Source organism: Sus scrofa, chromosome 7 (genome assembly GCF_054392235.1).
Source record: "Sus scrofa isolate SSC_HxYL_T2T_F1_AM1 chromosome 7, Sscrofa_HxYL_maternal_Yorkshire_Landrace_v2.0, whole genome shotgun sequence".
NCBI lineage: Eukaryota > Metazoa > Chordata > Mammalia > Artiodactyla > Suidae > Sus > Sus scrofa.
In genome coordinates this window covers 119,683,853-119,755,941 of record NC_139389.1, presented here as the reverse complement: position 1 = coordinate 119,755,941, position 72,089 = coordinate 119,683,853, and positions in this window count along the sequence as shown.

Genomic DNA, 72,089 nt, shown 5'->3' with positions numbered 1-72,089 from the left:
TTAATTTCCATTCATTTCGTTCCTTGCTTGCTTCCTTTTTTCCTCCTTTCTTTCTTTTCTTCCTTCCTATAATTTTTAAGGAATAAAACTAAAAAATAAAGACTTCATTTTTATATGCACTTTCCCCACTAAAGAATTTAATTCTTGCGAGTAAATCCACATTAAATATTCAAGAAAAATAAAGTCAGTTTTTATTGCTATATTCTCCAGAGATGGAGGTTGGGGATACTCCAAGTGAATAAATTGTCTTGATTTTGTATCTAGGCCCATTTTTACTCAACCAAGTGCCTTGACCAGTCAGCCTTTACTCTTAACCCCTAGGGGTAAGTAGGAAAATAAATTTATATTTTCTCCTTCAATATCCAGATCCAGGGTCCTTCCTGCCACATGATCTTCAGAGAAAAAGCATCAGGAAATTCTTAATCTATTTTGTCTCCACAGCTTATAAGCAGCTGTCGTTATAAATAAAGGCTAATGTCACTCTCATCGAACTTGAAATTTAACACGTGTTTTTGCCACTCAATGAGGGATTTCCTCTAACACACTTATATGTAAATCTTCTGATCTCCAGTGGTTTTATTTCAGTATTACGCGACTATAAAAGCCCTTTTGGTGACAAAGACTTAACAATATAAAAGAGTCAAAATGAACCTTGGAAATAAGGCTGAAAATTCCAAAACACGGGATTGTTTTTCATAAAATTTGCCATTCTCATCTCCCAAGCTGGAATTATTACTCAGAAATAATACGACTAGATCATGTTGAAATTTGGAATGGGAAAATCACATAAAGTTGGCAGTTTCAGTCCTAGGGTTTATTTCAAGTTCTAGGTTGAGCAAGGGGAAGTTTTCCTAAAGATGTGGAACAATAAGTAAAAATAATAAAGTGTAATAGCTTTATTTTCAGATTTTCCAACTAGTGTGCTGTTAAAAAAATGTGTAATTATAATTCAATAACGGGAAGTTTCTCATGTCTGATATGTATAAAAAAAGACTAAGAAATAGTTATTAATCTTTATTTTATGGATTGAAGTCTTCAAATAAGAATGCTAAAAACATTTAACGTCTATTCACCCTTGAATTTTACCTTATTTAACCAATTTTAACTGTGAATTCAAATTACTCTGTGTATACAAATTGTATGTCCTGAGTCAGAGATAAAGAAGGAAATGTTTTATAAATGTGAGCATTACGCCTAGTTCCAAGAGATTGTTTTAATAGTTTATCCAGCCTACCCTCATGTCTTGAATTAAGAATTAATTTCATACCTGAAGAAATTAATTTATTATAGTAGAATCTTAAATCACAGGTGCAAAAATCAAGCTAGTGTCTTTATGATCCATGAAATATTCAAGGCTGCAGAGGAGCATGGATCAGTCACATTCTTGATTGTAAGTCACACGGGTGAGTATTGATTTTCTCAGACAACTAAGGAATTTATTGGAAAAATATGAGGGATTTACTGAATTGATGGGATGCTGGATGGATAAACTTGGTGAAATGACAAAAGCCAAGATTTTGCACTAGAATTTAAGGAGCAAGAACAACAGCCAAGTTCTCATGTTTTAGAAAATCCTGGTCTTTCTTTTGCTTGTTTGGGATTCAGTGCCCTTGGGGTGAACCCATGATTAACTAAACACAAGTAGGAACAGAATGCATTGACCTACAGCGCTTTCGCAGTCAGATAAAGGCACTATCCCATCAACAACACTCAAAATAAGGAATTATTCCTCAAGGAAAACAAAACGAAATAAGAAAGTTGAGACAGGGATTGACTGAGAAGAAAGACCATCCCAAAGTATCTAACATCTGACGATGTGGGGATTGGGTATGTGTGTGCATGTGCGTGCATGTGATGGCTTTCTCCGTTAGTAGGAGGAATGTCTGAATGCTTGTGTAAAATAAAATCTCCATGTAAACGTATCAATATCCAATTCGTAGAGACTCAAAGGCATCAAAATGCCAGGTAAATTGTGTTTAGAGGCAGAAGACTGCCATTGAAATCCTGACTATGTTATTATCCACCTATGATATGGAACATTTGATTTGGCTTGTTGATCTCTTAAGTACTTCAGGTGAAAAATGAGATTTATATAAAGATAACATAGAATGTTGTGAGATGGGAGTATTCTATGTAAAAGCCATTTGTAAAATATAGAACACAACACAGAAACCTTTTTTCATTTGTCACTTTTCATTATTCAGCTTCCTTGGGTCTAATGAGGAAGACTGATTCTTCTTTTTTTTTTTTTTTTTTTCTTTTTCCTTTTAAACATGGATCATCTGTGCTTGCTCGTTTCACACCAGAAGGACTCCTGAACAGGCCTCTGAAGACTACGAAACATTTTCCTTTGGCTACAAAAGACATATCAGTAGAACTGAAGAAGTTGACATAAAATCACTTTTTTAATGGAAACAATTATTTGTACTAGTGAAGAAAGTTGGGTTCATAATTTTATCTCTAAGCAAAGGTGTGGCTTAGTCATTTTTATTTATGTCTCTAAAAGGCCTGCTTGTTTTGTCCTTTCTGTGACTTTTCCCAATTAGGTTGGATATATTTTAAACCTCCCTGTGAGGAATTTTATAAATTGTTTATTATTTTTCTTTTCCAAAAAAGAGTTTATAAGTCCCAGATTTCCACCCCCCTTCCATGTGGCCCTTATTAATCTTCCCTGGGGGCTTTTTTACCCCCTGCCCTCCAACTTAAAGCTTAGCTGGGATGGTTCATACAGTCATAATTGAAAATTAATGATGAGAAGCAGCCCCAAACCACACCATTCCCTTTCCCCCTGTTCAGTCCAAGAAGTGTACAATGCAGATTTTATTTCAGGGACTGGAGAGGTGATTAATAGTCATAAGGCCCTGACACTGGCTTCAGATAAGTGGCGTAGTCTGGCAGGAACACAAATATGTGGACACCATTCCCATTAATCTCTGAACGCCACATGGAAAGGAAAAAGTCTTTGCAAGGCCTCTATAAAGGGAGTTATTATTATGAGGCCAATTTTTCTATAAAGAAAGGATAATTTGTAGCCTCTGTGAACCTACCCAGGACCAAAGGAGTTACTACACTCTACTTATAAAAGACTTTTCTCCAAATGAGAAGATGTAAATGAGGTGTGAGGGCGAATAATAAGAAAACAAAAGTATAAGGAAACTGACAATAAAATCTATGGAATCATTCCTACTGGTCCATGAGCACCGGAAGGCTGGCCAGGGGGCCAAGCTTCTGTCACTGCTCCAGCCAAAGTAGCACATGATGTTCCTCAATGTATGTTGAGTGAATGGATGCATGGAAAGCTTGCATTTTTCAGGCTGCAACATTCATAATTGAGGATTGATAACTGAAAAAGAAGAGAAAAATGATACTGCGTTTCTGCAATCTTTGATATTTTGATTTTCATACTATTACTAAACACCATGGTCATTATTGCTACTTTTTATACAATGATTTATATATTCTTAAACAATGCCACATTTTCCCACCTGGCAAACTCCAAATGCATCATCCTTCTAGGCTGGCTCATCATTTCCTTTTTGAATAAAGTCTACTCCATCTTATCACTAGTTTTCCTGCATAAAGTACATACTTCATTTTCTATATTCAAAGATATTGCAATTATATGTTTAGACATTTTCTCTTTGATTAGCCTGTGAACTCACTGAGGCATAGCTCATAGCATACTATTCCTGCTTTCCATAGCATTGCAACTAACAGGTCCTCAGAATATTTTTCTAAAATTAAAAGCAATGTTTATAGAAATAAATTACCTCGAACCCAGTTTTGCTTCTTACCCTGACTTACCCATCTATAAAAGAGAAGTTACTCTTCAATACTTAAAAATATAACTATTGGTTAGTCGGTGCAAACTGTTACATTTAGAATGGATAAGCAATGAGGTCCAACTGTACAGCAACAAAGTATTATATTGAATCTCTTGGGATGGGCTATGAGAGAAGATATATAAGAAAGGGAATGTATATACATGTATGACTGGCTCTGTTTGCTTTACAGCAGAAATTGGCCCAAACTTTTAAATAAACTATACTCTAATAATTTAAAAATAAGTTTAAAAAAGGGTTGGCAGTTTCAAGCAAGTGCAGAGCAAAAGGACCAAATTCTTATTCTTCTTTAGAGAGATCTAAGAGTTTTTGTGCGTATGAGATTTTTTGACACCCTTAGACTTACATAAATTATATTCTACTGTGGTGTCTGTGAGAGCACAGTTTACTAGAAGACACTAGAAGCTCTTGTTTCACTCTGGTGTCTAATAATTGTTACTAATCATAATTCAACTATGGAAATGTTTGAAAGAAAAAAACATAGCTATTGGATAGAATGGTCTTGTTCACGATGGACTTCTTTATTCTCTTGATGGGAGGTGGATATTTGTCTTGGGAGGGCTGTGTAAATGTTGATCTCCCCTTTCATCATTGTCTAGCATGACACATTTCTCCCCAATAGAAATATAGGGGCTTCGCTCAGTTGGAGACAGCACAACATTATTCCTATTTAACGCTGATAGTTCAAAAAGAATAACTAGTCACAAAGTTCTATATTTCCAGAAGTAGATGATGTTTATTCTGTTATACAAAATATCTTTTTTTTCATTTCTAAATACTATTTATATTTATTTACACTCTGAGAAGAGGGCCAATTTATTATTTCATTCAGTCAGCTAAAACTTAATGTGATTAAATATATTTATAAATTAAATTCAGGAGTTCTCTGGTGGTCTAGCAATTAAAGGTCCGGTGTTGTCACTGCTATGACTCAGGTCACTGTTGTGGTGCAGGTTCAATCCCTGGTCTAGGAACTTCCAAACATGGCAGGTATATCCAAAAAAAAAAAAAAAAAAATTGACTGGTAATACTCTCTTTTTTTTTGGGGGGGGGTCATTGTGGCTGAGTGGTTAAGGCATTGGACTTGAAAATATTCTCTTTTTAAAAACTTGTATTTGGAATTAAAAAATATAAGATATTGCCAGTGACTGGGGAGAGTTCTATGACCATAGTTTGGATCACATAACCTTCTCTCCTCAATCAGGGTAAACACTCTCTTGATTTTGTGATTTACTATATAAGTCTATTACCTAAGTTATATCTATATACTATATATTACTTTAAAAAGCCAGGTTCGGGACATTATACAAATACAGTCGTATGGTGTATATATATTCTCCTATTACTCATTTCTTTGATCAACATAGTGTTTCTAAATTTAATACATGTTGGCAGTCATCGTGAGAAGTTTTTCATTTTCATTGCTGTTTAGAATTAATGACTAGACCACAATCTGTCTATTTTATTTTTATTCACAAGTAAATTATTTATTTTGAGTTATTTCAAGCTGGTTTCATTTTATTTTTATTTATTTTTTATTGAAGGATAATTGATTTACAGGTATACAATACAATGATTCAATATTTTTATGGATTATGCTTCATTTAAAGTTATTACAAGGAATTCCTGTTGTGGCTCCGCGGAAATGAACCCAGCTAGTATCCATGAGGACACAGGCCTCATTCAGTGGGTTAAGGATGCAGTGTTGCCGTGAGCTGTGTAGTCCCAGATGCGGCTCAGATCTAGTGTTGCTATGGCTGTGGTGTAGACAGGCAGCTGTAGCTCCAACTGACTCCTAGCCTGGGAACCTCTGTATGCCTCGGGTGAGGCCCGAAAAATTAAAAAGAGAAAAAAGTTATTACAAAACAATGGCTATTTTTTCCATGTGCTGTACCAAGTATATTTGTTGTTTATCTTTGTCCCACTGAGCAAGGCCAGGGATCAAACCTGGATGCTGGTCAAATTAATTTCCCCTGAGCCAAGATGTTATTCATCTTCCTTTTTGGTGAAATGTCTTTTAAAATATGTACCTATATTTCTATTATAAATGAAATATTTTTAAAATTTCACTTTCAGATTTTGCTCAGATACATAGTATTATTGATTTTCATGTGTTGACTTCATATTCCATGTTCTTAGAGTGACATAAGTTCTTTAATTCTTATTAGATTCTCTAGAATAGAGATAAGACGTCCTATATTTTCAGAAAGAAAAGTAGAAAGTGTCCGTTTTTCCTATCCAATCAATATGTGTTCTATTTTCTCTGGCTTTACTGTACTGCCTATGGCCTCCACGACAATGCTGAGTGGAAAGGGTAAAAGAAATCTTTCATCTCTTTCTGTTGTTTGTTGGACATTATTCAGTCTTTTGCTGCTCAATATGATCGTAGCTACAGGGTTTAGTAGATACTTTTTACTGAATTCAGAAAGTTTCAATTTTGTACCTGATTTGATGAGTTCTTATGAAGAACAGGTATTGAGTTTTACCAAATAATTTTCTGCAGCTATTGACATAATTACATTTTCTCCTTTTTTACTTTAAGATTGTGGATTACATTGATTTTAGAAAGATAAATCAACTTTGCATACGTGAGATAAATGCCACTTGGATATGATGTAGTTTCCTTTATTCTATATTATTGAATCAATTTGATAACACTTGTCTAAAAACTGGCTTCTATATTCAGGATTTATATTAATTTGTAGAGTTTTTTTTTCCTTATAATATTTTGTGTGGATTTGGCATCAGGGCAGTATTGTCTTGGAAGTTTTCCTTCCTTTACTATTTCCTGGAAGAGATTGTATAGAATTTATATTACCTCATTTTCAAATAGTTTGTATTTTTTACCAGCAAAACTATGTGATCTGGATATTTATTTTGAGTGGGTTTAAAAATCAAAATCAAATTCCATTAATAGTTATAGAATAATTCAGGTTATTTCATCTTGGATGCATTTTTATAGCTCATGGATTTGAAGAATTTGAATACTTTGAGTTGATGAATCTATGCACATGGAGTTGTTTCTAGTATTTCTTTATTATCCTTTTAAGTTCTGTGGGGTCTGTAGTGAAATCTCTTTTTCAGTCAAATATCAGATTTGGAAAATGCTTTTTCCATGTGTTTTTGGAGAGAGTACTCAGAATTGTTTCATTTTTTTTTCTATATGTTTTGAGAAATATATTTCCAGTGATGACATGGGTCTCAGTTTTGTCATTTTCGTTTGTGGCAAGATTTTGTTTTGTTTTGTCTTTAGAGGAAGTAATGAATAATGAATTCAACTTCTTTAATAAACATAGGCCTATTCAGAAGATCTAAATTTTTATTTTATATACATATATTTATCTGCTTTTTTAGGGATGCGCCCACAGCAGATGGGAGTTCCAAGGCTAGGGTTCAAATCAGAGCTGTAGTTGTTGGGCTACAACATAGCCACAGCAGTGCTGGATCCAAGCCATGTCTGTAACCTACACCAGAGCTCAAGGCAATGCCAGATTCTTAACCCACTGAGCAAGGCCAGGGAATGAACCCACATCCTCATGGATGCTAGTTGGTTTCATTACTGCTGCACCAACCTGGGAACTCCAGAAGATCTAATTTTTTGAGTGAGCATTGCTGTTTCTTTTAATGAATATTTCCATGTTGTATATGTTGTCCTAAGCTCTGAGTATAATTGATTACAACATTTCATCATTATTCTTTGTGTTGTCTATCTTTTATATCCTGATAATTATTCTTTATTATTTTTCCTGATAATACTAATTTTATAAATCTATTCAAAAAAGCAGTTTTATTTTTATCTATTATTTTATTTTATTTTATTTTATTTTATTTTATTTTATTTTATTTTATTTTATTTTATTTTATTTTATTTTATTTTATTTTATTTTATTTTATTTTATTTTATTTTATTTTATTTTATTTTATTTTTGGCTTCTTAGGGCTGTAGCCACGGCATATGGAAATTCCCAGGCTAGGGGTTGAATTGAAACTGTAGTTGCCAGCTTACACCACAGCCATAGCAATGCCAGATCCAAGCTGTTTCTGTGACCTACACCACAGCTGATCCTTAACCCACTGAGAAAGGCTAGGGATCAAACTGCATCCTCATGGATACTAGTTAGGCTCTTGTTACTGCTGAGCGACGATGAGAATTTCCTTGTTTTTGTTTTTTAAAATTAACATTTCGATCATGTTTTTACTCTTACCTTCTGTCTACATATTTTGATTTCAATTATTCTTTTTAAAATTAGCTCTAATGTGGAAGCATAGATCATTAATTGTACCCTTTTTTCAAATTTAATATGACATTTTAAAGTCTATGTATTTTTTCTGTTTTGCTTTAGCAAAAGTACAGGAAGTTTGATGAGATGAAATTTTATCGTCATTCATTCACAATAATTTTTTATTTTGCTAATGATTTCTTTTTAATTCATGAGTTTTTAAATATATCTTTCTCAATTTCAAAATATTTCTAAATTTTCTCATTATTGATTAATTATTTACCTTTCTCTGGCTTTTGTTATTTTTGCCGTTAGCTATCATTCATATTATGATTTCTCTAAATATAACATCCCCCTTTTTCTGATTCTATTAAATAATTTTTTATTGCTTTTTGTCTTTAGCAGTTTGCATAGTAGTCAACTTGTTTGTACACTGTAGCTTAACTTAAAATTCCCTCTTGATAGACAATGAATAGTTTTGTGTCTTATTCAATTAATCTAGTACTTCATTGAATAGTCCTTTACATACCTTTCTGTGTTTTTGCCAATTTATCCCTGGAAAAGATTTCTAGGTCTGACGTTTCTTGATGTGAAAGTAAATGCACTGTTTTTTGGAGATGATATGACCAAATTTTCCCTCATGTAAGTTTCGTGATTTTCTATTCCTATCCCCAATGTACAAGAGTGTAAATTTCCCACAACCTTGTCAAAAAATGCATCACAAAATTTTGATTTTTTTTTTTATCTTACAGATACATTTTATCTCAGTGTCACCACTGTTATAAATCAAGTGACAGTATATGTGCAGCTCTGTATGCACACAGGTGTCCTGTCTTAATAACAAAGTGATCACTGATAGTGGAAACCTTGCTTTATTTTATTTGTTAAATTTTTAAAGCCTTTCTTGGTCCTTTGAAACTCCATAAAAATTTCAACGTATCATTATATTTACACACACACATACTCAAACAGTTTGGATTTTGACTATTTCACATAAGCTCAGTTTGAGGAAAACTGGCATGTTTACAATATTGAATTCGATTGTGATTGTGTATTTTTATTGTGATGTATGTTTTGCCTATTGAAGTTTTCTTTAAGTTCCCTGAAGGCTTGTAGTTTTCAGCTTAGGTATCTTGCACATATTTTATGTTTGTTTGTGTTATTCTGAAGCTAGGGACATTGTCATTTTTGTTAATTCTAATATTTCAGTTGTTTTCTTTTACATTTTATACATATTCAAATGTGTCAGGAAAATGATAACTATTTAGTTAATTATTATCCATAGATACCCTTTTTACTTTTTTCTTATCTATTGCACTAAATAGAAATAGTTTTAAAGGTCATTCTTGATTCATTTGAAATCATAGGGAATCTTTTCAGTATTTCACCATTAATATTCATATTTTCTCTCAAATAGGAGTCCTCTATTTCTAGTTTGCTTCTAATATTTATACCAGAATGTGTTGAATTTTATCAAATGTTATTTTCAGCATAGTTTTAGGTTATCTAATTTACTTTGAAGTTTTTCTACTATTTCTGTTAATCTTATAACTTAAAACATCTTAAATGTTAAGGTACTTATTAAGTATCTTACAGAAATAAGTCCAATTCAATTGTGACATATAAATTATTTATGTATTCCTGGATTTGATTTGCTATTAAAGAAGCCTTGTATCTATTTTCCTTATCCAGTAATTTTCCTATTTTTTTTCACAACTCAGTACCAAGTTTATGTTGGCCTCAAAAATGAGCTTCAAAGTTCTCCATAGTTTTAAAATGCCTCGAATATTTTCTCTAAGAGAATATTTTCTCTATTTTTTCTTCTTTCTATGTCAGATGAATTTACAATTAAAAAGGTAGGTTTGGATATTTCTTTGCGGTATAGGTGAGCAAAACTTGTCCCCACCAATATGTGTCTCTTCAGCTTGATGATTAATTTAGGCTTATTATTTTTAAGAAACAGAAGACTCAAGACAGTTTTCTTTTTTTTTTTTTTTTTTATTTTCCCACTGTACAGCAAGGGGGTCAGGTTATCCTTAGATGTATACATTGCAGTTACAGTTTTTTTCCCCCACCCTTTCTTCTGTTGCGACATGAGTATCTAGACAAAGTTCTCGATGCTATTCAGCAGGATCTCCTTGTAAATCTATTCTAAGTTGTGTCTGATAAGCCCAAGCTCCCGATCCCTCCCACTCCCTCTCCCTCCCATCAGGCAGCCACAAGTCTCTTCTCCAAGTCCATGATTTTCTTTTCTGAGGAGATGTTCATTTGTGCTGGATATTAGATTCCAGTTATAAGTGATATCATATGGTATTTGTCTTTGTCTTTCTGGCTCATTTCACTCAGTATGAGATTCTCTAGTTCCATCCATGTTGCTGCAAATGGCATTATGTCATCCTTTTTTATGGCTGAGTAGTATTCCATTGTGTATATATACCACATCTTCCGAATCCAATCATCTGTCGATGGACATTTAGGTTGTTTCCATGTCCTGGCTATTGTGAATAGTGCTTCAATGAACATGCGGGTGCATGTGTCTCTTTTAAGTAGAGCTTTGTCCGGATAGATGCCCAAGAGTGGGATTGCAGGGTCATATGGAAGTTCTATGTATAGATTTCTAAGGTATCTCCAAACTGTTCTCCATAGTGGCTGTACCAGTTTACATTCCCACCATTTTTTTTTCTTTTTTTTTTTTTTTTTTGTCTTTCTGTGTTTTTCTAGGGCTGCAACTGCAGCATATGGAGGTTCTCAGGCTAGGGGTCCAATTGGAGCTGTAGCCACTAGCATACACCAGAGTCACAGTAGCACCAGATCCAAGCCGTGTCTGTGACCTACACCACAGCTCACAGCAACCCTGGATCCTTAACCCACTCAACAAGGCCAGGGACCGAACTGGCAACCTTATGGTTCCTAGTCAGATTTGTTAACCACTGAGCCATGACGGGAATGCCCTCAAGACATTTTTCTTGTTGATTCTCCTTTTCCTGGCTAAAATAATTTAGATAAAGGGTCTGTTTCCTGAATAAAGATATCACCAGAGATGTCTGAAAAGAATATGGGCTAGGTGTGATGAGACTAGAAATCAGAGGCCACTGTGTATAGTCGTCTGTGCAGGGCCCAGCATAATTTGCTTTTCCGTCTTCATGTAAATTGCCTTCCTCCCCCTTGGAGTTCCAGACCACTCTCCCCAACCTCCTTTTTTGTCTTTAGCTAAAGATATTGTTTAAGGCGAGGATTTCAGCCATTTTGGCAAGTCACTCAGTTTTCCCGGGTCTCTCCTATGTATGCATGCTGTTAAACTGTAATTTTCTCCTGTTAACCTGTCTGATGTTAATTTAACTCTTAGTCTATCCAGAAGAACCTGGAAGGGTAGGAGAAAATTTCTTCCTCCTCAACTAGAAATATTTATACTTTCAGACTCATTTCTATTTTTTTTTTTTTTTTTTTTTGTCTTTTTGCCGTTTCTTGGGCCGCTCCCGCGGCATATGGAGGTTCCCAGGCTAGGGGTCTAATCGGAGCTGTAGCTGCCAGCCTATGCCAGAGCCACAGCAATGCAGGATCCGAGCCACGTCTGCGACCTACACCACAGCTCACGGCAACGCCGGAACCTTGACCCACTGAGCAAGGGCAGGGACCGAACCCGCAACCTCATGGTTCCTAGTCGGATTCGTTAACCACTGCGCCACGACAGGAACTCCCAATTTCTAAAATATGTATCAGACTTTCAATATTTTCTCTTTCTTTTTGTATCTGCATAATATTTTTTTTTTACCAGGGTTTGTTTCATCTAAGTTTTAAAATAGGAGATTCTCATAATATGCTCCTATCATTAATGCCTTTAGAATTCAGAATGATGTTTTACTTTTTCCTCTATGTATCTACCTTTTGAGATTTTTAATTTGTATTTTTTCTCTTTTGTTCTTAATTATCCTTGCTAGAGGTATATAACTTTTGCCCCTTTCAAAGATTTTTTTTTGTTTCCTTGTTTATTTTATTGAATCTAGTATAATGTATTTTCTGATATGTTATTTGTTTTTCTAATTATATCTCCCTTGTAATGTTTTTGATTCTTTTTTTTTTTGTTTTGTTCTAGCTTCTTAAGTCAGAAGCTCAACTCAATGATTTTTTAGCTTTTTTTTTTCTAATATATTCATTTAGGGTGAGTTATTTTCCTTTAAGCCTAACATTAGCTTCATTTCATAAGTTGGATATATCATTTTAAAATACCTGATTTCATTGTGATATGTGATTTCCTTCTCTACCCTTGGTTATTTTAAAAGTGAATACTTTACCTTGCAAACATTGCATTATTTCGTAGATTTCCATATTTGCTATTATTTTTTATTTAATTTCCGTCTGGTAATAGAAGATGTTATACATTATGTTAATCTTTTAAAACTGATGTAGGCTTATATTTTGTCCTAGCATGTGGTCAATTTTGACAGTCCATATGAACTTGTAAAGAATGTATACTCTGTCATTGTTTGGTATATTATATAAGTTTATCAGTAAGGAAAGTAAGTTAGTTATATTATGCAAATTATCTATAGTCAGACATTTATTTTGCCTGCTTAATTTATCAATTATTGAAAAGTGAGTGCTAGTCCTACTCTATGATTTTAGAGTCATTAATTTATTTTTTCAGTTCCTAACATGAAGCCTTGTAATTTATATTCTGATATTTTCTTGTTTTCTTGTTTTCTTGGCACCATGAGACAGCCAAGAAAATATCATTGCCTTTTCTTGACTATGGTTGGAAACCCTATAGTGTTTTGCTTTTAAGTAAAGTGCTTGCTTATTGATTAAGAGATATACTTTATCATGTTAATGATGTGTCCATTAAGTCCTATTTTATTAACAGCATTTTCATCATTGTATCTGCTAATATTTGGCAAATGTCTTCTCAACATCTTTGGGTATAATCATATAATTTTTCCTTTTAGATTACTTATATGATTTTATTTATGGTCACATTTATAGCCTTTCTAACACCGAGCCCCACCTTCATTCTTGAATTAACTACAGTAGCTTATCTTGTATTATTTTTAATGTTAGTATATTCTATTTGCCAGAGTTATATTTAAGAATTTTACATTGATATTTATAACTGAGGTGTATTTATACTGTATCAATTTTGTGCATGTATAATGTGAATGTTTGATTCATGTTTTGTCACCTAGCTGCCTACTCTTAGGTGCCTGGGGAATTCTCCCCGCCCTCTCCTTTGTCTTGTCTCTTTCAGTCCTGCAGCACTGCCTTCCCCCTGAACCTTCTCAGGGCAGCAGCCCCAGCTGCTGTGACAACCCGATATGCCACGGAAGGATTTCTCTCAGTTCTCAGTTATGGTGCCACAGTGTTACTTGGGTGAAATTTCACCATGTGAGGAAAAGCAGGAGATTCTCAGCAATTCTGTCTGTCAGTATCAACCCCAGAGTGCCTCTAATGGATTTCTCTCAGTTCTGCTCTGATTTCAGACAGGGGATGTCTTGCCCTAGCTGGGAACCCCATGCATTCCGGGGTGTGATGTTCTGTCTCAACTTTCTTCCTCTGGTTTTACTTTTAGGGTACCCTTCCTGGGCATTCCATGAATATATATCCATGGCAAAATGACTCCTCACCATCATAATCTGTCCCACTTGACTGTGCACGGCCATTAATATTTCATTAAAAGTTCAGCTCATGTTTTCCTCCACTGTAACTGATACATGCTTTAGGTACTTTGCATTTTTGTTCAGAAGTGAAATGAGGCTTTGCTTTTCTCTTTCATCCTTATTTAGTTTGACATAAAGATATTCTAACCTCACAAAATAAGAGGAAATCATTCTCTCTGCTTTCGATTTCTAAAAGGGTTTATATATGATAAAAATAACTTGCATGTTATCTATGCCATACTGGAAAAATAGTTGGACCTGATTTCTTATGGAAGTGAATGTTTAATTACTGATTATAATTATTTTGTATAACGCTTTTAGGGCTATTCAAGTTTCGCATTTCTTTTTGTGATGCTTTTGGTAAGTCCCGTTTCTAGAAAATTGCCCCTATGGTTTAAATTTTCAAATTTCTTGATCTAAATCCCATTATTTACTCTTATTTTTAAATATAAATATAGCATATGTGTATATACATGACCTCCTTTTAATTTCTGGCATTATTTTCATGATTATTTGGTTTTTTGTTTTGTGAAATTTTTATCCATAGAAACACTAACTATAATTTATAACACCTTTAATTAATAGATATTTTTCTTGCATTTTTTTCTTTTAGGGGAAAGAGGCAAATTTTAAAATGTCAGTACTATAAAAGCTGATTAAACTGAGCTATGGTCTTTCTTTATAAAATGAGTCTTTTTCTAAAAGCACAGCTTTGCAACACTGATTTATTTCAAAGGAGACTTGCTCATTTTGAAAAAGCAAGCAAAACAAACAAACAAAAAGGACCACTGGTCAGAGACTGAGACAAATTCCTAGACAGTGTGAGGTTGTTGATAACACATATATCCCTCTCAGAAACTCACTAGCAAAACAAGTCACAGTTAAATCTTTGGAAAGAAGAAGTGTTTTTTGTTTTTTTTTTTTTTAACCACATATTGAATGCTACTCAACACTCATTTAAAGTTAAAGGATGTTTGCCCTTCCTATAAGCCAATGTACAGATGATAACAGTGCTACACTTTTGAATCTTCATGCTTATAATAAAGCTGGGTTATTTATCACTGGTTTGGCAAATTTTACCTGACCAAAAAAACACATAGGCCAATGTGCTTTGGTTAAAAAAACAAAAAACAACAACAAAAAAACAAACCTGATATTCTGCCCACAATTTTATTCCTTCACATACAGTTTCATAGCCAGAACCCTGGTTCAATTCTCAGGCCTCAGGCCCTGTATATAAATATGGTCTTAGTTATTCATTCAGCACATATGTATTGATTACCTCCTCTGTGCAGGTACTGTGTTGATCTCTGTGACTATGAAACTAAATGGATACCAGTCAACTTAAAGCCTACTTAGCCTGTTTTAGGATAACTGTGTTCTCATCTGCACATCAAAGTGAAAGAAAATTTCTAAATTATGGTTTTGATCATAACCATGTCCTAATAATAAGCCTATAAAGTTTCCCCATGTCCAGCTAAACAAAGGTGTCATTTTAAAGCAATATCATAAACTTCATTTTATCTCTTTTTTTCTTCTGCTACATGACTTTTCTTGGAAAACAGGATACTCCATTTTTATAGTTATCAGTAACTATACCAGTGTCTTAGAGTTTTTGTATTAAATTCTCATGGTATTTCCACATTTAATTCTGTGTGAGTAAAAACTCTGATTGAATAACTTACTTAAAAAACATTTCGTACATACCTACTCAGTGTTACGTAATGCCAAACAACTGTCACTCATTGATGCTTAAGAAACTGATTAAAGTTATGCCATTAATGAAAGATACTATTACAAAAAGAGCTTTTGTGAAAAATTTCAACTGTATTCATGTTACAAAGGAAAAAAAATTCATGGTACGATGAGAATAACTAATCAAGAAAACTGGATATACCTGAGTGACAGAGAAATATTTCCTGAGGTAATGACATTTAAACTGAAAACCAATGAATGAGTTTCCTAAATAAAAATAAATACAGCTTTGCAGGCAGAAGGAACAACTCCTGCAAATTTCATCAGTAGGAAATTAACTGACTGAAATGCTGAGTTAAAGGAATTAGGAATTTCCAATCTGTTTTTTTCCCTTTTAACTATGTTTATTTATTAGAGCAGTTTTAGTTTCACTGCAAAATTGATCATAAATCCAATTCAATTTTCAATTCAATTTCAGATATGAACTTTATGATAGTATGAGAAAATAGCCATTGGACATTGGCATTTAGGTCCTTTGGTTATTAAACATCTAACTTTTTTTTTTTAATAATGATAGATTAGAAGAAATCGCAATGTAGTATAGAGAGGTCTGTGTCCTACATTCAGAGTTCCCCAGTAGTTACTTACATCTTACCAAATTATACTTCAATATCTTTAAATTGGCTTTGTTGCAATATATCTGAATACTTCTGTAATAGTTAATTTTGTGTCTCCACTTATCTGGGCCACAGAGCCCAGAGATGAGGTTTAATATTATTCTGGATGTTTCTGTGAGGATGTTTTTAGATGATATTAACATTTAAATTAGCAGATTTTGAGCAAAGCGTGTTACCTTCCATAATGTTGGTGAACCTTATCCAATGAGCTGAAGGCAAGAGGTAATAGCACCATAAAACAGATGTTCTTTGCCTCTCTGGCTCTCCAGCCTGCCTATCCTTAGATCCAAACTGTAATTCCTTCCTGTCTCCAGCCATTTTACATACATGTGAAAAAATGAATTGATAAATAAACAAATAGCACATAATCATGTATAAACATATACATAGATTACATGGATATTTTAATATCAAACTAATTTTACTTTTTAAAAATAAATCCCATTTTATTTATGGCATATAAGCCATTTTACACATTGCTACATTTCTAACACTTTACTAAGGGTTTTTTCATCTATAATCCTAAAGATAATAGTCTGTAATTTGTGTCTCGTTTTGGTTTGTTTTTTACAGTGTTTGTCTCTGGTTTTCTTTCAAGGTAACTCTGGCTTCACTAAATGAGAAGGTCTTCCCTTCTTTTGTATTTTCTGTAAAATATTTTGTAAATTAGTCTTATTTTTTAAATGTTTGGCAGTATTTTTCAGTGAAACCTGGTCCTGGAGATTTATTTTTCAGGAGTTTACAATACATACATTTAAGATAAATCTAGGGATATTCAAATTTTGAAAAATTTCTTATTGTTGAATTGTATTTACTAGGTATTTAGTACTTTTCAAGAAATTGGTCCGTTTCATCTGTTATCAACTTTTGTGTGTAGAGTTTTGTGTGGTATTCACTATCATCCTTTTAGGGTCTGTAGGCTCTGTAGTAGTATCACATGTTTTATTCCTGATACTAGTAATTTGTGATCTCTGTCTTTTTTTGTTAGTTTTCTGGTAGTTTATCAACTGTATTGATTTTTTTAAAGAACCAGATTTTTGTTTCATTGATTCGTTCCATTGGATTTTTTTTTTCCATTGTTTTCCTGGTTTTAGCTTTGTTTAGTTCTGCTTTTAACAATGTGTTTTTATTAACTTGTTTTTTGATAAAATAATCAAAGATAGGGAGTAATCCATTAAATTAATAAAACCAATTAGTTAATTTGCTATACTCCTATTCTTGTAGGAGCTTCCAAAAATGTAACTTGCAAAATTAAGGAAAGTTTTGGTAAAGTCACAGGTTGCACTGACAAAGAGATCCATTCCCCACAAATTCTAAATTTTAAATATACACAGCCAATTTCAAACTAAAGACAAGAAGCAACTTGGATGCATTACTGAAAAAAACAGTGTAAAATATACAATAGCAAATATCTTTGCTGATGAAGTCTATGACAATTTCTATGAGAAATCTTGTTTGTCTACCAATATGCTAAAATCACACAGAAAAGAAAACAATGGCCCAAATGGAAGAATACTTGGAACAGCTAATCAAATACAAGGTGGAAGAAAGTGTGGTGTCATGGCCTTGATTTCCCACTTGCTTGGTTGAATCTCTGCTTGAGAGTAGTCATTGCAGACTGAGAAACAGCAAACTTCTGGGCATAAACTTGAGCTTGGGGCGGGGGTGGTGGTGGTTACAATGGCCCCTGTGTGATGAAAGCAGTTACCATCTGGAGCAAAAGAACTAGTCATCTTCTGAAAAATTTATTCTCATTGTATATTCTTCTATACTGAAAGAGCTATGTAATTACAACTGAGGCAACAAACTCTTGAAAAATATTAGAGCACAGATAGGTGCTGAGAATTGCAATGTTAAATCCCGTCTTCCCTGAATCATGTCTCAATCAACTGGGAATGCATGTAAAGGGACATAAACTTGAGACTCCTACCTCAAGTACATATCACTAAATTCCATAACAAATAAAATAGAAAACTCAGACAGTGGATATTCTGAGGAATTAATGGAGCAGAAAAAATAATGTTTTATAGAAACAAATTAGTTATCATCACAGAACTTAGAATATTGGAAAGATGACCCAGGATCAAGGAATTTCATAGTATAACCCAGAAAAAATGTATAATGGCTGACAGAAATTAATAAAGAGTTGAAGAGAGGAATTGATACAGTTGCAGGACAAATCAGTGAGCGAAGTGACTTATTTGAAGAAATTTCTCATAAGGCATCAAGAGAAATTAAATGTTAGAAAATATAAAGTAAATGTTTTTGAAAATGAAGATTAGAATAGTTTTCAGTTAATCAAAACAAACAAAGGGAGAAACACTTTAGGAAATAAAGATGAAGGGTTTCAGAATTATCCAAAAAATTTACTATTTGCTAAAATTTACTTAGAACCTAAACATGGTAGTTAAGAAAACACCCATGCAATGTATATCATGGTAAAATTCGAGACTATCAAAACAACTTTTAAACCTTACAGAAATAAACAGATTACCTGTAAGTAAACAAGATTCAAGATTGACACAAGACTGCTCAACAAGAAGGCCAAATACAAGAAAATTGAGTAACATCTTCATTGCGCTGAAGCTTTCCCTTTTGGCAATGACAGATAAATGTCTCTTAAACATACAAAAAGATGAACAGCTTTATTTTGGTGATAGAAGTGCCAATTAAAACTACACTGAGATGTTATTTTTAAGGTACTCAATCGACAAAAACAAAGTGAAGGTCCACTGTGACTGGAGTTAGAATGGGGAGGGGGTAATGGTTAGAGAAGTTTAGGCAGAATATCATAGGCCACAACAAGAAAAATGTATTTTGTTCTATCTGCAATGATGAACAAATGGAGCAATTGTAAAAACTGGAAGATGAGGAAAGTCAAATATACCAGTATTTAATTTGCTGATTATGTACAACATGATTCTGCTACACCAAATCCTAATGGCTAAAAAATACACATAATTCTGCCTCAGGTCATATATTCTACTGGATTAATGGGACGACTCTGTGCACAGTGGTTATGCAAGAACCAGACTGTGCTGCTGAAGCAAATATTCATTTTGATATGTGCTCCCATGATTACCATGGCAGCGGCGTGCAAATGGCATACTGTTTCAAGCTTCCATCCAGAAGAGATATATCACATCTGCTCACATTTGCCAAAGTATGTCGTAAATCCACATAAAACTTCAAAGGGGGCAAGGACCTACGATCTTACTCTTTGCCCAGAAAGAGGAGGAGACTTGTGAATGACTCCAATGGCTATGAAAGTGAGCGTTAATGTACTCTTTCTACAGTGAACAGAAGAATCTATGAATCTATTTATTAAGCAGCCACATTTAATTACGCTGATTTATCAAATTAATTAATGTGTGCTGGACTTGCTTGTGGGGAGAGCACTGTATAATCCTACATGACAAATGAACATGTACATCAAACAAAATGCATATATAGCAACGGGATATTATATTTTTTGTTTGTTTTTCCTGGCTGGATGAGGAAGAAAAGTTGAATGTGTCTTGCTCATGAATACATCATAATTATAATTCTATTTGGACTATTTATTGTTGGCAGTGGTTTTCTGCCTATAAAAATGATCTGCTCAAACATATTAGGCATTTACTATCTTTGTCTCTAGAAAGAAATTCACTGTCTTGCAATGTGGCTCAGTGAGAGTTATTTTACTACTTTCTGAACAAAGGAATGGGTGATCCTCATGATAATCAAAATAAAATCTGGCTTAATTATGGCCCTGCCACCCCATTAGTCTGTGGAACTGCCTGAGTCTATCAAAACCCATGACGGAGGAGAGAATTAATGACCTTCCCAAGTCAATACTCTTATTCAACAACATGGTAGGAGGAAAAGAAAATAGCCACCAGGTAGTTGATGCACATTTATCTCATTTATTTCTTATAACAAGGTTATGAAGGCATTATTAGTAGTAATTTCTGGAAACCAAATTTGAACACAGCCTGTTTGACTACAAAGCAAATCTTTAACCACAAGATCTCTCCAATTCTTTTTTTATCTGAATAATGATAATTGTTGCATAAATTACTCAAATGATATCCTTATGATTCAATTACCTAAGATAAGAAACATTATTATAAAAAAGGACTTTCAAGCTGTTTAAACACTCAGTTTATGAGAACGTAAAAGACACTCAAGGTAGATATAAATGGTGATTTTGGCTTAGTGAACAAGTAGTTTATCTTTTAAACAAGGCAGTTTGTGCATGTCTCTCTTTTTTTTTCCTATCAATTTTAAGGTCTAATGCCTTGACATGCACTTTTTACTAGTAATTTTGCTAGACGTTAATTCATAGAGAGCTAAAGCTTATAAAAAGCAAACTTTCTATCTGAAAAGAGGACATAATAATATCAACACAGAATATGCAATAGGAATGAAATCGCTCCTTTTTTCGCTTGCAATATTGAACTGAGAATCAAAAAGCATTAGAGTCAAAGATGACAAGATATATGCCTTACTTAATTCAACCCCTCCCATATCAGAGGAGGAGAAACTAAGTTTCATTGGAAGAGGCTAAAAGACTGATTCACCCCCAGTTGTACAGCTCCCCCTGTGAAAGAATTGCTTGGCAAGTTTTCTCAACTAAAAGGGAAGGGTCCCAGTGAGTAACATTGAGTTACTTAGATATTTGTATAGACTGAAGTCATGAGACTTAAATAAGTGTTTCTTAGCCTTGCTAAAGCTGTGAGCTGATGAAAGAACAGGGTTCTTAGAGGTCATTCTTCTGTGTACCCAGCTTCTTATGACTTCAAAAGAAGAACAATTGTTATCTTCCCTGAATCACAAATACATACTTTTGCCCAAGCATATTAAGAGAACTGAACACCAAGTGAAAGTGTTCCATCAACCCCGATATGCTTGTAATGAATTAGTAAAAGCTGAAACCACCTATGGCTAAACAAAATTATGGACTTGCAATAGTTTTCTGACCCATATCCATCAAAATGTCAAAAGGATATTAGTAGACAGCAGGTATGCAACCTGGAAAAAATAGGGCAACTATTAATCTCTTACACTGCTTGATTTTGCTTCAGCAAACGGGACACAGACTATATATGTACCTAGAATGAGAAACATTCATTTCAAGGAGCCCCATACTTGACTGTTTTTGTTTCTGGAGGAACTGTGACCATTCACTGTAAAAACATACCTTGGTCAGTTTCTCAGTTGTCTGGTACTCACTGAATCCCTTTGCTTCTGGATCTTGCGGTGGCAAAAATAAAGATAATCATCCTAAAACAAAATTCCAGACTTCAGGGTGGACTCTTGGGAAAATTTTCTAAGCTCCACTTTTTTCATAAGTAAGATAAAAGAAATAGGTAATATTTATATCCCAAAACAGCCGTGAGAAGTAAATGTGATATATTTAAAGAATATAGAAAGTGGCTAATAAATAGAAACTATGACATTATTATCTTATTTAATGCTCATGTTAGACAAAACTGACACACACATTCAAGTGTGAAGCACGACAAAACAAGATTTGCTTATTGAGATATTTCTAGAGGAAAAGGGAAAATGCAATTTAAAAAAAAAATGGAGTTATCTCACTCAGCTGACAAAGTATGCCTTAGGGTCTGCCAAATTTGCTTTGCTAAAGGGAACACCTTCCAGCTACTGTCCCCCCTCCTTTGTCCACAAATCAAGATAGCGAGGTCTTCCTTCTGTGGGTGCTGAGCCTAAAATATTTTCTTAGGCAAGTAGTTCTTCACTATGCCATTTAGCAGTGAGGTTGAATGATACAGAATCATAGATGACTTCCCTTCTACATGGATTGGCACTGAGGATTTGAATCCCATATATATTCTAAGTTAATATGTTGCAGTACTTACTTCCTCGTTAACAACCGGCCTTTCAAATTGTTTTGAGGATTCATTTTGTTGGTGGCAGGAGGCAAGTAAGCATGTATTTGGGAATCAGAAGAAACAGATAGATGTTCCTTCTTTAATATGTAATGTACTGATTTTGACCATATATATTCACATAGATGCTATATTATGATATAATTTTTAATACTTGAAGTTTATTATTTTATATATACTTATTTGTGCAAAGCAAATGCAATTTTAAAGATAAACCGGTACCCCCTCCAGGAAAATAGTGTAATTCATTATGCTACAAGTAAATAACATTTGGTAAATAAAAATATGGGAATGTTACAGAAAGACAAAGTAAGTTTCAAACCGAGTGATGAAAATGATTCAAAAGTATGGGTTAGGCAGCTGGAAAACCATCCCAGGCAGTTGGAATAACACAAGAAACACACAAGAAATATTCAAGAGAAACCAAAAATAATGCTGTTTCAATAATAAAATGGAAGAAACACATACCTACTATGTATTAAGTGTTTTGCATATTTTGTTTCATCTTAGTGTCAGGGTAACTCCAATAGGTAGATACTATCTTGTTTTTATATGGGGTTCATTTACTTGGTGAGTATTACAGATTTAGTATACTGTAATAAATACTCAGCAAAAAATACACATATTTCTATTGCAAAGTTAATGTCTTTCATTTATTTGTTTTCCTTCTATATCTAGAGGTCTCAAGTTTATTGGATACAACATTTTATTATATCAAAGTTTTTTATATATAACTTACATAAACTATGTCCATTTATATTGTACAATTAAATGTTTTGACAAATATGTATGATCATGAACCCCTGCCACAATTAAGATATGAATTTCTCTCACCCCTAAAAGATTTCTTATGTCCCTTTGTAATCCATCTCCCTGACCCATATCAGTTAGAGAAAATCATCGCTCTCTTGTCTAACAGGATACAGCAATGTGTATTTTCTAAAATTTTATATAAATGGAATTAAGTGTATATTCTATTTGGATTGACTTCATTCACTCAACATAATATCTTTGAAATGCTTTCATGTTGCATGTATCAGTAATCAGTCAATTTTTTTTTTTTTGCCAAACAATATTCTGTTGTCTGGATATACCATAATTATTTATACAATCAACTTTTGGAAATGTATATTATTTCCCCATATTTGGGTATTTTGAATAGTTCTAAGAATACTCAAGTTAAATCTTTGTGTAGATAAATGTTTTCATTAAATCTTTGTGTAGATAAATGTTTTCACTTTTCTTGAGTCAATATCTGGGGTCCAATGAGTTATTCTTAGAGTAACATATGCTTAATTTTAGAGAAACTTTCAAAAGTAACTGTATCATTCAGCTCTTCAACTTAGCAATTTTACTTCATTCCAAGAGAAATAAAAATATACACCCCCCCAAAAAAACTTGCACATAAGTGTTAAAAAAATTAAATAAATTTTATCACTTTACATTTCTTCCTGCAGTGTATGAAAGCTCCTGTTATACATTCAGGCCAGCCTTTGGTACTATTGGTTTTGTTTGTTTCTTTGTTTTTGAAATATCAGTCACTTGGTAACTATAGAGAAGAATCTCATTGTGATTTTAATTTACCTTTTCCTAATAACTGACTAATGATGTTAAAGAGCTTTTCATTTACTTATTCATCATACAGGCATATTCTTTGTGAAAAGCCAAATCAAGTATTTTACAAGTTTTTCAAAATTGTATTACTTGTCTCTTTATTTAATTGTCAGAGTTCTTTATATATTGTTGATACAAGTTCCTTGTCAATTATTGTATTTTAAAATTTTTTTCCAGATCCGTCTTTTTCTGTTTTGTAACAATGTCTGTTTTGTAACAATGTCTTTACAAGATCAAAATATTTTAACTTTGAAAATGTCAATTATTACTTTTTTTGATTAATGCTTTTCATATTTCATCTAGGAAATTTTTATTTAATACAATTTTTTTTTTTTTGCTAGAAGTTCAACCAACATAGATTTTACATTTATACTTCTGGTCTATTTTATATTCACTTTTATATTATGAGAGTTAAAATGCTGTGTCCAATTTTTTCTTCTTCCATATAGATACTTAGTTGTCCCAGAACAATTTGTTGTAACAGACGTTTCTCTTTCTGTTGTATTATCTTGGCACTTTTGTCCCAATTTAATTGACTATATTCATGTGAATTTATTTCTGGATCCTTAAGTATTATGCTAATGCCATAATTACCCCAAACTGGAATAAAAGCAAGTGTGCTTCAGTGGATGTATGGACAAAGAACTAATAATGGAATACTTCTCAGCAATAAAAACGGATGAACTGCTTATATACAGTGATTCACAATGTTACAAATCATAAATTACTGTTCATATCTGTGTATTATACTTGTGTTATGTGAATGGAGCTCCAATCTACAAATGGACACAGGGCAATTTTGAAGTTTGATGGAATTTTTTAATATCTTGATTGGTGGCTACAAAACTGTGAGTTTGTCAAAATTCAGAATTATATGCACTAAAAAGGCTGAATTTTAGTGCATTAAATTATACTTCAATAAATCTTACTGGACAAAAAAAACAAAAACAAACACAAACAAACAAAACCTGAAACAAATCTGAATAGAGTGAAATAGAAAATAAAACATATTCCAACATGTCAATACACACCATGCTATTGAGGGCTACAATTAAGCAGTCAGATGCTTTTATTTATGCAGTTTGCTACAAATGCACTGGTACAGGTATGTTGCACTAACAGCTCAATATTTCAATAAGTGTTGCCATTAAAAGTTTGATTTTCTGAAATGATGAGCAATTATTGGTAAGCTTTAAAATTTAAGAAATTGCCACGTTATATAATAGTTGCATTTCTAGAAAACTCTCGGTGTGTTAAAACTTATAATCGTGTTTAGTTTTATTTATTTAGGACTGATGAGAGTTTTTTATTATTATTGTTTTTTAATAGTTATTTCCCCAATACAAGTTTAGTTTTGATATGGAAATACAGGTTGAGTCTAGACTCTTAAATAAAACAAGTATCATCTAATGATTTAGAGACTTTCCAAGGCAGATTTCTTGGACTCACATTCTGGCTCTCCTATTTTCTAGCTCTGGGACTTTGGGCAAATTACTTGAATATTTGTGTGCCTCAGATGTCTCATCCGTAAAATGGAAATAGTCATATCAGTCCAGTTGGGCTTTATGAGGATTAGGTGGCATCATTTGTCAAACACTTAGAAGAGTGTCTTGCCCATATCAAGTGCTGGATGCATTCTCTAGGAATTTGGGTCCTGGTTTAAAACCTGTGTGGTTTTTCAGATCTGATTATAGGCAATTAAAAGGATGTCCCTGGCAGGTCTCCCAGGAAAAGCTGCCTTGCTCACACCAGACTTAGTGCATAGCAAGAATATTCACACTTTCTGAAGGGAGATTCATCCAAGGATTCAGGCCCCAGTGGCCAGACATGCTCTCACAAGAACTGCATCCTATCCCAAGAGCCTTCATTCCCAGGGAATAGGAGAGGGGAGGGAGGAAACCTCAAAGAAACTTTCCCCTACTTTGACTTGGTACCCAGTATAGTTTTACTCCTGGTTCTTCCTCTTAGACACCCCAAATCTCAGTTCCCCTAAAACCTGCCCAAGCTTTTTGTTTAGGGCCACCTTGACAATGAGACCACTTCCAAATCATTGCTCACCCACTTGACTCTCCGTCAACATGAAATAGGGAGACAGAATGTGTTCTCAAGTTCATTCTTCTTGCTTATAGCTTTGCAGTGAGTGATTAAAGGCTTAACTATTTCATTTTTGGTTTGTGGCTTTAATTGGCTACTCTGATACCCGACAGCTCAGCTCTTCCTCTTTCAGTTTAACTGTTATGACATTCTCTTGGTTATAATTAATATTATTAGAAGTATAATCATTACTATTCTCATATAAAATTATCCACGATAATTCTGTTAAAAGTTATGTCTGGGCAGATGTTTGAAAGTCCTGCAGAACACTGAAAATATTTTTGTTGCATTAAAGCACCCTATCTGTTCCCTACCTTAGCATTTCTTGCCTAAATCCACTAAATGCTCAGAACATATAGAATCCTACTGTCTAGAAAAAAAATATGGAGATACACTTTAGCTGTGAGACTTCATGTAAGAGTTGAAAGTAGATGTTTTTACACAGCCCTAAAGGCCTGAAAACGGTGGCTACAGTCAAACAAACAGTAAGACGACTTGAAAATTCAAATGAAAATGAAATTGCCACATAATGTCTTATGGCTTTTTTTTGGATGAACAAGATAAATTCCTTTTCCTCCTCAGGTGGTTTTAAATATGCTTGAGGTGCAGGCTGCTTTCACAAATAAATGCATTTCTGGCTTCATGTGGAATATCAAAAATAATATGTTCATACCCTTGAAATTATTAGTGATGTCTGCAATAGGCCATATTGAAATGGTTACCATGGGCAAAAATGGTCCTGAAGAAATTTCATCTCTGCATCTTATCTATAACTGGAATTACTTTCAATTATCTTAGCAAGAACAAACCTGAGACTCTGAGTCGATACTCAGTCTAGGCCCTGCTGAAATGAGCTAGGAATCCTATCCAGTGCAAGATATTTGTCATTCAGGGATCAACAAACTAAGGCATGAGTGCCTTTCAAACATTCACTGGGGACACAAAAGTGCATACAATAAGTTTTATTATGAAGGTACTGATAGTAAAGTTGCAAAGGCATTCTATAACTACAGACTGAATAAAACATTTTAAATAATGAACATAAGCACTCTAAAGTGATATCAAACAAGTGATAAGACAGTTGAGTAGAATAAGTAATTAGCCTGGCATAAGACAAAGTAGAGAAGGGTGGACTGTTCCATCTTCCCCAGAGAGGCAGCTTCCTGCAGACAGAAGAGGAAGGCAGTGAGAATGGAAGAGGGAGTTTGTTACAATTAATCAAGTTAAGTATAATACTTCCAGAAAAAATTTCCCTGAAACATTTTTCCAAAGGTTAATCCATGCAAAAAGTCAAAATAAGAAAGGAAGATTGGCAATTAAGTGTTGAATGACTAATATGTCCACCTTTGAAGCATTTCAATTCATATTTATTTTCAAATGGCTCTGAGGTATGTCAATAGTAATGAAATTTTATTTAATCAGTTTCTCCAAATATATTTTACCACAGAACCATTAACATTTTATATATGTATTTGTATACTTAATGCACTTATTTAATTTATGCTCCAAAGAAGGCTAATTAGAGCGCATGGGCTTTTTAAGAGTGAGAGTTAATACAACATGATGGAGAAAAGAACTATTTCAGAAGTAAAAATTGCATGACTGATTGACTAATTTGATGTTAGAGGTGAAAATGAGAGAAGAATATGTAATGAATGTATAATCCATAAATGAAATGACTTAAGCAAATCTTGCCATTGATCAAGGAATGGGTCTCAGAAAAAAAAAAATCATTTGGAGTAAGACTTTTTTCCTTAAAATTGTTATGATTCTCTACATATATTTGTCCCATTAATTTCCTTCCCCTTGTACATGGAATGAACTTAATCACTAACTTCTAATGAATAGAGGGTGGAAAATGAAAAACAGTAACTTAATGTTAAGAAATCTGTAGAAAGTGGTTTATCCAAGTGATCAAGTTTAAAACACCCTATAATAAGTCATGTTGACATCACATACCTGTTTATATAAGGCAATGAGATGGATATTTCTCCTCTGTAATATTTTTCGTCAAAACCCAGAATCTCAGCCTAATGATGAGAAAACATTAGACAATATAATGAGGTATTTTCTATATTTGACCTGTACTCTTAAAATATGAAGGTCACACAACAAAAGGAAAGACTGAAAACCTGTCACAGATTGGAAGAGACTAAAATGGCATGAGGACTAATTTGCCTAACCACAAATGCTCTCCTGGATAAGACGGGGTATTAATAAAGACAAATGATGAAGTCAAAATACACTCAGTAGTTTAGTTAGTAGAATTGCATGAATATTAATTTCTGAAGTTTGAGGAATGTATCTTGGCAACATAAGATATTCACATAAGGGAAAGCTGGGCGAGTGGATCTGTGGGAACTTTGCTCTTACTAGTCTGCATACTTCCTGTAAACATAAAATTATTCACAAATAATAAGTATTCAATTTTCCAGGAATTTTTTAACTACATATGAATATAAGTAAATAAAAAACCAACTTGATGAATAGAGGGATATTTATATATTCTCAATTCCTCTAAATTCACAATTATTAATTACAAACGGTACACTAGTCACTTGATATTGAAGATACTTTTTAATCAAAAGATCAAATTTAATATCAGAAATGGAAAAAATCAAAATTGTCTTCCATGTGATAGGGTGCAATGAAAATATAGTGTGTGATATTCTTGCTAAACATGCATAATATAAATCTAATTGGAAAGAAAAATTAAAAATGGAAGAATTAAAATTAAAAACATTCCAAATTGAAGAATGTTTTCCAAAATAACTGGCTCCAAATCTTCAGGCTCCCAACATATCGGTTGCACTAGTATAAGATGATAGGGAATAGGAGAAAAAGTGACCAACTGGACAGTGAATGATTTGATGAAAGAAATGCAAATAAATGAAAGAAAACTGGTGGGTGAAATTAAACCCCTGATAAAAATCATAATAACCACAATTAACATTCATTGTAAACCTACTCTAAACCAAGTGTATGGTGCAGAGGTTCAAAGCATAGACTGGAAATAAGCTGTCTGATCTGAGCCTCAGCTCTTATGCCTCTTAGCTGTGAGATTTTGATCATATTATTGAAAATCTCTGAGGCTCAACTTCCTCACCTGAATGATGCAAACGACAGCAATACCTACCTATTGGACTGATGTGAGGATTCAAAGGGTGAATACACAGAAAATTTGTGAAATATTGTCGGGCATATGAAACTCATTCCTCCACCAAAAACCAAACCAAACAAAGACACAACAAAAATTTAAACACAACAACTTACAAATGAGGACACTGATGCACAGAAAGTTTCACAAAATAGTCCAAGATCACTCTGCTAATTAGTATCAGGCTACTACTTGGACCTCAGCAGTTTGGGATGAAATCTTCATTGCAACTACATTTTAACTGCTACTGTCTTTTTGTAGACATGAAAACATTAATATGAAAAATGCTAGATTTGAGATAAAATTTGTTAAAGATAGTCTCTACACTCAGTGAGCAGGTAGTCCTCAGGAAGAAATGAGATATAAACCTGAAATGGCAACTAACAGACTCAAAACAATGCAAGGGATTTTTTTTTTCTTATAGAAATTAGAGGAGATAAAGTTGATGTGAATGTAACTAAAATATTCATGAAAGAGTAGGATGGATCTGTCCCTTGAAATATCAAACATGGAGTTCTCGTCGTGGCTCAGTGGTTAACGAATCCGACTAGGAACCATGAGTTTGTGGGTTCGATCCCTGGCCTTGCTCAGTGCGTTAAGGATCTGGTGTTGCCCTAAGCTGTGGTGTAGGTCACAGACACAGCTCAGATCCCGCGTTGCTGTGGCTCTGGCGTAGGCTGGTGGCTACGGCTCCAATTTGACCCCTAGCCTGGGAACCTCCATATGCCACGGGAGCAGCCTGAGAAAAGCCAAAAAAAAAAAAACAAAACAAAAAAAAAAAAACGAAAAAAACAAAAAAACAGAGAAGAAGGGTGGTTTTTTGTTTTGTTTTGTTTTTGTTTTTTGGTCTTTTTGCCATTTCTTGGGTCGCTCCCGTGGCATATGGAGGTTCCCAGTCTAGGGGTCGAATCGGAGCTGTAACCGCCGGTCTACGCCAGAGCCACAGCAACGCGGGATCTGAGCCGCATCTGTGACCTACACCACAGCTCAGCGCAAGGCAGGATCTTTAACCCACTGAGCAAGGCCAGGGATTGAACCCACAACCTCATGGTTCCTAGTCGCATTCCTTAACCACTGTGCCAGGACGGGAACTCCGGGTGTATTTTTTTTTTTTTTTTTTAAAGGATGTATATTTCTAGCTCATTGGTTATTGACAAATGCTGTATTTTGGAGATTTTTCTCCAAATTTTACCACAATTGAGTGAACATATGTTATAGGATCCATCTAATCTATAATCATTACCAGATGTTAAAATTAACAACTGGTACTTCAATATCTATTGAGCCCTTTTGGGCACCATCTTATCTGCAATGCCTATTCTTTGCAAAGCAAAGTTGATTACTTATTAAGGAATTTATTTTTTATTAATTTCTCTTAATTCAATTTGGTGCTTTTTTTTCAAAATTCTACCTCATTGTTGAAATTTTTGGTGTTTCTTGTATGCAGTCACAAGCTGATCCTCCTGGGACAGAATTCAATTGATTTTTTTAAATGATGAAAATGAAATATGTTTATTGTAGAAAATTAATTGCTATTAATTGAATTGATTGCATTTGAAATAAAATCACCAGGAGTTCCTGTCAGGCTTCAGCGGAAATGAATATGACTAGTATCCATGAGGATGCAAGTTCAATCCCTGGCCTCGCTCAGTGGGTTAAGGATCCAGCATTCCCATGAGCTGTGGTATAGGTTACATATGCAGCTTGGATCTGGCATTGTTGTGGCATAGACTGGCAGCCAAAACTCTGATTTGACTCCTAGACAGGGAACCTCCATATGCTGCGGGTGTGGCCCTAAGGAGACAAAAATAAAATAAAATTAAATTAAATTAAATAATCACCCATAATATTTTTGTGTAAGGGTGATAACTAACAATTCTGTGGAATGTATTTTTTCCAGGATTTCTCTTTTCTTGTAGCCCTTCTGTTTGTGCCTAAATAGGAATACCTGGGAGTTCCCGTCGTGGCGCAGTGGTTAACGAATCCGACTAGGAACCATGAAGTTGCGGGTTCGATCCCTGGCCTTGCTCAGTGGGTTAACGATCCGGCGTTGCCGTGAGCTGTGGTGTAGGTTGCAGACGCGTCTCGGATCCCATGTTGCTGTGGCTCTGGCGTAGGCTGGTGGCTACAGCTCCGATTCGACCCCAGCCTGGGAACCCCCATATGCCGCGGGAGCGGCCCAAGAAATAGCAACAATAACAACAACAACAACAAAGACAAAAGACAAAAAAAAAAAAAAAATAGGAATACCTATAATTCCTTTAACAAAACTGGTTTCATGTTCTACAAAATGGTTGCCAAACAATCCTTTCACTTAACATGCTTAACATGAAATCATAAACGCTTTTCACCTGATTTAATGATATTCATCTTGTCCACATTTTGAAGGCTGCTTCACATAGGAAGAGAATCCATAGGAAGCCTTAGATAAGCCAGGGATACACACTATTTCCAGATGCTTAGAAACTGTAGGGGTGCAGTATGTGTTGCTTCCTTGTCTTATTGACCCGGAAAAAAACAGATGATGTGGTCTTCAAGTTCTTTGAATGGTAAACATTAAAGAAGCTGTGTTCTGTTCAGTTGCTACTAAAACACCTCTCGTTTTGAAAAAAAAAAAAAAATCTAAATAACCTTTATGCATACTTGGAATGATATATCCTTGTTTGTCCTTATTTTCTTACCAATGTCAGCTGAACTAGTGAAAGCTACTTAATTTATCTTTATTCATGATGGATAAACCCTTTAGCCTCCATTATTCACCACTGAGATTAGGTCACAAGGAATCCAAACTAGTAAGGTAATAAACTTACTTAGAAAAGTGAGAGGCACTTTAAGACGGTTAAATGAGACCATTTAAAACAACAAAAGGAACATTGTGACAAATGATTTTTCACTTAGCAGGACTGAAGACAGTATTTTTTTTTTTTTGTATGTACACTCTTTTAACGTCTGTGATTTATGTAAATCATCTCTTTTTATTATAAGGGAATTTCTGGGGGGTTCCATCCTTGTATATCTTGCTCAAAAGAGTTTTTCTTTCAAATTTTAGTTGTATAGAGTAACAGTCAAAATGTCCTAAAATTTAAGAACGATTCTGTATTTTAAAACAATTTGATTAAAAAGCCAAAGAAAAGACTATATATTATAACATATTTTATAATCACGAGTAAATGTTTGTGTATATACATATATTATATTGAAACTATTCATGGTATCACATAGATTTGAATTATAATTTATATTATAACTAAAGTAATTTCTTGTTTTCTACTCATAATAATTATTTGAAAAGGAATTTCTCCTCTCAGAAAATACTTGTGTTCTGTTGGAGCTAGTAAACCTCTAAGGGATTTCTTTTTCCTTCTACTTTTATAAAATGGAATATTTCACTTTATCTATGTGTGTGTGTGTATATATACATATATACATATATATATGTATAAAACACTTAACATAATACTTAAATACTTTCAGTCTTAATTTTTTTTTTTTTTTTGGTCTTTTTAGGGCCTCATCCGTGGCATATGAATGTTCCCAGGCTAGGGATCAAATTGAAGCTGTAGTCACTGGCCTATGCCACAGCCACAGCAATTCCAAATCGAAGCTGTGTCTGTGACCTACACCACAGCTCACAGCAATGCCAGATCCTTAACCCACTGAGGGAGGCCAGAGATGAAAACTGTGTCCTCAGGGACAATAGATTCATTTCCTCTGAGGCAGGACAGGAAGTGGCAACAGATTTTTGAATGTCAAAAGTCTGTTAATCAAGATTTTGGTTAAGTCCTTCAAAACAATCCCTCTGCCACCAAAATGCTACAGTTCCATACAGTCCTCAGGTTTCTAATATTAACTCATATTTTCTTTTAAGATTACGCAGATAAATTCAAAAAGATCTCAGGACAGAGTAGCTGCTCAATAAAAAGGCATTAAGTGAATGAAAGAATCAATAAATTTGAGATCCCCTTCTTTGAACTCCTTCCTAGAATATGCAGTTTCAGATAGTCCTTGTACCACTCACTCATCAAGTATACTTTTCTACATTATACAGGCAGAATTCTGGATTTATAGGATTTTCAGCTTGAGTAGCAGGAAGGTGGTAATGACATATGGTTGAGAAAAATAATCGTAGGAATACAGAAAAACCTAAGCACTCCTAAGACATTCAGTTTCTCTGTATCAGGGTTGGGACCTGAGGATGTCATCATTTCCCCGTATATTTAGTTGGCCTTATTTTGTCCACTAGTTTGCAACCTCATTAAGGCAAGAACACGCTCACCTATTTTTACTGTCCCCACCATTAATTTGTGCTAAGTGGTAGGGTGTTCCGGAAATACCTCTTCATTGATTGATTCATGCATGAGTAGTCCCTTAATTATTGATATATAAACAAGATGAATTTGGGGTTCAATAATAGAATATTTTTATATTATATAAGTAATAATAGAAATAATTGTCCCTTTTTCAAAAGCACTTCCTCCTCCTGTAACTTTCTCATCTTAGAAAATGCCACTATCGCTACATCTACTTGCCCAAGTCAGAAATGTGGGTGTAATATTTGAGAGACATTTACCAAGAAAATTCTGGGGCATTGACAGTAGTCCATTTTCTGGGTGACAGTGGTATCAGTGTAGTCACTGAGATAATCCATGAAGTTATGCAGTGGGTTTATTCATCTTTACATATATATATCCTGTCCTTAAGTAGAAATGTTTAAACACATGTTTATCTCAAAATTAGATTCTGACATCATGGTCCACCACACCCTGTATTCAGGTTTATGTGACCCGTGGGAAACGTTACTGGACATCAGGGATGTCACTGTGTTCTCACCATCACTGCATTGTTTAGCACTCAGGAAACCAATAACCCCTGGGTAAAGGATAAATTCAGAGTCCATTGACTTGAATTTGTGAACTGACTCTCATTCATACAATGTCATCTTGCATAATTATTTCTTTTTCTTTGACTTGTACCCTATACAGAAGAGGCATCTACAAAACAAATGAGCAATCATCAATATTCACACCCTAAAATATGAAAAAAAAAATTAGGCAATGATATCTTTATTCCAAAAACAGGGTAAAACGTCAAGCATGTACAAATTATGTGCAACCCTGAAGTGTTTGTCTAGTGTTCTTGTGTTCTGGCCCATTTTACTATTTTAATTGCATATGTTACTTTGACACAAGGAAGTTATAAGACATATATTGTAGATTCATAAATTACTAGCAAAACTGCTGAACTGTTGTTGGTCTTATTAAGAACAGTCGGTGGTGAATTTTTTTGCATTCTTGAATAAAAATCTGAAAAACCAAAGTCACACTCATTTCAGCAAATGCCCACAAATATTTCCCATTAATTATCTCATTATATCTACATTTATTCATCTGCCAAAATGATAGTATACTAGTTTCTTGAATATTTTCTCTTCTCCCTAGCTTATATAGTTTTTGGGAAATCATAATGGACTTATTCTTAATACAAGTGAACTAATTATAATAAAAAATTGTTATTATGGAACAGATAACCTTGGTAATGCATTTTGGCTTTTTAGAATTGACTGCTATCTCATAAAATGATTTATCTTCAATCTTTCCACTTCTCAAGTGTAATGCTGAAGACATAAAATAATCATACTTACATGTTACCAGAGATATTAATTTATTGTATCTTTAGCAAGATGTAAAAAATAAACTGGAAAAAACTGAGGTATTAAAGAACATGTTTCTATTCACATATATCAACATGAATATATATGTATATTTTCTAATAAGTATGTATTAGAAGATCAGGCAGATGAAGATAGCTAGGACTAGATTAAACGGTCTAGAGCATGGATCAGCATGGCCTCCGTGATGTAAATACATTTTACTGGACATGACCATGCTCCTGTACTTACATATTTTCTGTGTCTTAGATATTAATGGGTCCATGTACCGTCTATGAGTTGAGAAGCTGTGGCAGACATAGAGTTATGACCCAGAAAGCCAAAATTATTTACTGACTGGCTTCTTTAGAGAAACAAATTGTCAATTGCTGATCTAGAGCATTAGTTCTCAAAACATGGTCCCTAGAATGGTAAGCATCCTTATAAGTTAAGAAATTGTTAGGAAGACATGCACAAGAAGTTCCCTGGTGGTTCAGTTGCTTAAGGATCTGAAGTTGTCACTGCTGTGGTTCTGGTTACTGCTATGGTTTGGGTTCTATCCCTAGCCCAGGAACTTCTGTTTGCCCTGGGTGCCCCCCCCAAAAAGAAAGAAATGCACATTCTTAGGCTCAGCCTAAGAGCTACTGAGTCAGTAACTCTGGAGGAGGGGCCCTGAAATCTGTGTTTTGAACAAGCCCTGCAGGGGATTCTGATGTATGGGAAAGTTTGAGAAAAGGACAAGGTGGCCAGGTCAATTAAGAGGTGATCTTTCATGGCACTGAACAACTATATATAGTTGATAAAAATTACATGTGCTAGGTCAAGAATTATTAGTGGATACAAAATCAGTTGCAATTGAAGACTAATATATGGCATGAATGTGGCCATTCTTTACACATTCTGTGCTCCTGACAGTCCAAGCCACTATTGCCTGTGATCCAGGTCCCTACAAAAAATATCTAATTGGTTTTTTTCAACCATTCCTCCAGTGCCCTTTATAAATATATGTCAACCCTAGTCAATATCCTCCAAAGACAACTCATAACAATAAGAATAAAAAATAAAACCCTCTCTAGAGCATCTTCCCAGCCCAGCCAAGCTATAAGCTTACTGTTCACTCTCCTGAAAATGCCCTTCTAAAAGATACCCTTTCAGTGGTATCTCAAAGACAGCTTCATATGCTGAACTCATCTACATAAAAATCTTTTCTGATTACTTTACCTAAAATAGCTACAACCTTCCCTGAATGAGTCACAGAGTGTGTTAATTACATCTTAATAAATCTTTGAATAAACAAAATAAAAACAAGTGAAATGAAGTCTTTCTACAATATCCAAAGTCACATATGATTATGTTCACATACACACCATAAAATTAAATAAGATAGCACATGATAGGTTCATAGCGTGGTCCCTAGGTTTTAATAAGGGCTCAAATTATTTACTATTATAGTATTTTTTATTATAGATATTATTATAGCATTATACATATTAAGTATTATGACTTCCATATGATCATACTTTATCATCACTTCATGCCAGCCTGGTTAAAGTCAAATCCTAAAAGACGTACTGTTGGTTAAGTGGTTATTTAAATACAGATAGGAGAAAGGGATCAAATTGAGTTGGCAGCCAGTAGTCCAAGTACCTATTTCAAATGGCCCATCGATGTAAAAATGAGACAATGTACCTTCAGTTTGCTGAGACATGTTCAGTCAGCCATTTTGGATTTAGAAGAGGAGGCTATAATTTATTCACTATCCTTTGGGTATAACCTGTCTTACAAAATATTTGGATCGTCTCAATCTTCCCGTAACACTGTAGCTTGTATCTGCACCATTATTATTTGCAAGGACACTTCACTCACCATTATCAACTATTTTGAATAATCATAAACGTAGACTCATTTTTGTAAAAAAGGGGTCTAATATAAAGCAAAATACTGCTATGATGTTATTATCCTTCAAGTGCAAGTTTGAACAAATGCTTTATTTTTAATGCTTTATGACCCTTATTCTTAGAGATACGCTGTGCATTTCTCACAAATCTCTTAGGAAAAACAAAATGAGTTTCGTTAGGCTGGCACCCCTCTTCTCTGGTACTCTGAAACCATCAGTTTCACTCTACACTTCAGCTTCTACTGTATAATTTAACTATTTCCATATTGCTATTGGGAACACAGCCTGTAGCGGAATACACCTGAAAGCCCAGCCAATGCTATTATCTTGCAAAGATATAAACTACTGATATTGCGACACTGCCTATGAGGATGTCTTTTCTGGAAGACAGGTTCTCATGCAGTCTAATTAAAGACTTTACCTATATTTGAATAGCTCAGTGACGATAGAGAAACAGATGTCATAGATTCTAACCTCCTGCCTCTTATAGGCTCTATTTAGTTCTTTATTTCCTATTGGCATTAGTTTTGCATTATGATATTCTCATGTTTATCCTGAGTAAGCAGAAATATTAGAAGATAACATGTAAATATCACAATTAAATGAGTATTACACAGATAGTACATGACAGATTTTGAGGCTCATAACAAAATTCAAAAAGCATAATAGTGTGACATGGGGCTTTATCCCATCAGTATAATCACCATCAAGATTATTGAGCCACCAAAATTTGATTGACCGAAAAAGAAAAATCAATAGTTGTACATCAATCAAACAAAAAAAATGTATTTTACCCTAGTCCCAGTAGTCATCTGATTAGAGAAAATTGTACTGACCACATTATCCTAAGAAACATTTATTGATTGCTTAATTTACTTTGCTTAGTACTTTCTCTACATTCGCTCATGTAATCTTATAACAAATATACAAAAAAGGAGCAACATCCCCATTTAACAAGTGCCAAAGGTGTCGAGGGAAGTAAAGTAACTTGCCTAAGACATCTTATTAAATAGAGAAGTAAGAGTTAAAACCCAGACAGAAATAGACGCAGGGACATGGAGAATAGACTTGTGGTTGCCAAGGGCGAAGGGAAGTGGGATGGATGGAGAGTTTGGAGATGCAAACTATTACATGTAGAATGGGTAAGGAATGAGGTCTTACTGTACAGCACAGGGAAATATATCCAGTCTCTTGAGGTAGAACACAATGGAAGGTAGGATGAGAAAAAAGAATGTGTGTATATATATATATATATATGTATGACTGGGTCACTATGCTGTACAGCAGAAATTGACACAATGCTATAAATCAACTATATGCTAATTTAAAAAAATTCTATATTACTTCAGATTTCTTGTCCATAGCTATTAAATGATATAATTTTCCGACTGTTTATAGCTTGATAAATACAAATGAAATAAAACAAAACAAAAACAAACAAAAGACCTGGCTTTGTTCTTCATTGTACTTTGCCAGCATATCTCTGGATATCCTGGTACTGGGAATTTTGAAAATGTGATGACTCTTTTTTACTTACAAAATATCCTGGGGAATAAATGACTATGAAAACAGACAGACAAATGAAGCATTTAGAGTCTACCTACATGGATAAAATAAAGAGCATTATGACTTTATTTGACAAACATAGGAGAACAAAAGAAACTTACAGGTATAATTTTATTTCAAAGACATTTTATTTAAACCAGCACTGACATGATTGCCTTTCACTTCCTGGTGTGTTGACAGAATATCAAATACAGTGAACAAAGTCTTAAAAACTACATAACAGGCTCAGGTTGATGGAAAGAATTTAGTCATGTGGGATATATGTAAAAATATTTTGAATCTACCCATTTTAAAGAAAAAAGAGCACGCAAAGGGTTATTGGAGGAAAGCAGTTCTCTAAATTATGTTTTTGTTCCTCTGGGCAGTTGATAAAACTAAATGTATTTTCAACCCTTTTTTTTTTTAATAGTAAAAAATTGACTTGAGTTTGATCTTGACCCCATGCCTAACTCCCCTGATAGCACATGGACACTGTTGTCCCGGTTTGAGTTAAGTTTGTGGCTCTGCAGGTGGGAACAAAGACTACCATGCCCTGAACACCTGGCCTTTCTTGTTTGGCTCTGTAATGTTGCCAGCAAAGTAGGACCGCCTAAGCACTTTCAATTATTTTTGGCTGAAGGAGTACAGAAAATTTAGTTTATAGGAACAGATGTGCAACCTCACTTCAATGTGCCTGTGAAATACAGAGAAGACAGAGGAAAAGGAAAGATGATCTGACTGCGTGTGTGACGGTGGCTGTGTCAACTTGAGCAAGTGATTTCCTTCTCTGGCTTCATCTTTCAATTCTCTAAAGTGAGGTTGATGGTCAATACCATGCCGGAGTTCTACTGTGAAGATTATATGAATTTTAGGCAGGGAAGGACCACCACTATGTCTGACACACCGTTCATCTTCTCGTAGACACCAGGACATTAGACATACATCCAAATCACTTTCCAGAGAAACTTCTAAAAGTACCAAACTTACCTTGAGAATGGCTTTCATGTCTTGCTCTGAAGGTTTATTGTTTGTTCTTTCTTTCTCTCTTTCCTTCCTTCCTTCCCTCCTTCCTCCATTCTTCTTTTCTTTCATTTTTCTTTTCTTTTCTTTTCTTTCTTTCTTTCTTTCTTTCTTTCTTTCTTTCTTTCTTTCTTTCTTTCTTTCTTTCTTTCTTTTTTTCTTTCTTTCCTTCCTTCTTTCTCTTTCCTTCCTTCCTTCCTTCCTTCCTTCCTTCCTTCCTTCCTTCCTTCCTTCCTTCCTCCTGTCCTTCCTTCCTTCCCACTTGCTTTCTTTCCATTCTTTGTTTCCTTTTTTCTTATTTTATTTTTTTCTGATATTTTGATGCAGTATTATGTTGGGATTCATTGCTTCAATTTTTTTTTTTTTACAGTAGGACTAAAAAAAGAATCTATGATAACTTCTACAAAATCTTAGAACTCTAATTTTAATGAACTTTGCCCTGGAATTGGGTACTGATTTCAAATGAATAAGAAAGCCTTGCTAAATGAGTCGTATGAAGTCTGTAGCTACATTATACCAAAGACAGTCTAAGGGGTTAACTATTCCTTAATGTAAAACAAAAATAGTCCCAGTAAGTGTGAAACAGTGGTTAATACAATCCCTAAATACCTGCTCAATGTACTTGTATTTATTAAGAAAATGATGAACTGCCTAGAAAAGGGGGAAAAAGAGAGAGAGAGAAGGAGAGAGAAAGAGAGCTAAATTCTTTTACAGTTCAGGGTGCTAAATTGGCAATTGGCAAAACCATTCAGGACGAGTTTATGGCTGTATTGACAACTGAATATGTTGTGTGAGTTATCAGCACAGACACAGTCACTGATTGTCATTGCTGTCATCCTTTTCCCACTTCCGCAGAGGAACTGGTGGATGGGTGACAGCAACTGTTCCTTCAGTTTCTTTTCAGCCAGTGACCCGCATTTGCTGCAAGCTGAACCATGACAGGAATCTAACATCTTGAGTGTGTTGGCCAGCCAGACTGCATGCAAAGCCACTGCCTAAGGATAGAGGGGAAGCAACAACCTCATTAACAATATAGTAGTGGCAGCTTGTTCATCACAAGTTGCATCACAACAGATGCAGTGGTAATTAAATTTGGGTTGGGACACTCAAATAGTCGCTTTCAAATTGTCCATCAATTCTAAACAGAGCTGTGTCGAGAGCTTTTGCCTGGTAGTCTGTGCTTGGGAGAGGATTTTATTTATCTAGACCCAGAGCCTGAATTGCATGCAGTACCCAGCTCATCGTTTTGCCACTTGCCTATTTTATAGCAGTGACTTCTGTATAGACAAGAGTATATAGAAATTGACAATACGTTTTGTTCACTGAGATTACTTTCTATTTTTTTTAAAAGATCATTAATGAATGCATGCTAGCAGTAAATATACTTTGCTTTGCATGGCTACAAACCTTTTCACAGATGACTCTAGAAAGAAAGTGATACTGATAGGATCTGTATGAGGGCTGTCCCAGCATATAGGCAAGGAGACAGATTCAGAACAATGATGTGACTCACCACTGAGAAGAAAAAATACTTTAACTCCAGGCTTCTTTAAACTATACCATATTTTTAATTGAGGTATAGTTGACTTACAATATTGTGTTAGTTACACAGGTACAGCAAAATGAATCAGTCATACATATACATATACCCATTGCTTTTCAGATTCTTTTTCCCATATGGGTTATTATATAGTATTGACAGATATCATCTGAGATCAGTAATATGTGGAATCTATACAACACTGCTTCGTAATTGATTCCTTTTTTAGAAACTTGCCACCAATGGATGTTCAGAATCCAAAGTAAGACCCCTGGAGTGGTCATTTATAGAAGTTCTAAGGTAGAGTAGGAGGGTAACTCTACTCAGTAAGTGTTGGCAATAAACATACTACAATAGGAGTTCTCGTAGTGGTGCAGTGGTTAACGAATCCGACTAGGAACCATGAGGTTGCGGATTCGATCCCTGGCCTTGCTCAGTGGGTTAAGGATCCAGTGTTGCCGTGAGCTGTGGTGTAGGTTGCAGACGTGGCTCAGATCCCTGTGTGGCTCTGGCATAGGCCGGCAGCTGCGGCTCCGATTTGCCCCCTAACCTGGGAACCTCCATATGTCACCAGAGCAGCCCAAGAAATAGCAAAAAGACAAAAGCAAACAAACAAACAAACGAAAACATACTACAATAAATACTAAACAATCTCTTCATTATCACGCTCATTCCAAGTTGGCAAAATGCCAGCCCTAGATGACATTTGACTCCAACTCCTAATATTTGTGTAGAATAATATTTGTAATAAATCTGATAATCATCCTTGGTCCAGTAATGCACTGCCTGAGAAATAAAATTCCCCAAGATTCTGAAAGCTAGTAAATCTTAGGTGGAAAAGTATCTCATTAATTCTGAACCTGAATCTGCATGAGACAGATGTTTGCAGGCTGTCTTTTACAATACAGACCTTCTTAGAACCTACCCTGGATGTTGAACTGTCCCCCCTTCTCCTCCTTCTCATCTTTCAAGGATCTCAGATATCTGCACAAACACTTATACATACACAAAAATGCTTGATATTTTTAAAAAAGGAAGGGCTCAATCTGGACCACAAATTCAACTACTAAGAAATTAAAAACCACGGCAAGCTCTATCCTAGGTGAAACATGTACGTGTTAATGCCATAGAAAAATATAAATTAATATATAAGCATCCAGGACCAATTATATAAATAGGCTCAATTCTGTGGTTTGGGGGTATTCAGCATGGTATTCCCTCATTTGGTATTTATTGGTACCTGACTCATGTAAAGAACTGGGATTTTGGAGTTCCTATTGTGGCATGATGGGATTGTCTGTCAGTGTCTCTGGAGAACTGGGATGCAGGTTTGATTCCCAACCTAGCACCACTGGTTAAGTATCCGGCATTGCCAGAGGGCTGCAGTGTAGGTTGCAACTGTGGCTCAGATCTGGCCCAGGAACTCCACATGCTGAGGGGCAGCCAAAAAAAAGAAAAAAAAAGAAAAACTGGGATTTTATGCAAAATAGTTGAGAGTTGCATTTACTGAGTTCACTAGATATCTAGTAAACATTTAACTGTGCAGATTGTAGAATCCCATGAAGGATGAGGATATGGATAAGACATAGCCCTTGATCAAGACCTGTCCACAGTCTTTTTGAAAAGAAAAGACACACACAAAACAGTAAATAACCAGATAACGCAGAGTATGATCAAGGGTTAAAACTGAATCCTATATAAATCAATAGGACATGGATATTGTGGTGAGTTTCCATTTTTTGTTTGTTCTTGTTTTTTGTTGGTGTTTTGTTTCAAGTCTTGTAGAACCCTTTTCAGGAAAGAAAGTTCAATAAACAGAGTATGGCTATTTTAAAGGTATCCATAAAGACAAAAGAAGTGGGAAAACCAAAAGAGTCCAAAAAAATTCGGAGTCACTATACCTGGACAAAGGAAAAGCCCCCAAGGGGGATGCCTGAAATATGATTACATTTGAGAAAGACAAGAAGTTAGACATAGTTAACTTTATTAGAATCACATTTTTGGTTTGTGGCCAGTGAGGAGAGTCATGAGCAACTTCACAGGAAATGGCTGGAAGAATTCTAAGATATAAGATTGGAATCCCATAAATTTGGTGTATGGGGGGGTAATTTGATGGCTAGGGGGACAGATAAATTCATAGAATGAAAGGAAGTGCAGAGAGAAAGAGCTCATCCATGTCACTATTCAAAGTTGGAAAAAAACCTCTAAAAGGGAGTCTTCTTTTTATCAACACTTCATGTCAACTATATTTTGTCATCTATTCAATCCTTCGGAGCTGACCAGCACTGGATAAACTATTTTGTAGTGGATTTAGGGCAACAAGACATATAACCAGAGTACACAAAAGTATCTAAAACTACAAAGGAAGGGAGAATTCCCAGACAAAAACCACCACTTGCTGAAGAGACCAGTAAATCCTGAAGCACAATTTTATCCATTTCCTAACAATAGCAGACTTTGCACAAAATTTTATAAACAGGTTATTTCCTCGTAGAAGAGCTAGACATAGTTTAAGACAAAATTTGGTATATGCCTACCTACTATAAAAGAAATACAAATAATTTCAGGGTGTAGTTATTGAAAATACTCCCACAGGGCTAATGTAGAAAGCAAACTACAATTTAAATCACAGCGGAAGGAATATGTCTTTGAAACTTTGGAAAATTAATTTTGAGTCGACCTTTATTGAATTCCTATAATGTTCTGAATTCTTGCTAGTTTTCTCAGAACCTAATTGAATGTGGCCTACATGCAGTGTTCATGCTTATAACTTTTTTGGCAATAAATCGCATTATACACCTGGAACATTCAATGTAAATATCAATATATTTTATAAAATGTAATATATAATCCCTCATCTCTTCCATCTCAGGTCTAACTCTATACCGGTATTGAAACTTTTTGTTTGTTTTTATGGCTGTACCTGGGACATATGGAAGTTCCTGGGCCAGGGGTCAAATAGAAGCTACAGCTGTGGCCTATGCTACAGCCACCACAGCACTGGATCCGAGTGTCATCTGCAACCTATGCCCCGTCTTGCTGCAATGTCAGATTCTTTAACCCAATGAGTGAGGCCAGGGATCAAACCTGTGTCCTCATAGACACTATGTTGGATTCCTAACCCACTGAGCTACATCGGGAACTCCAAAACTTTTTTCCTATGTAGCCTATGCTTTTAATCTATAAATTCTTTAATACAGCAAATTTTTGAAACATGTCCTGGATGAGCATTATCAGTATCACCTGTGTAACTGAGAATGTTTTTAATTTTTACTTTTTTAAACTGAAGTATAGTTGATTTACAATTTCTGTTAGTTTCAGGTATACAGCAAAGTGATTGAGTTATACATACATGTATATCTATTTTTTTCAGATTCTTTTCCCTTATGTTATTACAAATATTAAGTATAGTTCCCTGTGCTATACAGTAGATCCTTGTTGGTTATCTCTTTCATATATAGTAGTGTGTATATGTTAATTCCAAACTCCTAAATTATCCCTCCTCCACCTTTTGGAGCCATAAATTTGTTTTCTATGTCTGTAGGTCTATTTTTGTTTTGTACGTAAATTCATTTGTATCATTTCTTTTGGCCACGCCCATGTGGAAGTTCTTGGGCCAGGGACTGAACCCACAATACAGAACCGACCCAAGCCACTGCAGTGACAACAGCCAGGTCCTTAACTGCTATGCCACGAGAGAACTCTTGGATCGTTTTTTAAAAAATATTATACATATAGGCGATATCATATAATATTTTTCTTTTTTTTGTAATTTTTATTTATTTATTTATTTATTTATTTATTTATTTATTTGTCTTTTTGCTATTTCTTGGGCCGCTCCCACGGCATATGGAGGTTCCCAGGCTAGGGGTCCAATCGGAGCTGTAGCCACTGGTCTACGCCAGAGCCACAGCAACGCTGGATCTGAGCTGCGTCTGCAACCTACACCACAGCTCATGGCAACGCCGGATCGTTAACCCACTGAGCAAGGCCAGGGATCGAACCCGTAACCTCATGGTTCCTAGTCGGATTCGTTAACCACTGCGCCACCACGGGAACTCCTATATAATATTTTTCTTATTCTGTTTAGCTTACCTTGCTCTCCAGTTGCCTTACTGACCCTTTCTCCAGATGTATTTGTAGACTTTTTGAAGATGGCCCTTCTGACTGGCATGAGGCGATAACCTCATTGCAGTTTTGAGTTGCATTTCTCTAATAATTATAGTGAAATTGAGCATCTTTTCGTGTGCCTCTTGGCTATCTCTCAAGAATGTTAGTCACATCATTTGCAAATATTTTATCCCATCCTGTACATTGTCTTCTTGTTTTATGATTTCCTTTGCTATATAAAGCTTTTAAGTTTAATTAGGTCCCATTTGTTTGTTTTTGTTTTTATTTCTATTACAATGGGAAACAGAGCTGTGATTTATGTCAAAGCATGTCTTGCCTATGTTTTTCTCTAGGATTTTATAATATCCAGTCTTACATTTAGGTCTTTAATCTGGGCATTTTTGATTGTCAATATGGAGAGAGGTGCTACTAGCATCTGGTGGGTGGAGCCTAGTGATAGTTCTGAACACCCTGCAGCAGGTGTTTCCTGAAGCAGAACACTCTCTCCCCTCGACAAAGAATTATTCAACCTGTGGGAGTTCCCGTGGTGGCTCAGCAAGTTAAGGACCTGGTGTTGTCTCTGTGAGGATGGAGGTTTGATTCCTGGTCTCACTCAGTGAGCTGAGAATCTGGTGTTGCTGCATGCTGCGGCATATGTCACAGACACAGCTCAGAGCTGGTGTTGCTGTAGTTGTGGCATATGGCAGCCTAAGCCACAGCCACAGCTCCAATTGGACCCCTAGTCCAGGAACATTCAAATGCCACAGGAGTGGCCATAATAAGAAAAAAGAAAAAAGAATTATTCGGTCCCAAATGTCACAAATGTCAATAGTGCTGAAACTGAGAAACTCTGATATAATCTACACTGTTTAGCACAGAACTAAACATATATCTGTTGCTAAGTATATTGTACTTTAATAAATTAAAATTCTTGTTATAAAAGAGTCCAGAATTCATTCTGTAAGTTTCCTTGGTTAAAAACTGGATCTGCTCAAATTAGCAAAAGCAACAAAAAGACACATAAGGTTTTAAGGCTGATTTTCCATATTTACCAGTTTTTCATGCTTGCTGTTAAATATCCCCCCAGAGAGAGGATGAGGAGACCTGATACAGAGGGAAGGCTCGTTCACCAGCGCACTGCATTCTCCTCAAGGTTACAGTGAGGGCATAAAAATGTGAAAATGCAATTTCAAGAGGGATGTCATTGTCCTCAAGAATAGCAACATCTCCTTGCCTCCAAATTAATGAAAAGAACTATGCCTCAGGCTGGTTGCTTCCAGGCTTCCTGCCACCTGCACCCTTGCAGGAAAACCTGTGATTTTTAGCACTAACTCGTTTCAAATCATCATGGCTGAAAAGTATACCTAATTCTACTTTGAGCCATTTTCAGATTTTAGCTTTAAAAAGAGCCCATTTTCTTAAATAAGATCGAGGAAGAAGGAAGATGAAAAGAACCCTGAGAGACTGTCCCTGTCCCATCTCTGCTATGGGACTGCTGAGATATCAGACAGAAACAAATTTAAGATATATATACAGAGAGATAGAGATAGACAGAGGGATATAGATGTAAATTTTGCTAGACATTGATAAATACACATCAATATCAACCCATATCTATGTGGAAAAGAGGCCATAGCAAAGACACTTCCACTTTTTTAGAAATTAAAATTAATCACCAACTTACTTCAAACCCCACTTTTACAAAATAGGCAAAATGTCTTGAAATGTTCCTATTTTTTTCTTTCGGAGAAAGGTTTTTTTTTTAATAAGTCATGGACTTAGCTTCCCCACTTCTCATCACTTCCTTATTGTTTTAGGTGATTTGCTTTCAGGAAGGCATGTGTTATAGAAATGTACCATTTTTTTCCACTAACCCCTATGCCAATGTGCCTGCCTCTCCCTGCAGCAATTTATCCTTAAGCATCCCCATCCACCAACCTATACTAACTACCCTGTGGAAAGAGCTTTTCTATGGTTATTATTGGAGTGTTTTATTTCTTATGAATCATTTACAAAAGTTTTATATTATGATGTGACATGGTCTCATTATGAAGCAAATATACCCAATGGCATAATGGTAAACCACATCAGACTAGAAATCAAAATATGGCACTGTGTGGGGAGGAAGCCTGTCACAATTTTTAAAGGAAAGAAGAAACCATTCAAGCAATTTTCCATTTGAACAGCATTGCACAACTGTCATAGAAAGCAATTCTGCCAAGGTAATATCTTCAGTTGCCTTTGCACCTCTTCCATCCCACAGTCCATTACCAATGGACTGCCATGTCTAGAAGGTACATCCCGATGACCTTTGGATGGTAAGTTACAGGAAAGACAGACACCATTTCTGCAAGTGACACATCATGCAAATGCAAATGTAGCATTAGACTTTAAAATCTAATGATAATGTGAGAAACAAAATCAGTCACAGTCCTGTGATGTACGCCAAAGTCAGTCCCGACGTTTTGTGACTGCCTCATGCCTCAACTTCCTCCCTGAGCACCTACCACATCATCCTTTTGAAAAGATTTTACTAATGAGGAAACACGATTATCTCGTCAAGAATGCAAGGGAGTAGGGGCACCGTTTTGTGCATCCACTGATTCTAGACATCTTGATCTAGAGTGAATTTGTTCGCTCTAACCCAGTTTTTCAACCTCAATGCCATTGACATTTAGTGTCAAATAAGTTCTTGTCCCCTGTTGTCCTGTGTGTTGTGCGGGATTTAGTGGCATCTCTGGCCTCTACTCACTAGATGCCAACATCAGCTACCCAGTTATAATGATTTAAATTTCTGCAGACGTTGCTAAATATTTTCTGGGGGATGAAGGCATTTCAGGCTGAAAGCATTGGGAAGGAAAAAAAAAAAAAGGAGCATGCACACAATTTAGTAAGTCTTTATAAGTTAGCTGTTCTCTACATCTCACTTCCCAACACAAAGTCAGAAAAAAAAAGAAAAAAAAGAAAATTTCTTTGTTAAGAGTGGGGAAGAGTGAGGGGGGCTTCTTACAGGAATTGGCTCATCATTTCTAAATAATCCTCTTTATTTCCTGGGAAGCACCTTGTCTTTGTGTAGACTGAAGATGAGAAAAATAAAATATAGAATAAGTCAGTTCATAGCCTTAGCAGAATCATATGTGCATCATGAAATCATACCCCCTGGAGGAAAACACTAATCTGTGTTGAGTTCCTCAGTTTGACTTTGCTGCCGTATTTCCAGTTAGAACAGGAGAAATTTACTATTTGCTTTCACCCCACGTTCCTCTATTGGTTTCCAAACTTCTTTCCCTTTACTTTCTTCTCCCGTTAAAGACTGATAGGAGTGCCTTTGCGATAATTCCTCCAAATAGTTGGGAATATGCTTTAAGACAAGGCAGAAAGGCTGGACTTTTTAATTCACTTATTCATTCAAAAAATATCTATTAAATACTACTCTATGAGAGTCACTGCCTAGGAAATTTCAGAGAAAATTTCAGAACAAAAAATGACTCTAATTTTCATAATAATTTTCAATTTTTTAGCACTGTGATTTCATTTTCTTTATCATAAAGGTCAGAAATCATCTAATATTATCAGCAGTTAATGATAAACATATAAAATCTTGCCAAGTTCCTTACGATAAATTTTTTACCATATTTTTCTCTAGGTAATTACAATATGGTATGTTTAGTCCTACTAGTTTTAAGATTCCTAAGTATAATCACTCTGGATGCTCTAATTCCTTTTTTTTTTTTTTTAAGAAAAAATCTTGGGGTAGTCATGGCAGAGTGGAAACAAATCCAACTACAAACCATGAGACTGGGGTTTCAATCCCTGGCCTCTTTCAGTGGGTTAAGGATCTGGCATGGCCATGAGCTGTGGTGTAGGAAGCAGACATGTCTCGGATTCTGCTTTGTTGTGGCTCTGGTGTAGGCTGGCAGCTGTCGCTCTGATTAGACCCCTAGTCTGGGAATCTCCATATGCTGTGGGCGCAGCCCTAAAAAAACAAATGTTGGAGAGGGATTGAAAGGGAAAACACGTACTCGAGTCTATAGGCTGAGCAGGTGTTCAAGCTCTTTGGGGGGCATTTTAATCACTCATACCTTCAATAGAGCTGAGGAAGCTTAGCAGCTCTTGTACAGAAGAAAAGAACAGACGAAATATTTTAAGTTACTTGCTTACATTGAGTTAAATTAGAATTAAATCACCATATAATCAAATGGCTGGCTGGAATTCTACTCTGAACACTCTAGGAGGTCGGTGGCTCCAAAAGATGTTTTTCCTCCACTTTCCCCCACAGGCCATGACTACAGTTGACAAACCAGCACTTCAGTCACTGTCTCCTAAATACTTTCCCATCTGTTTCATTCCTCCATTCAAAATACCCTTTCTCTTCTCATCCTAATCCCGTCCATCCTTATTTTAGCAGTTGCCTTAATCATGACTTCTCCTGCTAATTCTTCCACTGCTGACCATGTGGAAATCACATATATACAGTTCCACGTCCACGCCTTGTCCTCGTGTCATACCCAAAGTCCTCTCATGGGGAGAATCAAATGCCGAAAAGCTGACACAAATAGCAATGCCTCGCAGTTCCCAATCCTGAATAACTCTATCGAATTCCTTGCACAGCTTCAGAGTCAATCCAACATTTATTTTTTGTACATACAGGCAGCTTCATTACAAAGGGAGAGGACCATGTAGCTCGTAGTTCATAGGAAAATAAAACTTCCTCAAAGAATTCTGATTTTTCTTGCTTCTGACATCAAGTGACATTGGCTTTTTAACCTCAAGGGAGTAGGTGTTTGTCTTCACAACATACAAGTTCAGCATATAATTTTTAATCCATATTTTTGCCCATTTCATTCCTGAGAATGTAGATGCATTTCTAGCAAGATCCAAGATAGATTCTATGCATTTGTTTAATGTTTTTCTTACGATAGCTTCTTTTTGGTAAAGTCCTCTGGCATTTCTATGTTCCAGAGCTGTCACTATTAGATTGCTCTGTTCAGTCGAATTTTGTAACCACTTGCCAATTTTACAATTATTATGTCCTATAACACTTGTGATTAGCCCAATATATTTGCTTAAATACATCCAATCAATATAAGTGAACATCATAAGACATATACCTCACTGTATTAGCAATGCTTTAGTTCACTTAATTAAGTGGGAATTAACAATAGGAAAGAAAATTAATTAAATATTGACTCTTTCAGTATTATAACAATTAGGTTAGGTTACATAGCTATTAATGGTTAGTCATTTGTGCAAAAAACTATCAAAAATACTTTGTCCAGGAGTTCCTGTTGTGGCTCAGTGGTGATGAACCCGACTAGTATGCATGAGGACGCGAGTTTGATCCCTGGCCTTATGGGTTAAAGTTCCAGAGTTGCCATGAACGGTGAGGTAAGCTGGCCAACTGCAGCTCCAATTTGACCCCTAGCCTGAGAACTTCCATATGCTGCAGGTGTGGCCCTAAAAAGCAAAAATAAATAATAAAAATAAATAAAAAATAAATAAAATTCTTTTTAAAAAATATTTTGTCCAAAACATCACCATCAAAAGGGAGGAAACATGAAATTTTGAGAGACATAAAATTTCAGAAGAGAGTTTTACTTTTCTTAATTCCTTGCATCTTTCCAGATCTTGAGCACAATTTATGTTGTAAGTGCTCCATATTGAGTGCATATGGAAGGGCTGTAAGTTAATATTTTTAAAGTAGATTTTTATTATAAATCAAAATAACTTATGATAATATGCCGACTTACTACAATAGGTAAGACTTTTTTTCCAGATCTTGTTCAGTTTTCATTATGCATGCCTGCTTTCTTTTCCCATTCCTTCCTCCCTTTCTTTTCCTTTCTTTCTTTCTTCCTTCCTTCTTTCCTTCCTTCCTTTCCTTCTTCCTTCCCCCTTCCTTCCTTCTTGCTGGTTTATTTTTCTTATCTTTCAAAATTTTCCACTCAATTTTATATGAATTCATGCATATATTTAATAACAGGTCATGTTTACTCTTTAAAGGATAAGACTTGGATTTATTTTTTTTCCAGATTACTACTCCTTTGCATGCATGTGGAAGCCTTTTTAGCTCTCTTAGAAAAAGGATCTACCATCTATATATTGTTCCAGAAGGTACTTATTGAATGGTGATTATGTGCTTCAAGATTTTCTTAGTATTTAGCATGTATTGAAGATACTTATTGAATGGTGATTATGTGCTTGAAGATTTTCTTAGTATTTAACAGGTATTTCATTCAACAGACTATGTAATAGGTTCTCTAATTATCCTTATTTTACAAATGAGAAAATTGGAGCACAAAAAAAGAGATATAACTTGTCCAGATATACATACATAGCTGTCAATTAGCTGATCTGGAATGATAACTCAGACCTGTGTGAATTTAAAGTCTGTTTTTTGTTTTTTTAACCGAGGTCTCTGAGGTCCAAAGAATTGGTGCTTTGCAAGTTCATGTAGAGTATGAGAGATTATCTCCCTGTTTAAATACAGATATTAAGATTGCAGAATTTGTGCTTTTAGGCACCATAATATCCTGCCTCAGAAAACTAATGTTTGCTAATATAGAACATTACGTGTTAGGATTTACTTAGAGCTATATGCAATGACTAAATTTCACTTTTGGTTATGACATCAGCTTGTCTCAATCTGGCAACACAGGGACTACTTTTTGTGACCAAGCTTCATTTTATATTTTGTATCCAATCTTCACATCTACTTTCCTGTAAAATATTACTTTGAAAAAAAAATAACTTGCTGATTTTCCAGTATTTGGAGTGCGGGAGGAAAAATTAAGAGACCAAAGCATGGTACCCGACACATTTTTCTATTAAAAATGTGCGATTACATAATAAGTAGATGAAAAAGTAAAATATTATAGAAATCATTATTATCTGCCTTCATGGTTAATGCTTTCTCTCTCTCTTTTTTTCTTTTCTCTCTCTCTCTCTCTTTTTTTTTTTTTTAAGGAAATTAGCTGTGGTCTTGAGAATAGATGCCAGAGGCCAGGACATTGATGGATCAGAACTACAGAAGCTCAGAGCCTGCAGAGTCCTTAGTGTTGACTTGGTCGAAGCCAACTTCCACCCACCCGCTATCCCCATGACATTCTCGCTAAGGAGTCCCAGCCCTGTGAGACACACAGAGCAGTACAAGCATAGGAAGCCAGGTGGATCTGAAAAAAAAACATCCACAATCTGCTTCCAACTGAGTCTGTTTCCTTGCACAAGCTTATTAACTTTTCTCAGGCTCCATTTTGTAATCTATAAAATGGGGGTATTAATGCCTACAGACAAGGGTTGTCGAGTGGTACCCATGAGCACAGCGTCTGGCATATGAAGGAGCAGTCCATGAACCCTATGCTCTCTCCTTCCTCCTCCCTTCCTTCTGCTTCAGTAAAGTCCCCTCTGGTGAGTGATCTGTGTCAGCACTGCTGGAGGGAGCATACCCTTCCAGACCTTCAGGGAAGGTGGATCTTCCCCATCTGTGTCCTCCAAGCGCTGTGTCCATCATTCCCGAATAACACCATATTCCCAGAGCCATTGGTATGTTTGCCTCCCTCTTTTATGTTTTGTGTTGTTTTTCTTTTTGCTTTCTTTCTTTTTTTTTTTTTTTTTGGCTTCACAAAAGAGAGAAAGCTTAGCTACTGGGAGTTGTATGTACCGCAGCTCTAGGCACATAGCAGCCAAAGCATAATTGTTGAATGGAAATGAAGTTATTTATCTTTCTGAGTCTTGGTTTCCTCATCGTTAAATTCCACTAATGGGTCTTCCCTTTAACCTTACAGGACTTCAAGAATCAAATGAGATACATGTTATGAAAATGAATAAAATAATTTCAAACACTAAATGGCAATAACACTTATTTGGGTATTCTCATGAAATATCATCTTCTCAGACAGACCATTCTGATCAGCTTACTTAACACAGATCTGAGCAAAAGGGATTAGGCACTTTCGTAGTAAAAAACATTTTTAGATTAAAGTATTTGGTGGCAATAACTAACAAGTTAATATAGGCAGCTTACTCTCTAGGAAATAGTTTTAAAGTGCTACAGGCATGATAAGAACCAGCAGGAAATTCAGCAATCAGAAAGAGATCCCTCACATTCTTATACATAGACTGAACTATGCTATCTAACTAGCAAGGCAACTGAAAGCTGGCCATCCACCATTTGTTTGGAATTTCCAAGTTTGAATCCTGGCATATTTCTCTCTTGGATTAGTTGTTACCATCATGGCAGTAATGCTTATCCTTTGAAAGATTACCACCTTGTAAGTGTGGTTTCTTATGGGGTGACAATTTTGACAATCTCGAAATTTTCCCTTTATTGTATTGCAGATGTAGTTTCTATGATAGGAAATTATTAAAGTTCATGCATCTATCTAGATCCTTGGGTTTCATTACACACATACAAATGCATAAACTAATTCCATTGGAAAATAATATAGTTCCCCCTTCAATTGAAAATATAATTTCTTTGATTTTCATAAAATTGATTATATAGTAACAAATATGTTAAGATGTTAAGAATGGAATAAACTAGTGAGAAATAACATACTGCCAACTAAATTTACATTCCAATAAAAATTAAATGTTAGAAACTATGTCTTTCCATTTTTTTTTTTTTTTTTTTTTTAGGTAAGGGTTCAGTGTGCTTCATGTTACTTAATGTTCCTCAGTGTACGTAATGTTTTTAAAAACATTAAAGTTGAGCTATCGACAAGGACACTGTATCTCACCCCACTGAAAGATTTGTATATGTTTGATTTGAACTAAGGGGTGTTGAAGCTCAGCTGGTTGGATAGCCTGTTGTGTCCTTGTTTAATATAAAAGCTAGAGTCCCTCCTTTAAGTTGAAAGGAATTACTGTTTTGTCTTCTAATCTATTACCCTCCTGTTGCAAGCATCCCTTTTAAACACCTGTAACAGAAACATCTCTAAATAGATAACCTAAATAATAATTTAAGACATTTCATTCTCTCTTCCCTCAAAGAGAAGAGAGAAGAAAGGTGTACCCTCAGGCCTTTAAGACATTACATTGTAGACTCTATTTACTGGATCATTTTCTCTTTTTTGGAGCTAGAGCTTATTAATGAAAATCAAGAGCCGCGAGATGGGCTCTGTCCTCTTAAGTCAGTCATGAAAAATCCATCACCTCTCTTCAGGTAGTAATTGCTATTATTTTTCTATCTTTGTGGTTTCAGCAGAAATTTGATACCCAAGACCCTTAGCCCTAAAGTTGATTGAGGCAGACGGGTCCATATATTGTGGATTTTGTCCTATTGTTTTCCATTTCTAGCAGACTAAATTACATTGCCAGCTTGGTTCTGTTAATATATTTTTCCCTGTACAGAAAGCCATGAAATGGTTGGAAACGGATTAATTTATATCAGCCTTTTGAAAGGCAATGAATGAAGAAGAGAGAAAAAAATCTAAATGCAAGAAATAGTACTTTCTGGGCCATTGGTCAGGATTTTCCAATTTTCAGTAATTTCAGTTATTGTATAGAAAAGCATTGAGTGTAGGCACATTATAAGTAAGCTTTAGTGTATTTAATGGATCTGAAAACCCCTTGAATTCCATTTATGCACGCTTCCATTAGTATTTTAAGATTCTAATTGTGTTCCCACAATGAGTCATTTTATATCAGTGGCTGACAGTTGACAATCAGGGTGGCTTAGAAATGAACATTTTTTACCTATCAAATTAGGCTTTGTATATTTAATAATTGCTAAATGAAAGACACTGACAAAAGTAATTTGATCACAATGTGGATTACCAAAATCTGCTTCTCATTATAAAACATTTCCAGGGGCCATTAGCAAAAATACTGGGGATTTGCAATGCAATAGATAAGGAGTAACAGGCTCTAAGGTCTACATTTTAAAGGTGACTGGAGAATTCCATATTCCCTTTAATATAATATTCTTTAGATCTTTCTGTTCAACATGGATTGACTGAAATGCACAGTTGTGTATACAGCAGAAAAACTTTTACACCCATTACATGGCACTGTGGCTCACTAGAAGGGTTCCAGAAAGCAAGGTGATGCTTAATAGCTTTCTGAAAGAAGTTGGGTAGGACTTTCAGGTAACGAAATTTCCCCAAGTTCAATTTCACAGGATATGATGACCTCTACCTTCCAAATACTTGTTTAAAACATCATAATCAGGTTCTCGATTGTGTCAATTTAAAATAGAGTGATCAACCACAAATCCCACCTCTAGTAAGCAGACCATCAAGTGCAGTGTCAACAAACTTTCAAAAGAGGGATCATAGAAATTACAAAGTTAATGTCTCATTGGTCTTTATGGCAAATAAATGCAGAAAGATAAAGAACAGCTTTATGTAATAAGTCCCAGGGGAAGAAAGCTTAATGTTTCTAAACTCTCGTAGAAACGGCATATATTTTATAAACATTATTTGACTAGACAGTTTCTCAGAGAGGGGGACAATTCTGAAGCAATTTTTAAATGTATGATATTTAAAGAGAGGGATCAAATAGAAATTAGGGTAACATCGAGCCATCAGACAATTGCAAATATGTCCTTTGCACTCCGGTATGCAGTTAATCTCACAGAGATCAATAAGTAGTTGTTGATTTGATAACTGCATGTCTTTTCTCCTGCTGGAATGAGTTCCTTGGGAGCAAGGTCCATTACTTACACTTTTTTTGCGGCCCCTGCACCTGGCAATAGAGAAGAGAATGCGTTAACAAAGCAGTCAGTGAAATCAGTCTGATTGACGTGCCTGTGCAGAAGCAAGTGAGAGAGGAGAGCAAGGAGACCCTGAGCCAATAGATCCATTAAGATCAAAACCATTTACAAAATGGAAAATTGAATTCAAGGTGCCCAGAAATTCTTGTACATAACCAGGTAAAGGGGTAAAGTTTTAGGTGATCCAAGCTGTGGTGCCAAGCAGGATAAAGAGACAATGGAGCTTGCATGCGTGGACAGCTGTCAGACTAGTGTCTTCCCGAACTTATTTTTATTGTTCTATAGAGTCAATACACACAAACTCTATCCTGATCATTTCTGCATCTGAACCCTTCGTATATTAGGAGAATTAATTTCTAAGTGAAAATGATAGGGCTGCCTGAGAACAAACAACAGATTTCTAGTTTGATTTTCTCCAATAGACTGACCTGAATAGAATCGCACACACCCACACCCACACACACACACACCCACACGCAGACACGCAGACACACACACACACACACACACACAACTTTACAAATTGTAAAGTTCTATGTCAATGCACATTGCTTCTGTTATCATTATGGACACTCTGACTATAATGTGTAAGCACAGGGCATGTAAATTAGTTTGAAGCTGGCTTGCTAGGAGAGTCTGTTGATTCTAATTGCTGGTAATGTTGCAGTTCATATCTAAGTGAACACTGCTATTTCTAGCATTGTGAGAAAACAACGGCTCCCTGTGAATGCTTTCCCAGAGTGAAGGTAGGGCGGGTGATGCAAAGCACAGACGAAAAGCAGGGCTGTTTCATTATCTATATTTCGCCTTTTAATAAAACATTATTCCCATGTGGCTCAGCAGTAACAAATTTGACTAGTATCCATGAGGATGCAGATTTGATCACTGGCCTCGCTCAGTGGGTTAAGGATCTGACATTACCATGAGCTATGGTGTAGGTCGAAGACGTTGCTTGGATCTGGAGTTGCTATGGCTGTGGTGTAGGCTGGCAGCTGTAGCTCTGATTTGACCCCTACCCTGGGAACTCCCATATGCTGCATATTAGGCCACTAAAAAGCAAAAATTAAAAAAAAAATAAAGAGATTAACTGTGTTGTAAAACTGAAGCAATCTCATTCTGTCTGCAAATCTATTCTTCAAAAAGAATTACAGAAGAATTGGCCCAGTTCTATGGCAATTACCCACAGAAAGCTCTATGGACGCTTTGTCTCCATGCCTTCACTGCCACTGCTTCTTTCACCTATAATATCATTTCTTTTCCTTTCCACCCTTCTCTCCCAGCTGCTTACTGGTGATCTCATCATCCTTTCCTTGGATCTAGTATGTGCTCCACCGTAAAGTCTTTCCTGATTTCTCTATGGAAAATAAATACTCGTGTATACATGCATCCTAAGAAAACAATGCGCTTCATTGCCACCCCTTTTTAGTTTCCTCTGTCAGCAGAAACCACGCTTTAATTATCTGTATGTGTGGGTGTGTGTGTCTTCAATACCTAACAAAGTTTACTAAGTGAATAACTATGCAAAGAAAATAGTGAAGTTCAGATTTAGGCACCCCTAACTGTATATCCAAGCTTCCTCCACTTAAAATATGTAATCTAATATCCAACATTAGGATAGAATATTTATTTATTTGTTTGCTTATTTAATCTTTTCAGGGCTGCACCTATGGCACATGGAAGTTCCCAGGCTAAAGATCGAATCAGAGCTCCAGCTGCCAGCCTATGCCACTGACACAGCAACACCAGATCCGAGCCACATCTGTGACCTACTTTGCCGTTTTCAGCAATGCTGGATCCTTAACCCTCTGAGCAAGGCCAGGGCTCAAACCCACATCCTCAGGGACACTATGTCAGGTCTTTAACCGGCTGAGCCACAACAGGAACTCCTATAGTATGTATTTTGAGGGAGTTTTAGAAAGAGTTCATTGAGGAAAGTTATCCTCAATCCTGGATTGTGCCTTGCCCATATTAAAGTTCAATACATAGAAAATATTTCTGGAAACATTTCTATATGTTTCATATAATATTATACAGCTCAAAAAAAAACATTTTCAAATATATCTACAAATTACACTTTGGCTTTCTGATATTTTAGGTTTTTGTTAGAGGCATTTATTTTCACATAACCTTGAAAAATCCGTCCCAATTCTTTTCATCATTAATGTGATTTAGCGAGACAATTACTGAGTTAATTTTCCATAATTACCAAAAAACGGTCACTGTATCTGTTTTTTTTTTTTCTTGATTTACTTTAAAAAATACCGCAATCAAAGCATAACCCTCTAGCTTGTTTGTCTAGTGCTCTCCGGTGAACTAATGCAATTGAAAAGCAGGAAAAGAATAAGGAAATGGACTTCTTTTTGAGCACAGCCTTCAGCATAGTGTGAGGATTGGAAAAAAAGCTAAAAACAGGGTTGTCTAATATTTAGTCATCATGGCCTATTACTGGCATGGACTCTAAAGGCTTCACATATCTTAACTCATTTAGCTGTAACCACCTGCCCCCCATGCAGTATAGGTTATAATTATTCCTATTTTTATAAATTTGTATGAATAAAGAAAACAAGATAAACTTGCCTGATGTCACACAGCTGTCAAATGGTAGAGCTAAAATGTGAACAGAGAGAGTCACTAGGACAAATGGCTTCTATATTATTATCTTGTAAGTGAATAAATTGACAATTTCACCAAAATAGACACTGTTCTAGAAATGGAATTAGTAGGTAAGTAAATAAATACTAAAACTCTTTAGGATAATAATCACGGTAAGGCACATGGAAAAGAGACATTCTATCAAAACACAAAAATAAGGAAGAAAAGGAAGGATATAGGCTCAGATGACGTTGCAGCTTTGTCCTTTGAAACGCCCATAAAATAAAAAAATTTTCATAAAATTTAAATATTTGTAAAAACTTTTGCAAAGTTTGGTAAATAACCCAGGTTCTCGAATGAAGCTAGCATAATCCTTATAGAAAATCGAATAAGATAATAGAAAGACAGAAACACACACACACATGAATATACTGCCTTTTAACACAAATCTACAAGGCTCCATTCTCTGTGAGTTGTGACCCAAATTCTAAATAAAAGATTAACAAGTGACATTCAAAATCATGTTAAATTAATAATACAGGATAATTGTATGCTGGTAAAACAGATGTGAATTTGCCATTCAATACTCAGGAGTGAGAATTATCTCATTTCTTTATTTTTCTAAGTGAAATTAGAGCTGGCTTCATGTTCCACTCCGTCATTCCACCCCTCTTTCCTCGACACACACACACGCACACACACACACCCCCACATACCCCCCCGCACACAGACTTGAGTCTTCTGAGAGCAGGAATGGTCATGATCCTTACAGTTCAGTGGTCTTCATTTTTTTTCTCTTGCATTTTGTTTTAAAGCTCATTAGTCCTGGGCATCTTCTAAAGGCTGATGTTCCAAGCAGCTGAGTCACACCCTTAGCCACACAGAGCCTAAATTCAGAGCACACTACCAGGGCCCTCAGAATCTCAATACTTACCTTACACTCTGTGACACCCCTGTCCAAATTTCTCTTTCTTCTACAGACCTCGTGGGAAAGCCGGTTTGCACCCCTGAAGGAAACCTTCCACCTTCTCTTCTTCCTCTCTCTTATCTAGACACTCCTTTATTCCTCTTCAATAAAGCCTCTCTCCTTGCCTTATCCATGGATCCACTGTGCTCGTATCCCTTGATGCTGCTTTTGGTCAAATACTTGTGTAGCTGTTTTCTTTAAACCGGTGAAACTTGAAGAACTGTTGGGTTGGGTGGGTCAGAAGAATGGGAATGAGGAAATGACTAGATAACTGGACTTGTTTTATTTTCCAGAAGGAAGGGAAAGAAAGGGAAAATGTCCTTCTATGCTCTTTCTTCCTACAACAGCAAGAACTGATCCTAAAATAGTAGATTTTCCTAACATACTGCGAATAGAGAGATAGTGTAATGTTATTAAAGTCATTGGTATATCAATATGCTAAATATATAATAACCACATGATTATTTAAATAGTTGTTGAATAGGAGTTCCCGTTGTGGCACAGTGCTTAACAAATCTGACTAGGAACCATGAGGTTGCGGGTTTGATCCCTAGCCTTCCTCAGTGGGTTGGGGATCCAGCATTGCTGTGAGCTGTGGTGTAGGTTGCAGAAGGGGCTCAGATCCCGCGTTGCTGTGGCTCTGGCCTAGGTCGGCGGCTACAGCTCTGATTCGACCCCTAGCCTGGGAACCTCCATATGCCGCAGGAGGGGCCCTAGAAAAGGCAAAAACAAAAAAATAAAAATAAAAAAAATAGTCGTTGAATAAAAAATACCTAATAATCTAACACCTTTTTGTGGAAAAGTATTTCAAAAAACAACTTAGAATTGAAAATGAGAACATTTTTAAATTAGAATTCAGTGTAAGCACTAATAGTAAAATACTGCAGAAAATTTTGCTGAATAACAGCAGCAGTTTAAAAAGAAGATGAAATGTTTAATAGGCTAGAAGTTAAAAGAAATCAGTATAGGAGTTGGTAATGACATTGGAACGTTGTTTTTTTGGGGTATTGCACACATAAACAGGTAATGCAGTGGCTTGTAATCCACAGAGAGAGAAGTGTTCTTACATGAGCCGTTATGACCCAAGCAGTTCCATCTCCATGGATGTGTGACCTGGGCCATAGAGGCTTGGCTTAAAAGCCTATTTTTATTTTCAGTTGTCTCCGTCTTGAAACTCTTGATAAATACTGAACAAAAGACTCTATACTTTCAGCTTTCCCTGAGCCCACAAATTATGGAGCATGTCCTGGACCCCAGCCTGATGCTGGGATATGAAAAGTTCTGATGCTCTTCTTTGCGTGGCAGCTGGAATGGAGGTGCTTATCCCGGGTGGAACTACAACAGAGAAATTCATGAAATCTAGTCCTGTCCTTACTGGATAGTTGTCCAGGAATGACACTTTTTAAACCCCACAGGCAGAGGATCCAGAGTTACTATTCAGAGTGTGGAGTATGAAGTCTCAGGACAAAGTGGAAAATAAAGCTATTTTAACAATTCTAGAACAATCACAATTTGAAAATAAAATGGTCTCAGGAAATGCCTTGACTCTACATACAAAACACTAGGTGAAGTGACAAAAGACACATGGAGTGGAGTAGATAAAAATGAAAACATTCTATACAATAGAAAATCGTGCATATAAAAGTGAAACATCATACAAGTATCACATGCCAGCGCTGGGTCCTTAACCCATTGAGCAAGGCCAGGGATGGAACCCACAGCCTCATGGGTACTAATGGGGTCCATAATACAATGATCCGCAATGGGAACCCCTATTTTATTTTTATTTTTAAATTTTAAAAAAATTATATAATTTTTAAAGGTTACTTTCCTTTTACAGATATTACAAATATTGTCTATTTCCCTGAGTTGTACAATATATCCTCAAGCCTATCTTGCATCCAATAATTTGTACATTGCCATGAATAAACACTAATTTGTTCTCTATATCTGTGAGCCTGCTTCTTTTTGTTATTTATAATCTCTATATATTTTAAATGTGTGTAGAAGAAAAGGTAAGAAGTTATTTAAAAAAATGTCAAAGATAATTTTTCCTATTGGTGAGGTAGGTGATTTTTATTTTATGCTTTTTACTCCCTGCTTTTTAAAAAATTTTGACAGTAAGCTTGAAGAAGCTGCAGTTGAAAATATTTTTTTTTCTTTTTTCTTTTTTGCTTTTTAGGTCCCAACCTGCAACATATGGACGTCTCCAGGCTAGGGGTTGAATCAGAGCTATAGCCTCAGGCCTACGCCACAGCCACAGCAACTCGGGATCTGACACCACAGCTCATGGCAATGCCAGATCCTTAACCCACTGAGCGAGGCCAGGGATCGAACCCTCATCCTCGTGGATACTAGTTGGATTCATTTGCACTGCACCACAACAGGTAGTTCATTAAATTGCTCTAATTAAAATAAAATAGATATTATTTTGAGAAATTATGAATGATTTTAAAGAGAAGTCTCTTTGTTGTGTTTTATTTAGAAATGCTGCTTTTTTTTTTCATGACAGACATTATTTCTTTGACCTTAGAATGTATATATTAGTTATTATTAAAATGTGGAAAGTGAAACAGGCACACATATGGTGAAGCACTGGAGAATCTTCCAAAATGGAAAAAATATGAACAGAGGTTTCAGACTATGGCAGAGATCATACGCAGGTGATATTAAAAAGAAAATGTGTGAGTTTATTGAGAATTTGTGTTTCTCACACAAAGCTTTCCAGATTTCCCGTTCTTGTCTTCTATGTCAAAGGAGATACAGAAGAGCCAGTCAGTGTAGTTTTGGGCTTAAGGGGATCATTGGTAAGGTCAGGTATTAATTTAAATTCTGGTCTTCCACTTAATATCTCTGTAACTTTAGGGGCATATTATGAAAACTCATTTGTCTTCTCTTAGTTTATTTATTTATTTTTTTGAAGAGGAGTTTTAGGTTTACAACAAAATTGAGAGGAATGTACAAATTTCTCGTATAACACCAGCCACCACCCATGCATGGCATCCTACGTTATCAACATCAGTCATTAGAATGACGTATTTATTATCAAGTATGATCCTATATTGGCATATCATAATCACCCAAAGTCCATAGTTTCCCTTAGGGCTCATTCTCAGTGGTGCACATTCTTTGGGTTTGGACAAATATCAAATGCCATGTACCCATCATTATAATATTGTTCAGAGTATGTTCACTGCTCTAAAAATCCTCTAATCTCTACTTATTCACCCCTCCAGCCCCTGACCCCGAAAATAGCTGACCTTTTTACTCGCTCCATAGTGGGTTTTTCGGGTTTTTGTTTGTTTGTTTGTATTTTCAGGGCTGCACCCTCAGCATATGGAAATCCCAGGCTAGGGCTTGAATCAGAGCTGTTGCCACAGCCCACAGCCACAGCAATGCCAGATCGAATCCAAGCTGTGTCTAGACCTACACCTCAGCTCATGGAAATACCATATCCTCAACCCATTAAGCAAGGCCAGAGACCGAACCCGCGTCCTTGTAGATACTAGTCAGGTTTGTTACCACTGAGCCACAGCGGGAATTCCTCTTCATAGTTTTACCTTCTCCAGACTGTTACATAATTGGAGTCATATAGTTGCATTTTCACATTGGCTACTTTCACTTAATAATATGCATTTCCATTTCCTCCATGTCTTTTCATGGCCTCACAGCTCAATGATTTTTAGTGCTGTATAATATTCCATTGTCTAGCTATGCCACCATTTATTTATCTATTCACCTAGCAGAGGGCATCTTTATTGATTCCAGATTTTGATGGTTGTGAATAAAGCTGCTTTATAAACATCTATATGCAGGATTCTGAAACACATTGGTTTTCAGGTCCTTTGGGTAAATACCAAGGAGCATGACTGCTGGATCATAAGCTAAGAGTGTATTTAGTTCTGTAAAAAACCTTTGTACTGCCTTCCAAACTGGCTGTACCTTTTTGCATTGGAACCATTAGTGAATGAGAGTCACGTTGCTCTACATTCTTGCTGGAATTTAGTGTTGTCAGTGTTCTATGTTTTGGCCATTCTAAGAGGTGTGTCGTGGTATTTCACTATTACTTTAATTTGCATTTTCCTAATGACATATATAGAGTTGTCTTCATTTAAAAAAAATGTAAACATAAAATCTACTTCACTGTACTATAATAATATTTAAATAATATGGTACAAGAGAGTCCCTGTTGTGGCTCAACTGGTTAAGAATCTGTTTAGTATCCATGAGGACATAGGTTTGATCCCTGGCCTTGCTCAGTGGATGAAGTATCTGGCGTTACTGCAAGCCGTGTTATAGGCTGGCAGCTGCAGATCTGATTCGACTCCTAGCCCAGGAATGCCGATATGCCTTAGGTGTGGCCCTAAGAAAAAAAAAATCATGGTATATGAAAAGCATGTTGCACAATACCTTTTGCAATGGTAGTTATGATAATATTGGTCATGTTGTATGTCATGATGATAAAGAGAAAAGTATTGAGAGAGAATTGTCCATTAAATGTGAACCACAGTAATGATCTCAAGTGTCCATTATTTTAGTCGAAAATTCTATTATTTTTTCTTACTATTAATAAACCTTAATAAATTTAATAAATACATATGTATGAGAGCAACTGAGTATGAAATATAATTATCAGCTAACAGCAATAATGCTAATGTTACCTGCGCAGTTCTGGACATGTCAATTCTGAGAAAACCAAGAGTGTTGCTAGCATTGTAATCATGACAGTCTAATTTTCTCCATCCACCCTGACATCTTTATTGCAATCCTGTGGCAAGCACTTTCCAGGACCTTTCAATGTTAAGATTTAAATCTGTGTCAGTGATGGCAAATTGACTACTCTGGAAAGATCAAGCAGAGAATATGATTTGGCTTTCTGTAACAATTTCTTAAATGCTAGCTGGGAATAGCATATCTCTCCTGGATTTTTCCATTCTAGTCATTAATAAGAGCATGATCTCAATTATAACAAAGATATAATCATGACAGATGAGAGACGGTCTCATAAAAATGGTCACTGTGAAAAATTAGGTCACGTTTTCCCAGCCAAGGTTTGCCAATTAAAATATAATTTACTTATTGTAGCAAACATAATACAAATATAACTTAGTTTATCACCTCCAGAAAATAAAATCTCTTCCTTTCGATTTCATTGCCCTTTGATTAAAAGAAACCAGACATTCTTAGACGATATCAAAAGGTCATACAACAATAATAAAATGCAGTTTGCATTACACATCCTGATTTATCATTATAAAAGATGAAAATGATGTATGACCAGAAATGTAAGTTTCTGCAAGGATGCAATGTGTTCTTTTTCATGGAGAACTGGCGGTTTCCCCTTTTCTAGATTTATTTCCCCAAGTAGAACATTTCCTTTCCATGCCTCCACATCGTACACTGTGTGAGCTTTTGAAATTCTATAACAACCAGTAATAAAACTTACAAGATCAGAGGCCTTCTGATATATTGTACTCTTTTATGTTAAATAAGAATAGATCATTAATCACATGAGGTTTTTATCAATCTTTGATGTACAGAAGATTCACAATTTGAATAGCCAAGAAATCCTCCTAAAACTGAGTTGTTTTCAAAGTACAATTGAGACGCATTATAGCTCGTTGTTACCCACAGATTCACATAATCAAGGCCAAATTGTGTCATTTAACTCACAACTTCTCTTTGTAAAAACGTTTGATAGAGCTATATGTTGAAGATGATATGATCTCCCTCTCTGAGACAGTAGCTTCTTATTTTTAAAACTTCTATTGTCAACAATTTTGGAGAGGCAGATCATAAAGTGTATCACTATCTGGAATAAACAGTATTTTCTGTTATGCTGCTTTCTCAGAAGGCAGAGTGGAAAGGCCAATAATAGCATAGATTGTAAGTATTTGCCTTATTTCTGAATCTCCATTTACAAATTTACCTACATGTATTATCCAGTTATGAAAATGGAATAATTTTATCTGTATCTACCTACATGGAAAGATGTTACTAGATTGTTATGAATAATAAAACAAGTGGCAAAATACTATTGTCTTGTAATCTCTTTATGTGTTATAAGTATCAGAAAGAATTGAAAACAACACTACAATTTGTCAATCCATAATATTTCTTTAGAGAATAATTTAGGAGGAGGCACACTTTTAATCATTTATTTTATACACTTTAATATACATGATGGAATTTTAAATGAACATTAATCTCTCTTTTAAAAATAATTAGTAAAAAGTTAAATGGAACCGAATTAATGTTAATGCTATTTTTAGACTCTGCTATAGAATGATGTGACGACTACAAACATCTATTTTGTCATTCTAAGAGAATGGAAGATAGTGTTTTTTCATCCTGTTTTGCACTTAGATGTTCCGAAGAAAAATTTCTAGGATTGAATGATTGATGACAAGGTGATAGAATATTAAACATGAACCAAGGTTCATGCAGAGAAAACACTTGAAAGTACTACTGCGACGATGAGTAAAGCTTGGATTGCACAAGATATGTAATATAAAGGTGTGGGGGCAGATGGATTAGGAAAAGTGTTGAGAGGAGACATAGATATTGACACTTAAGCACCAGGCTATGTTTTAGGTGTTTTAACATGTGTACATTGCCATAATTAAAGGGATTGGTGAAAATCAATTAAGGCAAATCAAAGATTTATGAGATTGAATTCACAGTGAAACAGATTGGAACATTATTGCATATTACTCCAATAGCACTTGTCAGACCAGGCACAAACAAAAAGAAAGGATAGTTAGGAGCTGATCTGGGGTGAAAAAAAAAAAAAATCCAGGTACAATATGACAGCTATTCAATCGTGGCTTCAAGGTAGGAGAGGCCCAGGAGAGGAAGGGGCCATCAGCCTCAGAGAAGACTTCAAGAGGATTTGAAGAGGATTTGTCTGCACATATGAGTTCAAGAGAATGATCATAGGTGGAAGAGTTGCAGTTAGTGAGAAGATGCCTAACTAAAATTGAATTTGTTTATTGAGAGATACTTGTGATGGATTATTCTTGACTGGATATATTGACCCCAAAGTGATGCCTAATTAGTAAAGCAAGACAGCTTCAAAAAAGAAAATAAAATTATTTCCAATTGAGGTCATCAGAAAGTATATTCATGAGAATACGTTATAAGCATATTAAAAGATTATCACATTATTCATAAGGGAGTGGTTTCAAAACATTTTGGAATAAATCTATTTGACACCCATAGAAAGTGGTAGCAATGATTGTGGCAAGTGAGTGGAAAGGTATATAGCCTTCATCTGAAATACAGCCATGTAGAGAGCTCTGAAACAGATGTGGCAGGACTAACAAAATGATGACTCTTGAGTTAGTAAACAAGGGTAGGGTAAATGTGAATTTTCTCAAATTTTGCTGTTAATGTTATTGATTTCTGCTTCTATTTCAAGTATTACCTTTTCCCTGCCTTTGGGTTTACTAAGCTCTTCCCCTTCTAGATGCTTGTGATGCTACTTTAGGTCATTGATTTTAGACTTTTTTTTTTTTTTTCCAGTACAATCTTTTCAAGCTATGCAGGTCTCATAAACCTTCACTTTATGGGCATCTTAAAATTTTTGATATATTTTACTTTTGCTGTTTTTCAAGATGAAATATTTTCTGTCTCCTTATGAAAATTTGAAATCATGGTTTCTTTAAAGTGTCTCTTTTTCTAAAAAAAAAAATTATAAATGTTTGAGGATTTTCTAGGTATCTTTCTTTTATTCCTTGTTTTAATGGACTTCCTTTTAGATAAGCAATAGGGGTGTTAATGGGATGGAAACTCCAAAACAGTAGTGGTGATGGGGGTTGTCGTAAAGGGATGTATAAGAAGGTTTGGGTGGAGAGACTTAGACCTTGAGTAAATATGGGATATGCTGTGATAGATGGATGTTGGGTGGAATTGTGTTGTTTTCAAGATTGATCAGGCTTCATAACTGATAATAACTTCATAACTGATCAGAACTTCTCAGGCTCAGGACTAATGCAGGAGATGTAACAAGCAACCAGGCAATACAATTGAGAAGTGATATCCAAGAGGGAAACCAAGGTGCTGTTTTAGCTGACTCTGCAGTTCTCATGTAAACTAACTTCCCCTGATAAGCTGGTATTTACAAGCCACTTCACAAGATCATTATTTTCTGATGCATTAGAGTAAGTTTTTGGAGCAAAATATTTACTTTTTAATTTCTTTTTTCTTTTCTTTTTTTTTTTTTTTTTTTTGTCTTTTTGCCTTTTTGCCTTTTCTTGAGCTGCTCCCGTGGCATTGGAGATTCCCAGACTAGGGGTCGAATAGGAGCTGTAGCCACTGGCCTACACCACAGCCACAGCAATACCAGATCTGAGCTGCGTCTGAGACCTACACCACAGCTCACAGCAATGCCGGATCCTTAACCCACTGAGGGAGGCCAGGGATCGAACCCCCAACCTCATGGTTCCTAGTCGGATTTGTTAACTACTGCGCCACAATGGGAACTCCCTTAATTTTTTTTTTAACATCAAGAGGTAATTAAAGGCCAAAGATAGAATGATATAATCACCTGTTTATGCCTAGAAGCCAGGTAATGTCTGTACGAGTCTTGTTTCACCTTTAGAATGTCTCTAGGTTTCTTCGAAGCCCAATTTTTATTTATTTATTAATTTGTTTGTTTGTTTATCTTTTTTTAGAGCCACACCAGAGGCATATTGAAGTTCCCAGGCTCGGGGTCTAATCAGAGCTGTAGCCACCAGCCCACACCACAGCCACAGCAACACGGGATCTAAGCCATGTCTGCAACCTACACCACAGCTCACAGCAACTCTGTATCCTTAACCCACTGAGCGAGGCCAGGGATTGAACGCATGTCCCCAAGGATGTTAGTCTGGTTCATTAACCACTGAGCCACAGCAAGAACTCCTGAAACCCAATTTTTAAATACACACTTATTTTTACTATGCATGTTTATATATTTGTTTTGCAAGTGTCTCTGAGTAGAGGAGACAACTTTACATTAATCAGGGCCCCAATTCTTCTTGTGCATGACCTGAAATGAAATTCGATCTTAAAGTCCAAAAGAAAATGTCATCTTCTCCCCAAAAGACCAATTGATTCAGACAAGAAAATTCCAGATAAACCATTTATGAGATGGCTGATTCTAAACTTCAGGAATTAGGGCTATACAAATTTCCTCTTTTAATATTTTTTCCTCATTTATATGTGTCCCCCCAATAGAAAAATGGACAGGTGTGTGTGTGTGTGTGTGTGTGTGTGTGTGTGTGTCTGTATATATATATATACACACACAGCCTGTTTTTCTCTCTTTCTCATCCAAACTAAGGTTTTTGATAGATGTTCTGTTTTAATCTATGTTATCCACACTTGCACGGCTAATATTGCTTGGGGTCACTCCTCTGCAATTCAGAGGAGGATGGAATTCAGGAAGTCCCACAGTCACAGGTAACTGCCCTCCCCCAATCCCTGCACAAGCCTGTGTGTTACCTAAACCACCTTGCTCCCCAGGAAACCACAGGTGTGAGAAATGAGGTGTCTTGTTGTTTGGTGACTATTTTTTCTCTCTAGTTCTAGAGCTCTTACATTTGAGTACTTCATGGCTATAACCCAGCAGGAACAACATAAACCCCAACATAGAGCATTTAAATCAATCTGAGAGAAAAAGGCTCCCAACTGTAACTTTTCTAAACTTAAAATACATTGTTAAAGGCTACAAGAAATCCATTGCATTTCCTCCATAGTTTTACGAGTGTCAGGGAAGTTAAGTGTCTCCTGACTTGGCTGGTGGGTAAATCCTCTAGGCCAGTGCCAAATTCTTGTAATGCACCAGATGGCAGATGCAATAGACAATGAGGGATCCAGGCTGGTTCCCTAACCTTTCATCACCAGAAATCATCTCCATTGTTTAGCTCTGCATCTGCAGCCTATTTACATGGGAGAATTGACTCACTGAATGTTTATGATGTGTTGAGCCAGAGCAAGACACAAGCTGCTCCAATTTTTCTCAGATGACCATTCCAACTACGACACCAAGGTCATTGCTTTTAGGTTGTGGTGATATTATTGTCATTATTTGGGGGCTATTATTTCCTAGGGCACTTTGAAATGTGACTCTTCCAGTTCGAATCCCTAAACATAAAGGCTTTTTATCTAACTTCCTCTGAACTTGTGATCATACAGCTGTTGGGTAAATCCACTCCAGTCTGTATCATAATAATTACAGTGTACCCTGTAAGCTTGTGCTCAGGTTTCATTTTTTTCCTGTGTGGAATCTACCAAGGACCTAAACCACCAAGTGAATTCTGTATGCCACCCTGGGAATAGCCTTCACCGGAAGCAGATAGCTAGCAGGGGAATCAGGCACCGGGAGAAACGGCTTGAATGTCTCCATTCCTCACTTTGCTACTGACCCCATGAGCAACCTCAGGCAAATCACTTCAAATTACTTTCCGCCAGCTTCCCTTTTGCGAAAGGAAAACATAATTATTTCTGTCACAGGCTGGGGACAAGTGAGGTGCCTTTATTTTTACCAAAGGACATAGTAATACCAAGTTCACTCTAGTGGAGAAATGGTTTGTTACGTTGTGTTCATTGAGCTACACGAAGAAATAATCTCCTTAAGCAGGATGCAGATGGATGGGGAAATACAATGTTAGAGAAATAACCATTCTTTCAAACAAGTGATTCCCTGGGCCTATAGTGCTATAAAATCTATATCCCTAGGACCTAGGTGGCCAGCTATTTGAAAAATTAATGGGATCAAAGCCTGACATACAGGATTCCAGAACAAGAGACTGAAGGAGTCTAACAAGTTAATGCTTTTTGCATTATGTAGATCTAAACCCCCATTATATAGATGCAAACCTCCCCCCTGTGTTTCTCTTTTAAACATTCAACAAAATGTGCAAATTTGTGCTACAAGCCAATTATCACAAAGTGAACATATCATTGAACAATAACCAAGTCAATAATAGAAATTGTTGGAGTTCCCGTCGTGGCGCAGTGGTTAACAAATCCGACTAGGAACCATGACCTTGGGAGTTAGATCCCTGGCCTTGCTCAGTGGGTTGAGGATCCAGCGTTGCCGTGAGCTGTGGTGTAGGTTGCAGATGCAGCTCGGATCCCGCGTTGCTGTGGCTCTGGTGTAGGCTGGCGGCTACAGCTCCGATTAGACCTCTAACCTGGGAACCTTCTAGAAATGGCAAAAAAGACAAAAAAAAAAAAAAAAAAAAAAAAAGGAAATTGTTAACACCCTTCAAAAGACCCTGTGTGCAGTCTCATAAGCATTACTAATACCTTTATTCCGCCCCAAGACATAAATGGCTGATATACAGTATATTATAGTGCATATTTTTATTTACTACTGTTACTCCATGTTTGTAATATTCATCAATTTTACTTCACATAGCAATAAACTATTACTTTTTATTATTCAAATTTCCATTAAGTGAATATATGAGAACTTATATAACCATTTTATTTTTGATGAATTTTTTTTTAAATATTTGCAGCTATTACGTACAAAGACAAACAATCTTTGGGGACTCACTTACATGCTATTAGGTAGATATATATTTTTCAAATTGGGTTATAGTATATGTGTATATTCAATTTTAATATATATGACCAAATCACCCTTTTTTTTATTTTTGACTGCATCCATGAGATCAGAAGTTCCAGGGCCAGGGATTGAACCCACACCAGAGCTGCAACCCGAGCCACAGCAGTGACAATGCCAATACTTAACCGATTGTGGCAGCAGGGATTTCCAATACATTTCTTTCTTTCTTTCTTCCTTTCTTTCTTCCTCTCTTTCTTTCTTTCTTTCTTTCTTTCTTTCGTTTGCACCCAGGGCATGTGGAAGTTCCTAGGCTGGGGATGAAATTGAAACTACAGCTGCCAGGCCTACACCACAGCCACAGCAATGCCAGATCTGAGCTATATCTGTGACCTACACCACAGCTCATGGTAATACAGGATCCTTAACCCACTGAATGAGGCCAGGGATCAAACCCACATCCTCGTGGATACTAGTTGGTTTCGTTACCACTGAGCCACAACAGGAATCCCCCAATATATTTCTTAAGGAGTACCAATTTAAACTCCTATCAACCATGTATAAGAGCTACAATTTCTCTTATCTTTACTGAACTCTTTATTTCCCATATTTACTTTTTGTTGCAGTTAAAATAATTTGATATATATCCTCGTAATAAATGTCTAATTGCATGATGTGGCACTGTTAACTATAGATGAACAATCGTAAAACAAATCTGTAGAATTTATTCATCTCGTCTAACTGAAAAGTTAAACAACTCCCCATTTCCCTCTCCTTTCCAGATCCCAGCAACCGGCATTCTCCTCTTTTTCTGTGAGTTTGACTACTTTAGATTTCTCAAATAAGTAAATCATGTAGCATTTGTTCTTCTGTAACTGGCTTATTTCATTTAGTATAATGACCTCCAGATTGTTATTAGTGGGAAGATTGCCTTCTAAGGTTAAATAATGCTCCATTGTTTGGATAAATCACATTTTCTTTATATATTCATCCATCAATGGACATTTAGGTTGTTCCTATATCTTAGCTATTATGAATAATGTTGCAATTAATATGGAGGTATAGCTATCTCTTCCATATCTTGATTTCAATTCTTATGGGTATATACCCAGAACTGGAATTGTTGCAATACATAGTTATTCTATTTTTAAATATTTGATGCTCTGTCATACTGTTTTCCGTAGCTGCTGCACCACTTTACATTCTCGCCAACAATGAATAAGAGTTTTAGTTTTCCACATACTCCCTACACTTCTTATCTTTCAGGCATAATTTCATTAAATGCATATTTGATCCCCTTCTCTTTCTCTTCTCCTTCTGGGAACCCTGCAATTAGGAATGTGGGTATGCTTGATGCAATCCCAAAGAACTCTTAAATTGTTTTCGCTTTTTTAAAATTTCTGTTTTCTTTTTGCTGCTCTGATTGGGTGATTTCCAGGATTCTATCTTCCAGATCAGTTATGCATTCTTCTGTGTCCCTTAGTCTGCGATTTATTCCATATAGGGTGGTTTTTATTTCAGTTATTGAATGCTTCATTTCCAATTGGCTCTTTTTTATATATTTTTAGTTCCTTGTTAAAATTAAAATTCGGTGTTCATCTAATTCAGTTAGCATTCTTACTGCTAATATTTCTGAGTTATTATTTACTTACTTGT